The sequence below is a fragment of the Cygnus atratus genome, chromosome 2 (assembly GCF_013377495.2).
Source record: "Cygnus atratus isolate AKBS03 ecotype Queensland, Australia chromosome 2, CAtr_DNAZoo_HiC_assembly, whole genome shotgun sequence".
NCBI lineage: Eukaryota > Metazoa > Chordata > Aves > Anseriformes > Anatidae > Cygnus > Cygnus atratus.
Genome location: NC_066363.1, coordinates 2578629 through 2649102, shown reverse-complemented (window position 1 = coordinate 2649102; position 70474 = coordinate 2578629). Strand labels below are relative to the sequence as shown.

The 70474-nt window shown below is 47.8% G+C and overlaps 1 protein-coding gene across 3 annotated transcripts; it reads left to right on the top strand.

Moving 5' to 3' along the window:
- The first annotated feature begins 10328 nt into the window (after positions 1–10328).
- On the top strand, positions 10329–67380 carry WNT9A (Wnt family member 9A). Of its 3 annotated transcripts, XM_035554335.2 has the most exons (5): positions 10331–10474; positions 44759–45018; positions 48690–48952; positions 53771–53853; positions 53926–55245. In XM_035554335.2, exons 1-5 carry the CDS (start codon positions 10380–10382, stop codon positions 54128–54130), a joined length of 906 nt encoding a protein of 301 aa, XP_035410228.1. In that variant the 5' UTR covers positions 10331–10379; the 3' UTR covers positions 54131–55245. The 3 variants fall into 3 exon arrangements, with proteins under 3 accessions (XP_035410225.1, XP_035410228.1, XP_035410226.1); XM_035554332.2 differs by lacking the exons at positions 53771–53853; positions 53926–55245 and adding an exon at positions 60541–67380 and having other exon boundaries at positions 10329–10474; XM_035554333.2 differs by lacking the exons at positions 10331–10474; positions 53771–53853; positions 53926–55245 and adding exons at positions 39349–39563; positions 60541–67380.
- The last annotated feature ends 3094 nt before the right edge of the window (positions 67381–70474 follow it).

The following is a 70474-nucleotide window of genomic DNA, read 5'->3' as shown; positions in this document are numbered from 1 at the left end:
TCTGGAGAGACCCAGTTGATACCTCCAGGATGAGGATTCTGCCCTATAGACTGCACTCAGATGACAGCTTATCTACGTGAACAGAGAAGGCAATAGGCTGCAGAGAGGGAAGAGAACAGACAGAAACAGTGAGGTGACACTGCTCACTAAGGGCTTGTACTGGAAGAAGCAGTACATGCTATTATCATTTTTGTTCATCACGATGGTGTCCCACCATCAGTGGTATCCGAATGCCTAAGTATGAAGGCATCACTCAGTTCAGCCCTGAGTCATTGCAACGGCTGTGTTTGGAGACCACCCCAGCTGCACCAGCTACCTCAGCAGTGATATTCAGATTTTCCCCAGAAGTGAGTGCCCTGTTGAGATCCACATTTTTATTCTGCCTCTTAGATGGAAAGAAGTGGTAAAGGATTTCAGTGGTGGGCTGGGATAAGGTTTGCAAGAGCCTGATCAGCAGCTGGCACATTGCAAAATGATTATTTCATCACCCTGGCCATGCAGGGAGGAATTAAACATTGAACAAGCAGGCAGAGAACAGCACTAGCAGCTGACAGGTAGCATAGCATGCATGATCCTGTATTCTTTGCTCAGGCAGTCCTAACCCTAAAAACATTTAAGTCTTTACAAGCAACCTGGGTGTACAAGCTCCCTTTACAGCCAATGGAGACACTCAGTGCAGCCAATGGGGTGGGAATCAAGGGTCCAGACATGGTCATCTGGTATTGTTTGAGATGCCCCAGTGTGTCCTGGTGTCCTTCAGCTGCTGCTGCAGAAGACTTATGGATCTGGGTCCCATTGATGGGTTCTGTGTTTTGCCCAATATCCATCCAGGAGCATCACTGCTGACCAACCCAATGACTGTGATGCTGACTTCTGAGCTTGAGTTTTTATTTATTTATTTATTTATTTGTTTATTTATTTATTTATTTTTCCAAAATGCTCACTTTGCTTATGGGAGTGGAGACTCTCTCATGGGAAACTTCTGCCATCTGGGAGTTCATGAGCCAAAATCTGGCAGCCTACTCACACCTTAACACAGGTAAAAACACCCAACTCCTAGACTCTCTGGCCAAAGACCAGAGAGAGGGCAACCTTCAGGACAATGACATTGCAGTTGCAGCCATAAATCATAAACCTGCTTCACTAGACTTTAAAAGAAAACTAAACACCGTGAAATAAAACCCTCTTATTTGTAAGAAATGTCTAAAAACTGAAATATCATGACCAAAATCACCCTTAGTCTAAAAATAAAAGCAAAGAGAGACTTTCAGTGGTGCTGGAAAATACCTGATGCACGGTCAATGGGTGGGCTTGATATTGTGACTACAAAAATATTTTCCCTCAGTTTGTTTCTGGCTGTTTTGCAGCTGATCGTTTGCCAGATCTCTTGGCTGGATCCCTTCTGCTTCAGCATCCGGTAGGATGGCTTTGCTAGCTAACCTGCCTGGCGTGAACAGACAATGGCATGGCAGGACTTGGGAAATGGCTCCCTGGTATATATCCTAGAAATATTCCCCTGTTCGGAGCCTCCACAACTGCCAACAGTTTGAGACAAACTGGCCAGAGCTGCTTGATGGACAACCTGTGGCTTCTTAGTCCTGCTTCAATATCACAAATGGGATGTAGTGGGACCGAGGAGCAGCAGGTTTTCCTTTTCTTTAAATAAGTGTGCCTGCTTGCAGGACGGAGGAGCAGGAGAGGTCTCTGGGGACACGCCTGCCATCCAGGCACTGGCAGTGACAGGTTTTGGATCATGTTTTTGGCTCCTCTCTGCAAACCTCGAGCAGCCCCAGCATGGGGCGAAGAGCGGTGGTTCTGAGTGAGAGCCAAAGGGAGGCTGAGCCCCAAATGGGGGGCTGGAAAGTGAGGATAGAAACAAGTACAGGTAGATTGGAAAGACCAAAGGTGTTTTTTATTTATTTTTTTCTTGCCAGGTTTTTCCAGAAAAAAAAAAAAAAGTGAAATTGGAGAACAGCAAATGTCCTTTTGGCTCAGTTTGTAACTGTGCATTTGAGCTCAGTTACTGATTTTGTTTCTTTCTGAGGGCATTGTGTTCCTCCCTTTGCTGCCTTTGCTTTGCATGCAGGGATTTTTTATTTTTTATTTTTTAAAGACAGTGTGTTATTAAAAAAAAAAAGGTCATATTTGGAAATATTTAAGGAAATCTGTTGGCATTTTGGACCTGCCTTGAGACCATGGCAAGGAATTTTTTTTTTTATTTTTATTTTTTTCCAGAAATTTTCTCCCAACTTTTCTCCAGCCCAAAACATTTCAACATGAATTTGTATCTTCTGTCACTTCCAAATGTCCATTTCCAGAAAATTCACTATCCAAATAAAAGACACTATCCAAATCTGTTCCTCATCCCCTGTTATTAGGTCTTGTTCTTTGACATGTCCAGAATTGACCTAGCACCCTGTATCCTTTTACAGTGAAACAGTGGAAGGAACTGGATCCAAGATGAGCTTCTCCAGCCCCATGCACCCACACTTTTTCCTTCCTTCCTTCCCCTGACCACTCGCTGACATTCAACACACACCAGCCCATTTCAGCCTCATCTGGCCTCATGCTGCAAACCATGTGCAGAAAGGCACTCCAGGAAAAGCAGATGCAATGACTTGTCCGCTACCAGCAAGGAGAAACATGAAATGAGATGGTGGCAAGAAACTAGGAGTCAATAAAAGGATGGTGATGGTTTTTATTTTTAAATGAGAGCAGCAGCTTGTCAGAGGAACTTCAAAAAACTCGTGCATGGCCACATCTGGAGACTGGGATGGCTAGAAAATCACAATCCATTAAAAAACTTCAACTGAAAATTTATTTCCATGGATTTGATGGGATTTCTTCTTGGGAGGGCTTGCACATTTCTCTGCGCTTCCCTCTGAGGGGACAGCAGTGACCACTGCCAGGACACACAAACAGGGTCCTGCTGGGCTGCAGAAATCAGCCTCTTCTCCCTGCTCTCCCTCTCTCTGTCTGCTTCTTTCCCCTTTTTCCCACATTATCATATCTCCCTTTTTCCCTCCCTGGGCCCTTGCACAGTTAATATATGTTCAAGGTCAAAGACCCTTGACTTGGGCATATCCCTGGTCATTGCCATCCGTCCCTAAGATACAGAGGCAAGGTGTGTGACCTTAAAGATAGAGGAACAGGTTACCCCAGGGCACCTGTCACCCTAAGGATGAGGTAAACAAGAGGTTTTATGGGAACAGAGCTAATGAGGTCTCCTATGGATCTGCAGGCCGTGTCCTGACATCTGTCCGTGCAGTAACCCTGACTGTACTTTCAGCTCCCCTAAAGTCTCCCCCACATATGTACAACCTCAGTTTCCCAATTTCCCCATCTCTGGTTGCTTCCCAACCACCTGCAGCAGCCCCCAGCAACACAGCCAGGGGCTGGCACCACACTTGTGGCATTATCAGCAGGCTAAAAAGGGCTTCTGAGCTCACCCAGGGGCCTCACAGTGCATAGATCCAGGTCTCTCTCTTCTATCTGGCTGCTGATTTTCCCGAGGAAGCAAATTATCAGTAAACACCCTTGAATACTGGCTGGTCAATCACTGCATTTTACAGCACAGGCTCAGGCAGATTGTGAAAAGAGTCCAAGCTTGCTTGGCACTATTTCTTCAGACCTAAAAAACACCTCCTGCAGCTCTGCCTAACAAAAACGCATTCATTCCTAACATACCCGATTGTCATAAAGACAATAAGGACCTTATTTTGTACTGGGACTAGTTGCATTAAAAAAAGTCACTTTGGTCCATGCTATAAAGTCCCTGATTCTCCATGAAATCATGAGAAGAGAGGTGTCAGTGCTAAGGACAACCTGTATGGGTCTACTTGAAGGGGCTATTTTGGAGGTACTTAAACAAAAAAACCTTTGCAAGTGCAGAGCACAACTCAGGAACGATACACGTGGAAGCAGAAGGAAAAAAGTCCCATTTTTAGGTCATTTTAAAGTAATTTTGCCAGCTCTTGGGAAGATTAGCAAACAGAGATGTCCTTTGCTGCCAGAGAGGAATGCCTGGACCTTCAGAAAAACATTTGCTGGGCTTTCCAAGAGGGTGAGATAATTTATGGTTCCTTTATTTATGTATTTTTTCAATGATGAAGCAAAAATCAAAAGTAAAACATTTGAAAACATTTGGTTTCACACACATACATATAATATCAGCAAGCCCTGAGGTTTGGGGGACCCCTATGGGTGCTTTCCTGTGACTCAGGTCCATCGAAACTATTTGGGGGAGACCCACCAACTCATCCTATGCTCTCCATATCACTGAAAGTCCCTGTTGCCTGCATGAGTTAATCTCATCGATGGATAAAGAACCCTGCCAAAGCATCATTCTTTACCCCCATGGGGACCTTGAAGCCCAGCTGATACTTTTTTTTTTTTTTAATAAAAAAAAAAAATAAAGGAGCTGCTCCTGCTGGGGATTGGGGCTGGACCAGGTGACCTCCTGAGGCCCCTTGTAAACATATTTTATGAGATTGCCTGATTATACCAAGAGCTGGCAATGCTGAGAAAGGATCTGCGTGAGCCTGTTACTGCGGGCCAGGAGTAAGGTGCTTGCTAATGCTTAATAAGATTTAGCTGCTGCTGTGTAACAGATGCCTATTGGGACCTGTTGGGTAAGTCTCTTTCAAAGTATTTTAATGTGGGTCCTTTAATTAGTTAAGAGAAGGGACCTCTGATGGCAGGGAGGGTTAGAGAAACCCATTGCTTGTGGGGATTTGGTGCGAGGGGCCCTGCCAGGGGTCTGGCCCATTGCAGCTCTGTGCCCTGGCCTGGTTCTGATTATTTTCATCAGATCAGCTCATTCTGGGGTAGAATCACAGAGGAGCAAGCAAAAACTTAGTAGGCATAGCCCTATGGGCTACGGCTCAGTCTGGTGGTCCTTGGCCTTCTGTAATTGGGGTGGGCACCCAGCATCTCCATGTCCCTGCATCTCTGTCCTTGATGGAAGGGGAAAGGTGGTGGATAACTACACACAGACCGTCACAGCATGGCAGGCTCTCCTTTTTGCCTCAAATAGCCCCAGAGTAACAGGCTGCTGCAGGTTTCAGGGCCTTTTTTTTCATTTTGAGAGGTGGGGACACACGGGATGGGTGCAATCAGAGCCAGGCTGCTCCTTGCTTGTGGTGATTTGCCCTCCCCAGAGCCCTGGGAAAAGGGGGATGCTTTCAGGCTGGTTCCCAGCAGCCCGGATGGAAGCAATGGGCACATTTTGGGCACATCTTTCCCCCCAGAAACGTTGGTCTTGGAGGGCTGGGCACCAGCGGGTCCAACACATCACAACACAACTCAACACAACACAACAAACACAACACAACACTACACAACGCAACACAACCATGGTGCTGAAGTTCAGAGCTGTCCCCAGGGTGACTCCAGCTGCCTGCTGGAAAAGAAGCACGAAGCTGGCTCTGAGCCCATGTGTGATCACTCGGAGGAAGGGAACACCCTGGAAGCCCCCATGACGGTGAAAAAAGAGTAACTGGAAACGAAGGCGGTGGCGGCTGGAGGAACTTGTACGGTGTGGTCCCTGAGATGGTGGAATAACCAATGACCCGTGGGCAGGCAGCGCTCCTGGATCTTGTCTGTTATTTCAGACCATATCCGGAGGGCAGATAAATGCCAGGCCCACTTCTAATTAAGGAAACTGAGGAAAGGAAATGTGAATGGCTCATCTCAGAGGTGATTCGCCAGGAGGAAATGCAGCTGAAGGCTTCTCACCACGGTCCCCACGTTCTGCCTCGCTGGAGTTACTCCCGTCTGGGGAGCGAGTGCCAAGGATCTGGTGGGGAACCCATGCAGAACTGGCAGCGAGGGATGAGCCAGATGACTTCATGGGTATTTTCCTTCCCTCTTGCACTCCTGTGACTCAGCTGCCCTGCTGAGCTGGCGAGGTTTGGGTCGTGCAGCGAGACCTGGGTGAGCTTGGAGGGCAGATGGCTCTGTGGGGAAAATTATGTGGAACAGAAGCATAGGGAGAGAAGGGAAGCCCCAAGGGAAAAAAAAATAAAAAAGAGCCAAGCTTCCTTCTAAAATCCTAGCAAGGATGGTGGCGAGGTCTCCTCTGGGACACGGAAGCCTCTGGAGCACTGGGCACAGGCTGAACCCCGGGAGCCACTTGAGAGCTGAGTCACGGAGCAGGGAAACTTGAAGCCACCCTCCAGATCCCCTGTGCCCTCACATGCCCCAAAAGCTTGGTGGGGCGGCCACAGCTGGATTTGCTGCCTGAGGATGTCCCGGTGGCTGTCAGGGATCAGAGTCACACCTGGGGCTCGGAGGCAGGTGGGCAGTGGGTGCAGGATGCTGGGGCCCTTTGCGGGACCCCAGGTTTGCTGCTGCTCCCCAAGTTCCCCAACCTCCTTGACCCGCATTCGCGTTGTGCCCTGTCTTGCTTCGATCCTAAAGACTTTGCAGTGCCGGCAGCAGCACTGTTTTCTGATGTGACCTTGTCACTAAAAGCACAAAACTGGGCTGCTTCCCTTCACCCTGGAAATAAAAAGCCTGCTCAAAGCGCCGAGTGCTTCCATGCCTGTGCCGATGTGCCACTGCCCTCTGCTGTCGGTAGCTCTGGAGACACCGGCCAAGGCCACCTCGCTGAGCAGAAACACCCAGCTTCTGTGTCACCCCAGGAACTGCTGAAGGACCTGAAAAGCCTCAAGGCTGCCCGGTGAGGATGCTACACCCAGGACCGGTGCACGGTCTCCCAGCACCACAAGCAGCATCAGCGGCGAAGTCAGCGTCTGTTTAGGCTTCCTCTTCCCCCCGGCCGAAAGCAGAAGCGCCAACTATTTTCGGTGCTGTCTCATTTTGGAAAGAGTCACGCACACCCCGGCACATCTTCCCAGCCCTGGCACCCTGCTGCAGGCAGAGGAAATGAGTAAGGGCCAGGGCTGCGCTGCCTTCCCAGGAACCGGTCTCGCACCTCTGCCATGGGGCTGCTTGGAGCAAGCCTGGCTTCTTTCCACTCTCCCCTTGCTGAGCACACCAGCTTCTTGGGGACGTGCATGAAGGATGATTCTTGCACTTTTCCAGCAGGGAAATATGCAGGCAAAGCCTCCTGCTGAGATGTATTTACCCCTGCTTGTCCTCCCCCCAATCCACAGCCTGGTTTTGCTTTTATTTAAGCTGGAGGAGCTCAGGTGGGAGCATGAGGACACCCAACGTGACCCCAGAGCAGGTCCCTGCCTCCCAAAGTCTCCTTGGTGAAAGGCCTCTAGATGGGGCTTTAATGCAACGTTGCTGCCGGCTGCCCACGGAGCCCAGGAGCCGGTCATCTTCCAGCACCCTGTGAAGAAGCTGGGATGGAGCTGTGCTGCTTTGTCCCGACCATCAAGATAAGGGGACTGAGATACTGCTGGGCCCTGGGGGGTCACACAGGTGATGAATTAATTTGTTGCATTGGAGTTGACCCCCTGAACCTCCATGTTTTGCACCCATTGATGCTGAGTGTCCTTGGGACCACCCCGTGCATGGATGCACAAAGTTTGGCAGGGTGCAAACCAGGCTGTGATACCACAGGGCTGCTTTGCAAAGGCTGAGGTAGGGAATGGCTGAGATGTTTTATGGGATCCTGGAAATTAAAACAGCCTCCCCCTCTTCCCTTTTCTCCCTCCCATGATTTTATTCTGAAAATAAGCAAAACCCAAATAGTTTGCTCAGGGTCGGGAAGGCTGGACAAGGCACAGTGCATGGTGAGCAGAGAGAATAAATTCCTGATGCTGTTCCAGGGCCTGTTCCGAGGGTTATCTGAGGGTCCTGATGCCTCACCCCACGCCCTTTGGGCATAGCTCTGCAGAGCTGAGAGGTTTAAACCTCTGGGGATGGTGGCTGGCAGACGAGGGTGCCAAGTACCCACATCCCCTCCCGTGTCCATCCCCATGGGACGTGAGGCCGTTCCCACAGCATGACACACACGCACGCACGCTCGGGAGGAAAACCTTTTTGTTCTCGGTCCGTGGCAGGTGCAGAAGTTGCTTTGAGTGTGACGGCGAGAGTGACGTGGAGAGCAACGCTGCCACCAAGTGCGGATTCAAAGGCTGACATTTAGGGCATTAACTGCTTCCCAGCCACGTCCTCGTCCTCGTGCCTGCGCACCGGGGGCTCTGCACTCCCCTCTCTTGCACGCCACCTTGCACGGTGGATCAGCCCCTGTCCCTCTTGCCTTTAAAGGGCTGAATAGGCCGTGCATAACTTAGTTCTTGCATGAGGGATCAGCACTTTCCTAGCGTGCCTTGCCCAGCCTTTGCACACCCAGTGCTTGTGTGGAGAGATTGGCCCCTGCATGCCTGGTCTGTGCACGGCTGGCCAGCCCTCGCACAGCTCCTCTCTCTTGGCATGCCCCAGTAAGCCCTGGTGCGTGGACAACCCTTGCAGGGTTGCCTAGCCCTTGTATTTATAGCCTTGCATGCCTCGTATGTGCAAGCCTGCTTAGCCCTTGCACAAGTGGCCAGAGCTTGCAAGAGCATCTGGCCTTTGCATGGCTGGCCAGACTTGCGCGCTTACCCCTTGCACAGCCTTTTGGCCTTTGCATGACTACTGAGCCCTTGCACAGCTGGTCAGCCCTTGCACGTCTAGCCTTTGTGTCACTGCTGCTCCTTGTGCTGCTTTCTGACCGTGGCATATTCTGTGCTTGCACACCAGTGCACTCCTGTCCAGCTGTGGCACGTCCAAACCTTGCATGATGGGTGCTGGCACAGCTGACCAGCCCTGGCACAAATACCAAGCCATTGCACATGGCCTGGCCCTGGCATGTCCAGCCCTTGCACACTCAGCCCTTGCACACCCAGACCTCGCACACCCAGACCTCACACCCCCAGACCTTGCACAACTGCCCAGCCCTTGCACACCCGGCCCTTGCCCACCTGCCCAGTCCTGGCACGAGCAGTTTTTGCACACCCAGCTCTCACACACCTGCCCTGCTACATCACACACCTAACCCTTGCACAAATGTCCAGCCCTTGCACACCTGTCCAGCCCCTGTGCATCCAATTCTTGCACAGCCAGCTCTTGCCTGCCTGCCTGTGTCCCAGCTCTGGGACACCCGTCCTTGTCCATGTCCCTGTCACATCCCTGTCCTGTCCCCATCCCCATCCTGTGCCCGTCTCTTCCCTGTCCCCTTCCGGTCCCCAGCCCTGTCTCATCCATGTCCCCATCCCTGCCCTGTCCCCATCCCTGTCCCCATCCTGTCTCCATCCCATCCCTGTCACTGTCCCTGTCCTGTCGTGGTCCCCGTTCCCACCCCCATCCCTGTCCTCAGCCCCATTCCATCCCCGTCCCCGTCCCATCCCCAACTTGTCCCCATGTTGTCCCCATCCCGTCCCAGTCCCATCCCTGTCCCATCCCCATCCCTGTCCTGTCCATATCCCCTTCCCATCCCTGTCCCTATTCCGACCCCATCCCCTTCCCTGTCCCTATCCCATATTATCTCATCCCTGTCCCTGTCCCCATCCCATATCATCCCATCCCTGTCCCCATCCCCATACCCATCCCTGTCCTGTCCTTATCCCCATCCCATCCCCATCCCGTCCCTGTCCCCGTCCTGTCCCTGTCCCCAGCCCTGTCCCCATCCCTATCCCATCCCTGTCCTGTCCTTGTTCCTGTCCTTGTCCTGTCCCCATCCCTGTGCCCATCCCATCCCCGCCCCTGCCCCTGCCCCTGTCCCCGTCCCTGTGCCCATCCCATCCCTGTCCCTGCCCCTGTCCCTGCCCCTGTCCCTGTCCCTATCCCATCCCTGTCCCTATCCGGTCCCCATCGCTGTGCCCATCCCGTCCTTGTCCCCCTCCCTGTCCCCCTCCCTATCCCATCGCATCCCTGTCCCTGTCCCTGTGCTGTCCCCATCCCGTCTCTGTCCCCATCCCGTCTCTGTCCCCATCTCCATCCCCGTCCCGTCCCGGCCCGGCCCCGTCCTGTCCCTGTCCCTGTCCTGTCCCTGTCCCTATCCCATCCCTGTCCCTCTCCCTGTCCCCGTCCCTATCCCATCGCGTCCCTATCCCATCGCATCCCTGTCCCTGTCCTGTCCCCCCCCCAACCCTGTCCCCGTCCCTATCCCATCCCTGTCCCCGTCCCGTCCCCCCCCCCAACCCTGTCCCCGTCCCTATCCCATCCCTGTCCCCGTCCCGTCCCTCCCCGTCCTTCCCCTCTCCGCCCGCCTCCCGGAGGAGGGGGAGGACGGACCTCAGGGCGTGCCCACCCCTCCCCTTCCCCTCCCCTCCCCTTGACCCCTCCCCTCCCCTCCCCTTAGCCCCTCCCCACACCCCATGGCCCCTCCCCTCGCCGGCCGGGCGCTATAAGAGGCGGCGCGGGGCGGCCGGGGCGCAGCGGGCGCGGCGGGGGAACGAGATGAGCAGCGCCGGCGCCGCTGCAAGATGCTGGATGGACACGTCCTGCTGGGATGGCTCTCCTCCTGCGCGCTCCTAGGGCTGCTCGCCTGCGCCCCGCGGCCCTCCGCCGCCTACTTCGGGTAGGTGCCGGCTCCTCCGCTTTTTTCCTTTTTTTTTATTTTTATTTTTTTATTTTTTATTTATTTATTATTTTTTGGGAAAAATGAGGTTTTGCACCTTGCTCGCCCCGAGGAGGGGATGCTGTGCATGCCTGCTGTCTCCTCTCGCTGGAAGGTGCTGGGCATCCCCTGCTGACAGCCGGCACCCGCTCCGTGCTGTCCCGGGGCCGGACTCCGCTATCCCACCCCCGGCTCGCAGGGAAGGGTTTGGATCCGCCCTGCCCCGATCGGACGGGTGACCGTGCCCTGCACGGAGGGTACCGGGATTTTTTTTAGGGGTGCTGCCAGCACGGGGCACCCCAAGTCCTCTCCTTCCCCCTACTTTATGCACAGGTGCTGTCAGCATCCCCCCCAGCGGGGTTATTTCCCATAGCAGGAGGTGCATCCCGCTGTCCCCAGCCTGAGCAAGGCTTGCACCCCAAAAAGCCGAGGTTCCCCCTGTCCCTTCCCGGGGCTGCCCCGCATCCTGGTGCCCCCGGCGCTCACCTGAGCGCTGCGCAGCGGTCGGCAGGGGGCGGCACCGGCCCGCGCCCGCTCCGCACCCCGCAGGTGGATCCGAGCCCCCTGTCCCGGCCGGGGGCTAAGCCCCACGAACCCCCCCCCCCGACCCCCTTAAACCCACCCCATAATCGTAGCCCCTTTACAAAACCCTCTCCTGCACGGAGGGTCTGCTGATTTTTCTTCTCCTATTGTCCCAGCCTTGATTTTTTTGGGGGGTTGCGTTTTCTTGTCGGGAAGACCCTACCCAAATAATGAGGTCGGGGCCAGGGTGTGAGCACCTGGCTCAGCTGGAGGAGCGGTGGTTCTCGCTTCGGTTTGGGATGGTGTGCTGTGGCCGCTGGTAGGAGCCACTGGACCGGCCCCAAGGAAGCCGGAGCAGAGTTGAGGTTTTTCCCCCCCCCCTCTTTCCAGTAAAACAAATCCCGGTGTTGAGGCTTGTCCATTGCTTGTGGTCTGGCAAAGTTCTCCGAGCAGTGCTACTTACATCTTCTCTTTCCAACCTGAGAGCTGTTTAACTTCCTGCTGCTGGGGCTGCTTTAGCGAGGAAACCGCCTGTCCTGTGTGTGCAGGTCTGGGGGAAAAAAATCCCTTTTCTCCTGCTTCAGCGCACGGTGAGGGCTGCACTGAGCCCGGGAGCTCGTGTATCTGCTGAAGACCACCGGCACCGAGCAGTTGTAGTGTGCCTGGGGGACTGTTGGGGCTTGTAAGGAGCTTGGCTGTAACCTTGCTGTTAATCCGTGCTGCACTGGTATCTGCTGCGGCACAGCAGGTAACACCTCCTGCTCACTGGCTTATGGAATTTTGCTCCTGGCCTCATGGGGCTGGCATAGACTTAAATTCAGGGTAAAGGTGTTGAGCTGAGGGCAGCGTGCTGATGGTCTGGTGTCTTGACCGCCCCCGGGGTTATTCCCTGTGCATCAGGACAGCTGCCGTTTCTGATTTGAGGCTCCCTCCCTGGCGAGAAGAGGGGAGAGGAGATGCTGCCAGATGTGCGCCCGCTCAGATGTGCTCTCCAGCGCTCCGAGGCTGCTGCGGTACGCGGAGAAGTTTGCTTATGCAAAGCATCCTGCTTGCCCCTTAGCAGCATGTGCTGCTGATCTCCTCTTTGTTCTTCCCAGGAGCCTGCAGCGGAGCCTGCACTTGCTGCGCTGCTGGGGATGGGGGTAATAGTCAGTATGGAGGTCCTTGGTCCCCACTGATCCCACTGATGTGTGATCCCACAAGGGTGTGGGAGAGGTGAGCCCTGCTCGCTGCTGGCTTCCTTACCCCTGATAAAGGAGCTTGCTCTTCCTGGAAGTCTCACAGGAAAAACTTGTGTTCCTGCACAGCTCTTGATGCTTCAAGTGCCCTGTGATGGCTGGCATTAGTCCTTCTTGCTACCCTGCTTATAGAAAGGTAGCTGTATGCCTGGAGGATCTGCCCCAGGTATTACTTGGTAGTGAATCTTTCATCCCCCAAAAAATGGGATTCATCACCCCTTGCTTTGGGACTGAGCTGAAATGCCAAAGTGGGCTCAGCTAATGCAACACCTTGTCTAGTCAGGGGAAGGGACGCTGCTTCCCACTCCAAGGTGCCAACAGAGCCACTGTGACACCCTTTGGTGGCCTGCTAGAGCCTCTGCTCCAGGTGCTGACATCCCTGCTGGAGCAGAGCTGCTGCATAAAGCAGATGTTGTGCTGCAGCTTTGCTGCTCCCTTCTGCAGGCTGCTGGGGGATAGGGACAGCTGTGGGTGATCCCTTCCCCCCCCATCCCCAATGTCTTATTTCAGGGAAAGAATTCGGTGTCTCCAAATGTGTGGCCTGCCAGGGAATTAGTGTGTGTGTGTGTGTGTGGGGGGGGGGGTGCGGAATGGGGCATGGTTACACGATAACAAGATTGTGTCAGCATGTAGTTATGTCTGTGCCTGCCCCATGGCGTGGGGGTGATGCTGGGTTGGGGAGGCCACAGCTGGAGGCTGCTGTCTTCTCCATCCCCAGGCTGCCCAGTTAGGACATGGGCTGAAGGTGACAGGGAGGGACGGGCTCGTCCCTTGCTTGGGGTTAAGCTGGCAGCCTCAGCGCTGGTTGCTGGGTGTTTCTGACCCCCTCCCTGGTGCAGGAGGGGAGAAGCTGCCAGCTTGACCTGACCCAGCAAAGGCAGGGGCTGAAGGGGTGCTGGTGCTTTCCCTAGTGAGCAGGGCTGAGTCCCTTATAGACCTATAGGATCAGAAGGGACTTGTTGGTCCTAGTCACAGAAAGCAGCTGAAGGAGGCTGGCCTTGGAGATGTGGTGATGGAGCATCTCCTAAGCCCTGTCTGATGGGACTTGCTGGTATTATGGAGGGGGCAGTGTGCTTGGGACACTGCCCAGGAGCTTGTGGCAGGTTCAAAGTCACCCATTGGGATGCCTGCTGGTGAGGGTGCATGTTAGGATAGGGATGTGTGGGAGATGTGACCCCAGAAGGGGATGCATTGCCCTGCGACAAGCCTGGTGAGGCGCACAGGCTGTGCCCCAAGCCAGCCTGCTTGTAAGTTCAGCCCTCTCCTCTGCAACTGGGCTGTCTTAAAACTAATTTTCACTGTATTAGAGCTGGCTGATGGGGGATTGCTTGGAGCAGCCCCAGGCTGCTGGGATCCCTGAGAAGGCATTGCATTTCACTTGCCTCCCCTTCCTGCTTCTCTCGTGCCTTGTAGCCTTGGGTGTGGGCACCCCTCCCTCCCTTTCTGCCCACAAAATTGGGGGTGGTGGAAATGCCACAGCAGCATCTGGGAGCTGTGTTGGGCCCTGCACTACTGGGCTTTGGAGGTGGCAGATGACAAGATCAGCTGTGCTGGGGTGACAGGCAGGCTGAGTAACTCCAGCCCTGCGGTGCCCTAGGATGGAGAGCTGGCCCGCAGGAGCTTGCTGCTTTCCTTGGCTGCCTGCTCTGCGGCTCTGAGATCGCATCGTGTCAGGGCCATAAATCAAAACCCCCTCTGTTTCTTTCTGGGTGTTCTGATTTATGGCCGGACTCCATTTTGATACACCCCTAACTTTTTGCTGAGGGAAGTGTTGCTCTCTGCAGCTCGGCGTTTGCTCTGCTCTCCTCCCTCCGCAGAAGGAGCGAGCAGCTCTGCCCCCTCTGCAAACACTTGTCAAGACAGTAGTAATGTTACAAGTGGCTCATGCTCACATAGTGTTTATATTGACAGATTGCAATGTTCTTCGTAAATGAAACTGATCCGTACCCTGCACGCAGGCAACAGGAACCCTGAAATGCTTGCGTGGGGGAGAGGGAGGGAGGGGAGCATAGCTTGCCCTAATTTACCAACACGCTGCTACTGAGAGCGGGTGCTGGATTGCACGTTGGGGTTCTTGGTGCAGGAAGTGCAGAATGGTTTCGCTGCCCATGGCAGGTGCAGGATAGATGCCCGAGCTACGCTTCGGGTGCTGCTGGGGTGGAAGCGTGATGTGCCGTGCATTCTGGGGGATTTTTGGCAAAACAATGAAGAAAATTGCTGTGAACACTGGACTAGAATGGATGTCTGGGTGCTGGTGACCACCCACATGGGGTGGGCTTCTCGGGAGGGTCTGAGTTAACAAGAGCTTCTGGATGGGGTTGCTACAAGTGCGGTACCACCTTGAACGTCCCCTCCAATAAAAGCAAACCCCATGGGTGCTGGCCCTTTGCTGACCAGCTACTGCAGCCTGTGGATGTACTAGGTGCTCACCCAGCTGCTGCACATCCAGGCTCTCTGTACCTGTCACTTGATGGTGGTGTGGGTCCATGCACCCGCCTGACCGCTCCCACCCGCTGCCTGTGAACGCCAGGCAGCCCCGGGTTTGCTTTCCAGACACGTTGCCTGTCCCCGGCGTGTGTGTGAGATGGAGCAGCTGGTTCTCGGCACAACCCGAAAACAAAACCTGGGCTCGGGTGGTGAGGGAGGAATGCAGTGCACAGTTGAGCGCAGCTGGAGTGCCGGGAGGTGGCTCTGCCATCCTGCCCCGCTGCCAGGAGCTTCTCTGCCTTTCCCCCAGATGGTGAGGCTGGGGTTTAAGGTGCTGGATTTCTGGGTTTGCTTGGAATAGAAAGGGTGGGCCTGGCTGCTTTCCCTGCTCCTTTTCAGCTGGGTGAGTTGTCATGTAGAGGCTCTGCCTGCATTGATGGGCTGCTCTCCTTCACTTAGCCTCTCTGTGCCAGCTGAAAGCAGCATTTAACCCCTGTTCCTTTGCAAAGGGGAGCCCCCTGTCCAGATGAAGCATTTGCTTTGTAGGTACTTGAAGGTGGAATTGATGAAGTGCCCTAGGGATGATGACAAACCTGGGAATATTGGAGAAGTAGCTCTGAGCGTGCATATGAGGTCCCCCAGACCTGCATCGTCGGGCTGGGGGGTGCCTGGTGGCTCTCTCCACCTGTGGCGTGGTGCTGGAGCAGAGCTTCATTCAGACAGGCTTATGCCTTGGACTCATGCCCTGGATTGACCATCTTGCTTGAGACATGAGGACAGTTGCCTTGTGCCTCAGTTTCCCTTAGCTGCAAGGTCAGCAGCTAAACCAAGCTGGTTAATGGGGAGTGCTGTGCATACCCCATGTCCAAATACTGTCCCCTTTTTGGGATGGACACCAACACTACAGATGACTCCTGGGGGAGAGGGTGGCTCGTTAGGAGACCATTAAGTGAATACTTGGCAAAGCAGGAGGCAGCCAGTGACTTCCTTTAATGTGACTAGTGATGCAGAACTGGAGACCAGAGATCTATAGGACTCTGGTCTCCTGGTGAAAGGCTTGGTCAATGATTAACTTGCTTTCTTGGAAGCTGCTAACAGCAATAAAAGGGAGTCAGCCCCACAACCCCAACACAAAAAGCCCATGAGTGTTTAATTATTAAAGGCCTTGTGCTTTATCAAAGTGTAATGAGAATTGCCTTAAGGCTTATTCAGTGGTGGGTAATTGAATTAGGCTGTGAGATTTTAAGGGGGGAGGGTTGAGGGGAAGGTCTAGGAGGCTGCATTGAGAATCCAATGTGATGCTCCTTGGTCTGAATCTTTCCGACTGGACTGTGTTTTGTCAGTTTGCTTTTGTTTTGTCTGCTTAATGCTCTCTGCTGGTGGTGTAGTTGCTTCTTGGAGATGTTCCTGCCCCAGGGATGCTCCCTTCCTCTTGTTTAGGTGGATGCTGACAGTGTTTTCATTCCTGGTGTCTTCCTTTGGTGAAATGTTGATATTTAATGATTCCTTGAGATTTTTTTGGTGGGAGAGCCAAGCCAGAAGACACTCAACTAAGCTGTCTGTACTCATGGAGCAGTCTGAGAGGCAGAGGCAGTACAGAACTGGAGGGCATCCCCTGTGTTTCCAGTGCACGAGGTGGTTTCTGCTGCAGAGCTGCATGGGGATGGTGGGGCGTAGAAAGCTCAGAAGAGTTGAAGACACTTGTCTGTGCTGTCTTCCACTTACGTCCCTGTTCATCCCTCTTAATTCAAGAGAGGGATTTGGGTTGGAATGAAGATTTGCAGTTTTTTTTTTGGAGGTTGTTGAGCTTTCCTGTTAGAATATTCCTATGAGGGGGAAGTGTCTTGAACACTGACTCTTGGGTCAGGTTACTGCAGGTGTAAAGACTTCTACTGCCAGAAGCTCCACATAGATCCTCAGCTCCAGTTACATGGAGCAGTGACATCTTCAGCATGTGGCTGAATTTCTGGTCACTTGGTCTGTGGTACTGATGGACAAGTCCATCCCAAATTTTGGTATTTAAGCAGAGATGGCTCAAAGCATTAAAACTTTTGCTCTGCTGTATATGAAAACTCTGACTTTTGCCTAACCATGCAGCTACAGCTGTGTCCTGCAGACAGTACTCCTGGGTGGGATGGCACTTTATATACTAAAGCATATGTTAAACCTCATCCCAAGCTCTCTGACCCTCCAGGTAGGAACCTGCCAGGTTCCCAGTGTTTTCCTGAGGGGGTGTGGTGTTGAAGCGATCCCAAAAGTTTTGCATACCTGGCTCTCTGGACTGCAACCACACGGAGCCCCTGGCTTGCCTCCATAAGGAAGCAGCCTCGCTCCATGCAGACAGAAAAAGCTCTCTAGTGGCTTGTGGCGTGTTAATGCAGCTGGTTTCTCAGTCTGAGCAGCCCTCAGCCACCAGGACAGGAGGGCTGTCCCTCCTGCAGGATGTGGTTGCATGAGACTGCTGCAGGTCCTGGAGCAGCACGCCAGGCAGGGCACGTGTTCCTGAAAGACTGGACCCAGAGCTGGGAGTAGGAGTTAGAAGTTATGATGCTGGATGGAAAGGGTTAACCCTTTTGGAACTAGATGTCAAAAATCCTGGTTTTTCTTTTTTCCCCCCACTGTTTGACTGTGCTTTTTAAGGTTCCCTCAGATCATGGCTGTAAGTGCTAATGAGCCTTATCTCTCGAGATACGGTCATAAAATACACTTATGAAATTTATCAGCTCGGTAAGCTTTACATTTTATTGTAATGTGTGTTTGCAGTGTGCTAAGTGGAACAGGGAGTATTTTGTGACTACATGGATAAACACAGCAGGTATGGGATTTGCTTTAGCTGATAGAGTTCTTTGCAACAGCTACGGGGGGAAAAATATATCAGAATAGATTTTTCTATTTCCAGTGGATCAAACAGCTCCTGTATGTGCCGTGTGGTCCTCCAGTTTGCTTGTGACCTGAAATCCTCCTTTGGCAAGGTGGGGGGAATGTTTTGCTGGTTCAGTTGCTGAAGGGCTTCTTTTGGGGGAAGGGGAAATGACAGGTTAAAAAAACTTGAACTCTTCCTTTGGAAAGAACATGGAGCAGAACAGCGCTCCTATACACCCGCTGCAGAACATGCAAACTCAACAGTATCTGACATTAATGCTGAGTCTGTGCTGGTTTGGAAGGTAGCATGGAGTGTGCAGTTCATGTTGATGGGATGTCATGAAGTATGGGAGTTGGCAGGGATTTCATGAGCAGACTCATTTGGCCTAGCTCATTAAAATAGCATTAATTGGATAGCCAGACGCTTATAGAGCTCGGGGAAAAAAACTAGCTTGCTCTAACTTCTGCATTTGCCTTGCATTAGGTGGACGTGTTTCACAACAGCAGCAAAAGTTTCCTTTCTTGGAAAAACTGTTCAGAATGCTACAGAGACTGAAGGAGCACAACTGGCCATTTAACATGCGTGGTAGGAGGTAGCCGCTTGTGCTCTGGAGCAACAAGTGACTTTGTCTGGAGGTGAATAATGAAGTACTGAGATGCACAGAGGCATAGCTGAGCTTAAAAACATGTTGACTGGCTGTCCCCTGGCTACGGAAATACTGGGAAGCATGGGCAGAAATTTAGCCAAGGCTTTGGTCTGCTGTTGGGAAACCTCTCTGGGACCAAATTGTAGAGCAGCCTCCCAAAGCAAGCTAGGGTCTAGCAGCCTCTGGATTCAAGACCAAGTCCTTGTGGAGGAGGTCAGCTTAGGAGTAAAAGAATGAGCTTCCATTTCCTCTTGGTCTACTTTCAGTTTTCTTTCATCCTTATAGTCCAACAAAATTAAGCTTGAGATACAAGGGTGTGTACTGAGTGACCTCTGGGTGGTGTATTCATGTGTAACATAGTTAGGTGGGACAGGTTGCTGAGGTGAAAAATTTTGGTGTACAGGGCCTGTGGTTTGACACTTTCTTATTTTGTATCTTAAGCCCTTCAACATGTCAAAAGGAGCTGGTCACAACTCCTCTCCAAAAGCATCTGCACTGCCAGGTGGGCACTGATAGAGGTGGGCTCTCCCACAGCTTCAGTAAAACCTATTCTAACCTCCAGTCAGAGCAAGTTATTACCCTTTATATTCCACCTCCAAGTGCTCTATTTCTGTTCCCTGCTGCCACCACTCAGCTGTAGGTGCCAGCTTCCCCAGCCCTGGATGTGGGCATAAGTTGGTGCTGCTGACCTTTCTGTGGGCTCAGCTGTGGGATCACCAAGGGCTTGTGTTAGAGTGCCCACTTCCAGGCTCTGACATCCATGGCCTGGCAGGTTGCTCTCATGACACTGTTTGATGCAACCTTTGTAGCCTCCCCACCTTGTTACTGGACAGGGATGGTGCAGATCTGCCTGCAGCCAATTCCCAGTGTAGATCTTGCTCTGTGAACCCCTGCTGAGCTGAGTGCATTGACTGAGCTCACCATAGCACTGACAGCCAGACCTTTAGATATCATCATTGTAATGTTTTCTCTCTACAGGTTGATTTATTTTTTGTCTTGTGTTGCAATAAAACAAAACCAGGCAGCCCAGGGGGCACAGCAACACTTTTGCTAGAGGTTGCAGGTGAAGACTGTAGGTGGAGCTGGTTATGCTGTGCAGGTGAACCTGTTGCAGAGGATTTCTTGTGGAGCTTTCCAGCTCTGTCTTCAAGGATTACTGTTGGCAAACACTTTGGTCTGAATTCTGAAGCTGCCAAGTGTTCAATCTTCTGGATGCTCAGATAGTGCTCCTGGGCTGTGCCTTGAGCTGAGCTTAGAGGGGCTGTATTTTAGCCTGGTCACCAACATGAGTGCGTCACTTTGGATCTGTGCTAATACTTCTGGCAGAGTGTGTTTTTTGGGGATCAGTGCTCTGCCCAGCCCTCCCACTGAAACTCCCCAATACCTGCAGGAGGTCTGCCGCATCCTTTCCCTGGTGGCTTTCAGGTCAAATCCTGCTTTCAATGGAATCAGGAGACACTGAAATTGAAGGACGGTGGGAAGCACCAGTCCTGCCTCTTATGCACCTGAGTCTCTTCCAGGACAGTACCTCTCAGTGCTGGGGAGCTTGTCGTGTTATGGCATTTAGGATGAGGATCCAACCTTTTGCACTAGCTCCATTGGTGTTGGTTTCGGGGACCTCTCCCACAGCAGTTGGCTTCAGCTGGGCTTGTCCAGCTCAGCTTGCAGGCTGCTGTGAGCCTTACAGTGCCAGAGCTCCTGGGGGCTGCCCATCTCCTCTGACCAGAAACCCTACCCCGGAGCCCAAACCCCTCTGGGGACAGTTCACCACAACTGATACTTTATTTAACAGAACTGGCTTCTTTTGCTTAATCTTGACAAAATTCTTTCCTAGCCCTAATCCTCTTCCAGTGTAAGGTGAGATCCTGAAATACCTGGCAAACTAATAGCACAGCTCTTTCTGCATCTCTGGGCCTCTCTGTAATCAAAAGTGGGAGGGGGGGCAGGGATGTTTTCAGCCCCTGCCAAAGATAAATCTCCTGCTGAGAGCTAGCAGGGAGCTATTTCCCAGTCTGTGGTTAGCAAGCTGATCTGACAGGCCAGAGGTGAAACAGCCACTTGAGCTGAATTACAGGGTCTAACCAAAGATCCAACACTTCCTTTGGCTCATTAGTGCACTGTGTTGCATCCCTGGTGACTATTTCTATCTTCTGGCTTTTCCCATGTTGACTCTGGAAAATCCAGAGGCTTAGCATGAGTTTGAAGAGAAGACTAAAGAGCTGCTCTCAGGAGAGAGAAAACTGGACGAAATGAGGCTTTGAGCAGTCCCTGCTGTCAGTGTTACATGCCTGTTCCTCCTGTTTTTTCCATTTGAAGCCAAAACCTCCATGCTGGTTTCTGTAGCTGATGCAATGTGTTTATAGACAGATGTGTCTGTGCAAGATGCAGGACTGACACTGCTCCAAAGAGCTGGCATCTGGAGGGGAGTGGGACCATATATAACCTTGCATTTGTTTCCTGAGCTTGCAGAGGGATCGGGAGTTGTGCAGAAACAAATCTCACTTGAGGTACTGGGGTTGCCTTCAAATTAATTGCATTTTGGCTCTGGGGAGCTTGTGATGGGTTGGGTTCCCTCTGTGCTGTCCCAGAGGCTGCCTTGCAGATGTACTGGGGAAGAGAAGGGCATCTTTGCTCAGCACCACATCCCCTGCAGCACTTGCTTGGGCTGCTGCAAGGCTTATGGAATGCCTGAGCTGGTGCTGGGAGAGGGGAGCTTAAAGGCTTGGCCTTCTCTGACCCATCTGAATTTGAGACTGCCCCAGGCTTGATGGCCTCATGCAGTGATGCTGGCATTGTTTTACCATGTCCCTGCCCAGCTGGCAGGGGCTGGTCTCGCTCCCTTGCAGACCAGGCTGTAGGCAGGGGAGCACCTCATGGTGGGGAGCTGTGTGCTGACCCGGTCTGCTTGCAGGGGCTGATGGCTCCTGTGGTGGGTGCCATATGAGGCTGGTGAGCTGCTCTTTGTGATGCTATGCTTTGCCTGCTGTTGGACAGCTCAGCAGCACAGGGGCAGAGGTGGGGAGCAGAGGGACTGCACAGCTATCCGCATGGGTTTGGGCTTGGGCATAAGCCTCAGGGTGCCTCAGCTTGTAAAACAGCTGTTACTGAGGGAGCAGGCTGTGAGCAGAGTCAGGGACTCAGTTCACATCTGTTGGGTGGCTGGGATTTTCTCAGGAGCCTTTTGATGAGATGGGAGTTACTGCTACTCTTGCAGCAATAAAGAGGGTGCCAGGACAAATGCTGGGGCGGGGGGGGGGGGGGGGGGGGGAGGGATGCACTGATTGCTTGATCTCTAAAATGCCCAGTCAGCAGGAATCCCTGGCTTCACCCTGCGAGGTCTGCTGGTGAAGCTAGCCCTGTAGTTGAGGCTTTACTTTAGGGGTGCAGTGTTGCACCACTATCCTCCTCCAGAGCCCCACTGTGAAAGCACGGCTGGATTTCTCAGAGCAGCTGCTGTTCTTGCATAAAGCACTGGCCATGCATTGCTCTCGCTACTGTCAGCTGCCTGAGCGCCTCTGTTTATGTATCTAAAGCTTGAAGGCTGGACAAGGAAGAAATCTGACCAGTGCAATGGAAACCTTCAATTCCCTGCAGTCCCAGGAGGAGACGAGTAGCTTCAGGCTGGGGCTAGGAATGAACTCCATTTGTACACTGCCTCGCCTCTCCAGGAGGAGCAGCCAGGAAAAATATCAACAGTTCCATTAAAAAGTCTGCTGGTTTGCTAAAGTAGTGAAATAAACATACCTGGAGGCATAACAGCCTGAACCACACAGGAAACATTAACTAGAACGAACACACGCAGGCTTGCTCCCTCTCCCCCTGTATATGTACCAGATAAAAACACTCTGCGTCCATGGTAATGTGGAAATCAAACAGCAGCTGGGGGGATTATTCTTAGCTGGGGAAGAATGGGCTGGGATCAAACAGGGGCTCGGTGCTTTCCTAGAAAGGCAAAACCTGTGCGGAGCCTGCTCTGTGCTGCTGCCAGCTTGGTCTGGGGGGGGACCTGCTGTATGAACTGGGGTGAGCTGGGGATGTCAGTCCTCTCCTTGATTTGTTGCCCTTTCTTAGTGTCCCCTTTCCTAGTTCTGTGGGGACTGTGTGGGGCTGGACTGGTTTTACTCCAACCAGTTGAAAATCTAGGGTGGGAACTGGTGGGAAGTGTTTAGCACCTGGGAACACAGGATTGGGCTGGACGTGATAGCACCAAATGAGAAATTAATAGATTAATGCAGGGTGGAGATGGGGCCCTTCAGTCCTTCCCTAAAGCATCTCTGAGGCAGGGAGAGGGCAGACAAGTGAATGTCTTGGTGGCATTCAAGTATGGTCTGAATGAGAGATGGTGCCAATGCTTTTTGGAGCAGTGACCCCGGTCCCTTAGCTGCCCATAAAAACAGCAACCCCTTGGCCATAGCCAGTGTACATGGCACGTAGAGAAAATACATGCGGAAAATGCCTTTGCTTGCGACCAGATGGCACCTGTCAAGCACAAGTAGACATTTCTATTACAGTACTCTTATTTGAGTGTCTTGGACCACTCCCAGCTTTGCAAAGCAAAATATCCCTGCTCTAGCTGTCCTCCCAAAGCAGCCCTGGAGGCAGATTGATGTGATCCTTGCATGCTAGAGACAGTCCCTGTGCTCCTGGGCCTCATCTGTACAGCCACTTAGCACAACTAACCTGATCTGACTTTTTAAAGTGGATTAGTTCAATTACTCTTAACTAGCCCTGGTGGAAACGCTCTCCTTGGGGATTAAAGAGCCTTAATTCACTTTAACATACTTGATTTCAGTGCAAATTAGACTAAACTGAATTAAGAGCACTTTAGAGCCCTGTGTGAAGGCAATCCTTCAAATTGATGTGGTTTAACCAACCCACTTTGCATTCCTGTGCTCAGTTCATTCCTGTTAGCATTGCTGGAGTGTCTCCTTACAGATGGCTAATATAAGCAGCCCCTCAGATATAAAGCTGCAAACATGTTACCAGGCTAATGTGTGAACCAGCTCCTGTGCAGAGCTGCATCTGATGGTTCAGTGCTCAAAAGTGCCTGGCCAGAGTGTTTTAGAGGTGTTTGCTGTCCTTTTCCTCTGTATTTCTTACTCTGCATATTCTTTTCCAGATTTTGCTTTTTTTTCTTTTAACTGAACTCTTTGCTTTTTCACTTAAAGTCAGGACAGTGAGTCACACGCTAGTTTTTCTCTGCTGTCCTTAACCCACTGGATTTAATGACAGTACTTCATTAATAGCACATTTCCAGTTGAAGATGAACTGTGGTTGTAAAAGAGCTTGGCCCCTGTTTCCCTGAAGCTTGGCTGAAAAGTTGTCTTTGTCTGTGATGCACTAAGCAAGATAATTCTTGCTTTGGAGAGAGCTGGGAAGGACAGGGAATTTCTCATGGGTTTTACATATCAGGTGATGTGTGCTGGGGAGAAGAGGGGAATCCTACCAGTAGCAAGTAGGGAGAATATTCCTGAACAGGGGGGAAAAACGTCACAATTTTTTCCTTTATTCTGACACTAAATGCCTTGGCTCTGCTTTCCTAATGGAGAGGGATGCTGCAGCCCCCTGCAGCTGAAGCTTTCCAACCTTCTAGTCCATGACCCCATTTAATACCATCCTGGCCCCCTCAGGCTTCACTTGGGATCATGGTTTTGCTGCTCTGCACCCAAATTTATCCCCTGCTGAGTGGGTCCCAGCAGGCTGGGGTGGAATGGTTATGTGGCACAGCTTTGCCATCTTTCACAGGGAAGGGAGAAGGAAGGGTTAAACCCCATGACTGCAGCAAGCATCAGCACTGCTCCTGGTCCTGCTTCTTCAGCCTGCCAGGATGAAAGTTTATTTTGCTAATCACCCTGTGTAATGTCTCTCCCCTGTTTGTGATATTTCAGCTCCTCTACTTAGTTCACCATCATTTAAGAAATAGGTGAACAGTTTGGGTGGTCACAGGAGCAGCTGGGCAGCTATGTGGGCTTTTTTTTTTTGGCGGGGGGGGGGGGGGCGGGCACAAACCTGGGGGTTTCTTTAGTTTGTTTTTTTTTGTTCATGCTCTCCTGAAGAGTCCCCCTGGTGTGCCCTGCACGCTGCACAGGAGATAAGTGCATACAAGTGGGGCATGGATGCTGCTGCCCTGCTATGAGCCTGCTCTGTCTTGTGAGGCAGCGGCAGCGAACCTGTTCCAAAATCCCTCAAAGGACCTGCTATGTAGCTCTGTAAGGCCTGCGTCTCACTTACAGCCTTGGAGAGGCATGCACAAAGCTGCCAACTTCCTTCTAGCCAGGCAGTTGGAGGTGTTCTGGGCCTGTTGACTTTTATTTGGGAGAGCGGAGGTGGAAAGATGCAGCAGGCCACCATGGCTTGATTGTAAAATGGGTCTGGAAAGGCCTCTATGTGGAAGCATCTGAATGATCCCTGGCAGACACTTTTCCACACCAACCTTTCAAATGCTCAATGAAAGGTGCTCCACAGTGAAACCAGCCACTTTCATTGGTGCTTCACCTCCTAGCAATTAAGGCTTTCCTCTAATTGGTGATGGCAGTTTCTCTGACTGAACCATAAGCTGATTATTTTCATGCTGTTGAGGAACTGCTCCTTCCCTCCCTTGTAGCAGCATGTGTGTTGCTGAACACCATTGCTGTGGGACTCCTCAGTCCTCTGCCGCCTTCTTGCATGGTCATGAGATGGGCACAAATGATGACAATATTTACTGATATAATTGGGTGTTAAACTTGATTTCTCTGGCTAAGTTTCCTGTAGCAGTAATGTAAATCTGGTCCTCTGTCTTGCTGGGTTTTGGTGGCCAGGTGCAATGAAGTCAGCACCACAAAGTGTTAATGTTTCTTTTTTTGAGGCCATTAACCTCATTTAGCATCTTGAGATTTTTCTGGAGGCTATTGCTGTGGACAGTACTGAAAAGAATTACTACTGGGCAGCCGTCACCTTTTGTGTGAGCAGCAAACTTTTTAACTTTGTTCCTGAGAAAAGGCCAAGGCCTTGCTGAATGGAGATGCTAATTTTTACTTTGGGATGACACGGCCTTCCAGCCTTATGATCCATAAAGAGGCACATAAATACATCCTGTCACGCTGTGCCATGTGCAAAACCTCCTCCTCTCCTAGGGATGTCGGGCCAGGCTGGGGGGTCTTTCTGAGGTAGCTCTTTGAAGTGAAGGCTTCTCTGATGAAGCCATGCTTTTAAGTAGGCTTTTCAGGAGAAGGCAACAAATAGGGTTGCAGGTGCTGAGAGAAATGGTCTCACATTAGACAAGAGGCCGGATCCCCTGAGGCACTGGTGTCTCTCTTTGCAGTAAGTTAGAGATGAAGATCTGCACTGGCTAATTAGTCTTGGGCCTCTATCTCAGGGGCATCACCCTTATGCAGAGTCTGCATCCAAAAGGCTTCGGACTCCAGTGGCTGATGGCAGCTGGCCTTTAATTGAGTTTGTAACCACCATCCAAACGAGGGAGGTTAATGAGCTGCTTTTGTGAAGTGGGAGCTGACCACATCAAAGAACAGCCCCATATTGTGGCTTTCCTCCCCTCGGGGCCTCCCAAGCTGGTGGCGGGGAGCTCCAGGGCTGCTCTTGTGTTGAGGAGTGCTGGAAACCTAAATGTGCGACCCTTGGAGATTTGAGTGGCATTTTGGCCCCAAGTTAAGTGATTCCGCTTGAGATGAGACCTCCATTGTGTATTGCTACCACCACTGGGCAAATGTCAAAGGAGCTGCTGGAACTGGCCCTTAAAATGGGTTTTCAGTAGGCAGAAAAAATCTGGCAAGGCCTGAACTGAAGTCTCCCTACTATCAGTTTGTAGCCTGAGGGATGCTGCTCTGTTGTATTTGTGGGGTCTGTGGGGTTTCCATGCTTTGGTTGCAGGCTGTGGGAATGGACCATTTCTTTATACTGCAACTTGTCCAAAGGTTTGGAAGGTAACTGCTGTAGAAAATGCCCAACTTTAGAAATGAGTTAAATGGTGTCAGAACTAGAAGCAGTGCTCAAGTGAGTTGTTGGTGAGAGGGTTTTGTGGCTTTTTGTGGTTTCATGTTGTTAAGTACGAGCCTCAGAAGTTGAGTTCTTGCTGTGATCAAGTGAGGAGGAGGTGAAGGAGTGGATGGAGGAGCTGAACAACAGATCCAAATCTAATGTAGCATCCAGACTGCTGCCAGGTTCTGGCGCTGGCTACAGGGACTTGTTTATAGGATACCAGAAAGACAATTATTTGTAGACTAGAGCTTAGTCAGCTTAGTCCAGTTAGATGATGAGGGCAGCATCTTCTTGAGTACTTATAAATGTATGCTTAGCAGAAAGATGGTTCTCTCTAAAAATCCCTGAATATTGCTGTCACCTGTTGTGGGATTTTTGTACATCCTACTTAATGGATTTGGACTGAAACACCACCTGATCTCTTGCTGCCCTGTTTTCAGTAGCCTCTGGATGCCCTGAGGGCTGTTGCATTTAGATGCTGGTATAATATTGTAAGGATTTGTCCTTTCTAATGGTTTCTTTCCCACCTCGCTTTTTAAAGCTGTTCTAATTCCAAATTGCCCTAATTATGATATGCAAATTTTACAAGGAAAACTGCAGCCAACGTATTTTAAGATTGTTATGGGCCAGCAGCCCCCTGCTTAACTTGATAAATTTGGACAGCTTTTCTCACTAAGGAAAACAAAAAGCCTTCAAAATCAAGAAAATTATGTAAGCAAATCTGATGAGCGTGCTCTAAAATTAAACCTGCCTTGCAAGTTCTGGGGTCTTCAGTGTGAAACCAACAAAGACTATTTTGGGGAGGCTGTAAAGCCTTGTCTGGGGTAAGTCCAATGATGTCCCGAAATTCTCCCCGTCCACTGATCCTATCTGATGTAACCAGATGTGTAGGAACCTAAAATGGATGGGGACCTTCTTTGTCATGTGAACCCCTCCCCAGAGTTGTAATTTAGTGACATTAGGTGTTTAGCCCAAAAACTTAACAGAGGCGCTGACTAACTCATTCCCTGCCCTCATGCACCTCCTGCTGTGCAGTGTCCTGCTCCAATGAGTGACTTCGAGTGTAGTTGTAGGCTGGGGTGGTTCTGGCTGTGGTGGAGCAAAGCAGTGTCTCACCTGTGATGCCTTGTATGAGCTTCCTATGCCAGGAGTTTGCAAGCTGTTATATGCAGTCTGCAAATGATAATTATTTTAAGATGAAGTTGGCAAATGGTGTTAGAGGGGCTTTTACTTGTCTTCTTGCCATAAACCCATGTCCTCCCACAGCTTCCCACACCTCTGTGTAAGGATCCCTCTTGTACTGCTGTCTTCACCCTCTCTCTTGCTCTATTTTTTCCTTTTCTCCTTTTTGCAGTTTCATAAAGCATCCTGTCAGCATTATCCTCCAGGGATTTGAGTGTCTCCCCATGGGCATTCTGGTGCCAAATTCCCTTCCAGCTTGGAGTGGGAGAAGCGGAGACCTTTGTCTCTGTGTGCAGTTGCTAGCACAGTATCTCCAGCCGCAGCAGTAGCTATATGACCTTCTTAGAGTTTGTGCTGAGATAGCATTGAGCTTTTGATAGGCTGGGGTGATCTCAGGGGGTTCATGGCACTTCTGGCTGAAGCCAGATATAAACACCTGGAAAGTTTTAGCAGGGAGCAACCCTCACGTTATGCTTAGTTATGCCCAATAGATCTGTCAACTCAGCCGCAAAAGGTATTTCCGTCTGGGGAAAAATCTCCCCTAATTTTTTTTTACTCTCTTATTTGCAGACTGACAGGTTTCTAGCTAACAAGTGCTTTGTGTGTTTGAGTTGCTATCCTTCCCCCTTTGCCTGAGTCGTTCTCTTTCTTTCTTGGCCTGTGGTCCCCCTGAGTTCTTGCAGCCAGGAGACACTGAAATCATAAATGTGCAATATACAAGATGTATAAACATCTTATTCTCATGGATACTTCAATCTAAATGTTTTCCGAGGCCTTCCTTCAAGAGCGATTAGCCAGTAACCATGTCTGAAAGGTCGCAGCCTTGCTTCTACTTGCTCTGCTGCTCAGGATGCTAAAAGCGTGTTAGAGCTTCAGCAAAAGGCCTGAGATGCCATCACCATTCTCTAAGGCTACAGGGAGCATCTGTGTGTCCTCTTAGGCTTTGGACATTCATCTTGGAGCTCTGCCTGCCTCTATTAGTCATTGTGATAGCGTTGCCTGGAGCACCCAAATGTGACATGTATCAACTGGCATTTTGGCTGCACTAAGTGTAAGATTTTTCCAGTGTTGGTTTATATCTTTTTTTTTTCCTGAAGTGTGTGCATATTACTGTTATGATTTATTTTCAGGCTGTAACTTTGGTTTTATCACTTGAAATACTTTGGAAACTTGGAGGGCTTTTTTAATTAGTTGCAAGCCCTCTTTTAACTTGGAGGAAAATTCCAATGTGAAGAATGCTTTTGATTCACAAAGAAATTAGGTTGCTGAGCTCAGGTCGAAAGGTTTCCTCTCATCTCTGCATTATTTGGGCCTAACTTTCCTCCCTAAAGCTGCTGTTTGCATTGAAAAAAGTTGACTTTGCTTCTTGCTAGCTCCAGATTAGATCAGAGTTTGTTATTGAAATGTCAAGACTATCCATGTGGATGTGCAGCGAAAAGCTGGGTTGGAAGTCATGAGCATACAAAACTAATGTCTACTTAAACCCTCAGAGGAGGGATGAAGTGAATTGGTATAAGCTTACATAAATAGCTTTTGATGTGGTAGCAATAGTTTTGTGCTAGGACGGGTTACTCCTTCTCCTTTCTGCTTTGAAACCTATTGGTCAGCCTGTAGCGCAAAAAAAGTGACTGTCTCCTGGTGATTTCTTTGCTATAAAATATGTCCCTGATTTTAGTTTCAGTATTTCTTGTTGCTCCAGCTGCACAAGCAATATGCTGTTGGGGCACTTTCAACCACTGCTATTTTGAGGCTGGAGAGGGGTAAACTAGAGGGATTCCTTTCTCCGCCACTCAGAAAACAAACATCACTCTGGGGCTCATGGTGGAGAGAAAGCTGGCAAAGCAAGCGGGATCCTGCCACTCTTGTTCCTGTGATTCATTCTGCAGATCCACAAGTGTAACCCACCCTCGCGGGGCTGCAAGGAAGGGAGGTGTGAGACTTGTGGGTTCGCATCCCTTGGGGTTGGGGAGCAGGCATGGGAACTCTGGATATCTCCGTAACCTCAGGGAGAGCAGGGGAAGTCTTGGCACAAGGTGCGTGCTCTTGCAGGGATGAGGGATGAAGGTTGGGGGTGGGATGGTTTTCTTGATAATGGGCCAACTGGAAAGTCTCAAGTGCAGATGAAGAAAAGGGAAGGGGAATCTGATACTGTCTACCAGAGCAGAACGTATGCTCTGGGAGAAGGATGTAGCCAAGTTTCATTGCAGTGCTATGGGGTTTCAGCTTGGGATTAAATAGTGCTGTTTTCCAGTGATTTGCTGGGAAATCTTCACATTTGTAGAGCAGACCAAAGACATGCCTTATCTTGGTGCATGCATCTTTTTAAGCTTAAATATCCTGGAATCTCCTAAGTATCAGCTTGCACTCATAGCCCTCCTTTCAAATATGCTTTGCCACAGGTTTTGAGGGCAAACGTAACTCACGCTAAACTGAAATGCAAAGTATTGCTGGTGGTTCAGCTGGCTTTGGACTTCTTTTGTCCTGACTTTTTCGTCCTCTACATGTTACCTGGTGTTGAGTGGACAGCCTGCTTTCCCTGTACTTTAAGAAAACATGCTGAGGAGACTTCTTCATAGGGAAATTTTCTTTTCATGAACAAACAACAGAATTTGCTTGTGCTTCAGGATCACTCTATAGTTTTTGAGATTTGACTGTGTAGCTGCATGTCTTTGCAACGCTTAGAAATTAAGTTAGATTCTACCAGTCTGACTCTTTTTTTCAGCCCATTGGCTCTAATTCTAGATTCTGTGTAATAATGTCCTGCATCACCCTGGGGACAATGCCTCAGTCTCCAGACCCACTGAACGAGGTGGCATGTGGGAATTGTAAAGTGAGCCCATGTGCATTTTGAAGACAGATGGGAACTCTGTTTTGGGCTGGAGTTGCTCTGGTTGAGAGTGGCTCTAATGAATGAATATCTGTTGATGGAATACTCCAGGGAGGGGGTTCTCAGTGTTCGTTGCTACAATTGCATTAGGACATGAAGGGTTAAAGTGAAAAGGAAGGTAGAGGTCGTTCATGCAGACTTAGAGAGAAATGATTTTGTTTGGGGAATATGCCTGATCTGTCTTATAATTTGTCTTTGGCTGTTTGTAGCATTTTCATATCAGACAAATTCCACCTGCACTAAAGCATTGTCACAGGTAGCTTCATTTGATTGTATGTATATGCCACAAATCTCCCTGGTGTATATACTGCATGGGTATAGGTTGGAGTCCCTGGAATTTGCTTGTCCCTTGTAGTGCTGAACACAAGTTTCTGATAAACACATGGGAAAACTGAACATAACTATCGGAATGCATCTGCAAATGAATCCAGAAACAGTGTGAATTAGTGTGAGTGCTTAAAGCATCTGGAGATGCTTTTTAAATGCAGAATTATTGCTAATGTAAAGCTCCACAGTTACGTTTGAGAAACTTCAGAAGTAAGCTGCATGAGTAAACTCAGTCATCTCCTTTGTGCGTGTAGACTGCAACAGAATTTTGTTTCTGGATTGCATGCTAGTTTTGTTCTGCAGTGAATTGGCAATTATTAAATATTTCTTTATTCTCATTAACCATGGCTTATTTAGAACATGTTTTCCAGATTCTGTACTCAATTAAAAGTGCATTTGGTTCCTTGTGGGTGTTTTAAAGATGCTGAGACGGAGCTCAGACAATCTGCTTGAGAGTCCACATAAGCATCCTGTCAGATTCTTAAAGTCAGCTTTTATTTCATTACTTCTGATTACTTAAAATTTTATTATAACTTATTCCATGATTAGTTGCTGTCATTAGGGAAACACAAAAACTCAGTACTCAGGAAAATAAGGTGTGCTAATGGCTTGTGAAAGGCTATAAAAACTGACTGAATTTGCCTTGTATAGTTCCTTGCCTGAATGGGTTTTAACTTCCCAGCATGTTACTTGTCACAGCTGGCGCTTCCCTGCCTCCTTTCTGGAGGGAATCACTCTTTCTGGAGGGAACGAAGACAAGATGGGAGTCTGGAAGAGAATATCTAACACAGTGCTCCTTTGTAGAATGTTGTCACATGGCGGTTTGAGATAAAAACTGATTTCCTAAGGTGTGCACGTAGTTATGCTGATGTTTCCTGGCCCTTGAATGGATGAATTGCAAGTGACTTGTATAAAAAATTTTCATGACCACTTCCATTTCTCAAAACAGTTCACAAGGAATAATTTAAATAAAAGACTTTCAAATCACCATTTCTGTTTGACAGATGGACTCAAAAACATACTGAATTCAAGAGAAGTTTAGGATTATAAATTGTAGTTACTTTGAATGGGATGTTAGCTAAATGTCTTTGTGAATGTGGGCAAAACCAATCATCCAGTTCTGGGCTGGGAGATGGATTGTGTGTTTTCAGACCTTAAACAATTTATCCTGTAAGATGGACTATCAACCTAGGTCATTTTAGTAGAGGTGATTTCAGAAAGTGCACTGGTTGGATTTTGTTCTTCCCTGCTGGATATTTCCCTGGTGTGTAGATTTATGGAGCATCTTTCAAAGCTGCTGACCTTACTACAGTTTCTCAAAGTCAACTGAAATCTCTTGCCATTTGTTCAGATGGAACTTGATAAACTTTTTGTGGGAAATAGAAAATCCTGCTCTGTAGGTTTGTTGAGGAGAGTGGACCCAAAGTAATCTGGGGGATTTAAGGAGTAAAAATATTAAGACAAAGGGAAATGGGCTGTACTTTCCTTTTACCATAAGCACTCTGGGGGCTGTGTGCTGCATCAGATGTAACCATCTTCCCCTTTGGACTCTGGAAACTGCCATACCGACATTGAAATGGAATACTCAGTGTTCTGTGACATTGTTTTATATCACTTAATGCTATTCAGTAGGTGAAAACAGAGGATCAAGGATCACGGTGCTGTGCACCAACATATCTCATAGTGTACCTACCTCCAAGGCATTTTTGGGTAACCAATGATTTTAGGGCAGCCTTCCTGCTGTGCTGTTTGGCTAGCTGTTGGTAGGTAGTCTAGGAAGTGGGAACTGGCACCAGTTGGTTGAAGGTATCTTGGAGAAGGTTTGCATGCTGGGATAAATCCCAGTGTGTGGATCCCCTTCGCAGGAGAACTCTGCTTTTCTCCGTTCATATGTCTGCAGGGCAATGGGAAGGAGTGGGGTACTGTAGCTCTGCATTTGCTGGGACTTCTCTGTCAAGCATGTTCAACTTGCAAATCAAGTTACTTCCTCTCCTAGTTTGCTGTTCCTGAGGTCATCTTTTGCAGGCAGTGATTATACCTGAAGGCCTGCTCTGAGCTTCTTCTTGGGAGTGAGATGGAACAGTCCCAGCTTCATGAAGCATCCATCTCATGGAGCTGGGGAGCAGTTCTCTGCAACATGAGCTAAATGAATATGGATGCAGCTGTGGCATCCCACAGTGCTGTGACTTTATGTCCAGTCTTAAAGTGAGGCTTTATTCCCCCCTAAATTACCTTGAAATCTGTCAAAATGCTGTGAAGAACAGCTTTCGTGTTTGGTGAGGATTGGGTGGCAAGGCGCAGTGTGACATAATGTCTTTGCTCTCTGTAATCTTCTACCCCTTCCAACATCCAGGAACACAAGAGCCGATTCAATTCTTAATCTTGGTGTAATGAAACCACCTCGTGGTTTCTGTATTTGGGTTGATCTAAATTGGGATGGCAGCAGTTCCTGAATCCAACAGCTTTGGGCTATTTTAGGTGGTGAAAATCTGCCATTGGCACTATGTAAGGCATTTATAATTAACAAGCTAATTATGTAAAATGCACACTGTCCACTTGTTAAGATCTTCTTAAAGTTTCATAATCTAATCAGAATTTGCTATGTATAACACTTGGCTTGTTGTCCTCCTCCCTGCCTTTTTAATGCAACTTGGATGGATGGATGATCAATACAGGAAGGAAATGCTTTCCTTAATACTGGTTCAGGGAGCGTGCCCCACATACCTTTTTAATACAGTGGATAAAGGATTTTTTTTAAATTCTTGAGCACAACCACATTGCTCTGATGGACAATTTCTTCCCTTCTGCTAAGCAGCACTCAGAATAAAACTCTGGGCCTCCCTGGGCTTTTGTACTTTGGTTAATTTGACTTCTGTTTGTATAAATTTTATATAGTGTAATAAAAAGATGTGCTTGCTGCAGTCACAAAGCATCCTGAGGTTATTTACCTGAAGTGTTGGCTGAGGTAGGTCTGGCTGAGGTTCGTGCTGATATTCTGTAGTCCAGTCACCTTCAAAAGGTAAGTGAGGATCCTGCCAGCAGCACAGGTCTGTTAAAGATATCTTGGCTATCTATATCAATTTATTCATCATGTGTGATTGGCCACTGTTGCAGTGTCTGCATCTTCCACAAAGCAGCATGGATTCACTCCTTTGAGGAAGGGTTGTGCTGTTTCTATTGTGGTGTTGGGCCTGGGTCTTTTTTACTGGTGGGGAATGGACGTTGGGAAGTTGATAGCTGGTGTTCACATTGTTGGTTCTTTCCTTCTTGCTCTCATTGGGATAAATTGTGGATTGGATGAGTGGTGTTTTGGGGTTCAGGGGAGATTGAGAAGAGGGAGAGCAGCGTTGTTCAATGGATGGCAGTGAGGGAAGGCCCTTGCATCTGGAGTAGAAAACAACAAGGATTATGGTGTTGGCTGGCTTCAAGGGAACTTGTCCTGCAGTGTGGGATACCTTACAAGAACACGGTCTCCTTCCCTGTTGACTTACCAGATAAAGATAAGTCTGAAACCTTCCTTGGCCAGAGCTAGTTGGTTTGGCTGGAGACCTGACCCTTGGAGTTTCATTTGGAGCTTGTAAAAACCCCAGAACTGCAAAGCTCCTTCAGAAAGGCATGCATGAGACGCCCCTTGTCACAGAAAGGTCTTAATGTGAGAACCTTTCAAGGTCTTCCTGTCTAGTTTTGTAAGGAACCAGCCTCTGCTCACAGTTGATTCCCACAATCTCTGTTGGGCTCAGAACAAGGATAGACCTGTACCATCCCATAAGCATAACATGTTGCATGCATCCTGCTCTCTCCAGTGCCCAGAAAGTTTGTTTTTTCACCTGTTTAGTTTTTAAATCTTCCACGAGGATAATGTGACATTAGAGTGGAAAAGCTATCGCTGCTGTGCAGGGGAGGAATTGCAGAGCCGTAAACTGCTCCTAAAATAGATCAGATGATGTGTCAAACCGCCCAACCATCTAAATACTCCACGAGCTGACCTCCATGTGATATCAAATAGGGGCTCGGTGAAATGTTTTGAGGGAGGGGGAGGTGAATCCCCCCCTCCAGCCTGAACCTGCGCACTTGTTGCTAGAAGTTGTCATTAGTCCGTGAGCTGATTAGGAAAATGTTGAGCCAGTCTCTGTGGCTGGGACCTTCAGGTTCTGAGTGTTATAGCTGGGGGTGGGGAGGGAGGAGAAAACTCCTTCTCCAGTTGTTTTTCTGTCCTGAGGAGCCCTGCGTTCACTGATTTCCCCAAAGGGTTAATTTCAGCCTTTCAGCCCCCCAGTTTTTGGGGTTTGTGTTGTCTGTAACCTTTATTTTTTGTCACTGCCGCACTGTTGGAACGTGCGTGCACATAAGGCTATCTACAGACAGCAAGGGAAGCGGCTGCGCTGGCTACGAGGAGTTTCTTCCCTTGCTGCCAATCTCTGTGGTCTGGGCAAGGGCAGCTCTATAACTGTGGCATCTGCTGAGAACAGACCGGGCAGTGTTTGGTACGGACAGCACGATTTATACGACAGACAGACTGAGGAGGGGAGGAAAGGAAGAAGCTGAGTCCTGCAGTGTGGTGCGTGCTGTGGAGCTGTTAAATTTGGGAGATAAGGCTTAACAAAGGGCTGGCCGAGGTGTTAGGGAGACAAATGGCTGATTCATTATGAAGTCAGATGCGTTCCCTGGCAGGGGCGGGTGGGAGAGACTGACACTGACACATGGCTGGCTGTGCTGGTGCTGGAGCCGTGCGAGGCATGCCCACGTCCCGGCGTGCTGGGGGCTGCTGTGGGTGGGAGGCTTGCTGGGGACGTGGTGGGGTGCTGGGGCCGCAGAGCTGGGGTGGACAAAGTGAGCACAGCAGCAGGAACCGCTCCGAGGAAAGAGGGGTGCTCTGATCGTGTGAATCCATCTGCACGGTGTTGGTGGTGTGTGCTTGGGGTCGCTGGGATGGTTCATACTTCCATCCAGAGTGTAGGTGGGTTAAATGCTGCACCCAAGGCAAGGTCCTGCAGTGCTTCTCGAGCAGGTTCCTGGCTCAAGTGCTGAGAACATAGCAGAATCACAGCGGGAGAGGTTGGCGGGATCTCTGGGTCCGTTGGGTCCAACCCCTGCTCCAGTAGGGCCACCCAGAGCAGGGTGCCCAGGACCATGGCCAGACATCTTTTGAAGATCCCCAAGGGGCTTTCAAGGAGACGTAATTCTGCCATACAGGGTCAAACTGAAGGTGTCTTCATCCAGGCATATATATCTAGGGACTCCAAGGAGAAATGGGAATAATGATTTGTCTCATGGCTTATACTGCTTGCTTTGGGCATTCAGTGCTGTCCTGAACCTATTATCATTATTTTTTTAATGTTGCACCTCACCTGCATGAGCAGGTCTGATCCCTGCATTACCCTGAGCAAAACTGCCCAGCCCTGGGCAGGTCTGCAGGGCTTCGGTGGGCTTCATGCAGAAGCCTGAGTGGTAGAGAGCCAGAAGGATGGACAGAAATTGCTTTGGGCACCTTGTGAAGGAGTGCCCTTACCCCATGTGGGATGCTTTCCATTGCTGCCTTTGTGAACATAACGGAACACCAGTGCAAGAAGCACAATTAGCAGACATCTACAGGGTTTATTTTTAGTCCTCACTGTTTACGTTTCAAATTCTAAATATCCTTTGCTTAAGGGCAACTCTTCCCAGACAAGGGCATGTACCAAGAAAGACCATGAACTTGGATTTCCTTTGCTTAGAACAGGAAAGCAAAGCTGTTGCTGTAGGTTTATATCACAGATGACTTTCTGCCTTTTGGGAATTTGGTCTTCATTGTAGGAGTAGACGTAACAGTTTGATGTGGCTTAACCCTTTGTTGCAAGAAAATTGTGCAACTGCTGTGTTCCCTTGGGTGATCTGTTAGATATGTGGTCTTCTGGTCCTCAGCCCCACCAGAAATTATTTAAAAGCAAGAGGAGGGATGCTTATGTAGATTTCTGTAAAGATGATCTAGAAATGTTCCTTGTTTTTATGTTGTGGGGAGCTGTTAGGCCCATTTCTGGATTAAAGTGAGCTGCTGTAATCCCCCTGTCTGGGAGGGAGCAGAGTTGCTGTGGTGTTTTTTACTGCAGCAGGGATCTGAGGTCCTGGGATGTGGGGGGTGTCTGTCAGTGTAAACAACAACAAAAATGCCCCTCCTTCCAACAAACAAAAAACAAGCCAAAAAAAGCCACCGCAAGGTGGTTATTTTCCTGCTAGGAGGGGAAGTTTGGTGTTACTACAGGGCATAAACATGTGTATGGTCATCTCTCAGCATTTCGTCCTATCAGAAAATATTCTGAAAACCTCTTTCCTCCTTCCACCCCACGTGGCCCTAAAAGGGTTAAAATAAACCTTTTATTCTCTTCTCCAGGCTCATTTCTTCCTCTTCTCCCATCGCACTGCTCCCCTCTTCCCTTTTCCCTGCACCGAAACTCCCAGCTACGGGTTGCCTACGGTCTAGTAGGACATGTGCCAAGTAACTTTTTTTAAAAAGCCAAAAAAATAAAATAAAAATCAAGCAGTGGCCAGAACAGAGGGCAGGTGGGGGGCCAGGAGCTGTCCAGCTGGGGAGGGGGGCACCGGTGGGGGGCTGATTCCTGGCACAAGCTGAGGAGGGCGAAGTTTAAAGCTGTCTTAAATCGGGAGCAAAAGCCCCTGCTGCTGCCTGGCCCATGCATTCCACTGGCACCGCAGTTCACTGGCTAGTTTTAAGTTGGGTTAAAAATCCCCCATAAATCTGGCTGATTGCTGCTTCATTCTTGAGAGGATGAAGGGGAGAGGAAACAACTTTCCCCTCCTCTTCTCCCCCCACCTCCCTCCTTCAGCTCTGCCCACTTGCAGGCACAAGCAGTTCTTGGGGTCGAGGGACCTGGGAGCTCCCAGCTGATGGCCACCGGGTTGTAACAACACCACCTGAAAGTGTATAGTTTAGTGACACTTCTGAAGGTCATTTGGGAGCCCCTTCATTTGTTCAGCCCCTTCCGGCGTGAGCCATGCAAATTACAAGGGTATATTGAAAAGAAAAGACTCACAGAGCTGGTCCTACATCTGTCCTCACCCTGTGTCATCTCCTTGCTGGTAAATCTCGTCTCTGCCACTTGCCTAAAATAAGACGTCCCTTGCTCTCGTGGACTGGAAACTTGCTGAATATGGTTTGTTGTAAGGAGAGGGAGGAAGAAGGAGCGGTAGCTTAGCCTTGTGGTTCAGGCACAACCCATGGGCTGAAAGACCAGAGTTTGGTTCCTTCATCTGCTGTCGGGTTTCTCTGATTGCTCATGTCCTCCTTGCTGGGGAAGGTGGGGGAGGGAGAAGGGAAGGCACACTTCCTTCAGGGAGTGCTGTCATTCATAACCTGCACTGCTCTCCTGCCCTGCATGGGTGGGAAATGCTGCAGCCTAAGTATTTGCTTGTGGTGTTTCTGGTTGCCACAGGGCAAAAATAGCTGTTGCTCATGACACCTTGGTTCCATAAGTTGTACACAGGAATGTGCCTTCCCAAGAACATCCCCAGCCCCCCACGTCTCCATATCTGAACAAAGTCACGTATTCCCTGCTTTCTTTGAACTATTTTGCCTTTAATAGCTAAACCTTTATATGCTGTGTGCTGATTTTTATTTTTTTGGTAATTTATGCAGAAGTTAAGGGTATGCTTTGGCATGAGGTTATATGGAAGCTTATTTATACACACAGCAAGTGTTCTGTATCTGGGAGGCAACCCTCCCTGTCTTGCCCCATTCACAGAAAAATCCCTTCTGATCTGCTGTGAGAACTTCTCTGTTGGGCTGGTGGGGCCACCTCTCTTCTCGGGTAGGACGGCTGGCTTGTGGGGTGGATTTCTCTTGCTTGGACCGCTGCATTCAGCAGCCTGGGAGAAGTCCTCTAGCTCCTGGGTGAACTTCAGCTAAGGCGGGAAACTTGGACGTAAATGGCTTCTGTGGTAACGCCTGGGTCTGAAAAGAGCTTAGTGACTTGGGATCAAAGAGCGGTGAATGCTAGAAGCATTGCTCCAACCTTGCACGTGTGAGTGTGAGAAGCATTCAGGAGGGCTGTGTGGGACAGGAAAAGCTAGAGATTTGCAGCAAAATCTCCTCCATCCCCTTAGCCAGGATGATGAGAGCCTGGAGGGAACCTCTGTAGGTCTGTCCAGGCAAAGGAGTGATTCAAGACAGGTTAAATGACCAAAGCCTACAAGAATCTACACACTTTTATCTCCTTAAGAAGTATGCTCAGATTTTCTTTTTAAGTCTGGTGGAGACTGATGCTTCCTTCCCTGGTAAGTGGGGTCTCTTGGTCTGGAAATTCCCCCAGGCTGTAGTTTGTCTCCCCTTTATACTCCTGATTCCCACATTCAGGTCTCCCCTTTATACTCCTGATTCCCACATTCAGAAGCAGAACCAGGACATTGAAGACATTTCCCATCCTTTACTTGCAAGGATCATGAGCATAGGGTATGGCTGCTTTCCATCTGCTCCTGTCATGTGCTGCTGGAAGCATGTCATGCTGTAGCTGTCTATCTGGTGGGGGCTGCTGCTTGCTTCTTTGCAACCAGAAGCTGCAACTGAGTTGTGTGTGCTACTGGCTAAAGAGGACGCCCATGTCTGAGGGGTTTCTATCTAGAGAAATGCTCTGGGGTTGTGTACCATGGTACTGAGGAGGAGATAAGGATCGAATTAGCAGTTAGGACATACGTGTCTTGAGAATCACAGTGTTTGTAACTTAGGTTTCCAAATGTATGTTTGTTTGTTTCTGTTTCATGTCTCCAACAGCAAGGCACTATTGTTTGTGGAGAACGGCATGGAGAGCAAAAACGGGTGCGCACAAAACAGCGAGGTGGTTAGGATTGACCTTGAAGGATGTGCACAAAAGGCAGTGGTCTGTGTATGATGGAAAGAAGGAACCAAATACCTTCAAGGGTTATCTTCATGGAGGAACTTACTTCATGCTAAGATTTCACGATATTGTAGAAGCTGAAAAATCCTTGCTGAGGTTTGAAGAATACCTTGCATTATTTTTTTGAAGGGGTTCCATGGGACATGGGATTCTTATTTATTTTTTTTGGCGTGTGTTCATTAGCCAAAGTAGGAAATATTTGGTTTTGTAGCTTGGAGGATTGCAGTGGATTTTTAAACCAGTTTGTGTGGTGTTGGGTTTTGTGATCTTGGTAAGGCGGCAATAGATGCCAATACCTGAATGCTGGGGTGAGCACTGTGTATTGGAGCAAAAATGCTTAGTTCTGACTTTAGGGAACAGAAAGAAAACTGGGGAACTAATGTTTTAGTATCACAGGGGAAAAGACTTCTCTGACTTGAAATGATTTGGGGCTCACCTGTGCTTTGCAAGCTCTGGCAAGAGCAGAGCTGAGTTTGGTGGGTGCCCTTCTGACAGTTCTGTTCGAAGGATGTTGAGTTACAGTGTGGGCACAATGGTGGCATCTGTACATGTGACTGCTTAAAAAAAAATCCACAACACACCACACATTCCAGAACGAGATGGTTGGCCATGGAAGAATCAACTGTTCTACCAAATATCTATTCCTAGTTTTCTTGGACTTTTGACCTGTTATATTTCAAACAGCAATTACCCTTTTTGGGATGGGGAGGGAGCATGGTAGATCACTTTAGGAAAGCCTCTTTGTAGTGTGGCAGTGGGGGAGAGAGGACAACTGTAGGTTGTTGGATGCAAGAACCAATTATATGCCTGGTGGTCCAGCATAACTCTGTCTGGCTCCTTGAGTTTTGGAGTCATTAGTTTAGGTGTTGCAGTGACAACGGCTAGTGTGTGCGCTGTTTGTCAACTTGTCAGAACCTGTTTTTATTATTATTAGAAGAAATGAAAGAAGCGGTGGAAAGAGAAGAACAAGAAGAGTGGATACCACAAGAAAAGCATTCAAGTAAAAAGTGAAAATACAATTATCTGAGTCCTCGTACAGATGTACCAGAGAAATCTCCTAGCAGAGGAGGAAGTTCTGGGATAGGAATACAGTATTTCAGCAGGCTGGCCTTTGGGGGTGCATATAGCAGAGGTGTTTTCTCGCAGGAAAGCAGTTCACCTTGGCTCGTGTCTCTGGCACTTGCAGAGGAAACTCTTGAGCATGTCAAAAATGAGAATGCACTCACAGGTCTGTGCAGATGTCATCCTTCTGTCTTGTCCCACTCAAATTCCCATCAGGAAAATCCCCAGTTAAATGCAGGTATGCTCAGGAAAGAATGAGCTGATGAGGCAATGAAAACCCTTGACTTCCAAAATGAGCTGAAAATGGGATCCACCTGAAATTACCTCTCTGGCAGGGCAATGAGTCCATGTTGCTACAGGCACTTATCGGTGTGGGATGTGCAATGTGGGATTGTGCAGTGCACAACCAAGGCAGCTGAATGCCACTAGCAGTGGTTGTGCAAACCTAACAGTTCTTGCCGCTCACAGCCAGTGATAATAAACCTTCTGGCCTCAAACTAGCGAGGGATTGAACTGGAAGGAGATTTGGAAGGCGAACAATGCACATGATGTTGCAAACTGCCTCTGAGATAGGCAATATGGCACTGAGCAACCAGGTCCTTCCTGAGGGCTGGATGGTGCAAGTGTGCTGCTCAGAGCAGAAGTCAGGTGAGGTGCACAGAGAAAGATCTGGACAAGATCTGAAGCACAGGTTGATTCCCTTGGCTTTGTAGCCCTCAGATTGTCCTCAGTTAAATTTCACAGAGCTTCCTGGGTTGGGTGAAATGAGCTATTTGGTCTCTGTCCAGTTTTCTAGAGGACAAACACCTTTGCCTGATGTTCAGCCCCCTCAATTCAAAATAATACAATAGCACAGAGTGCTGGCTGGCACTTTAATCCTAATTATGGATTAGGTGAACATAAAAAAAAAAACATATTAAAAATAGCCAGCCTCCCTTTTCCCCTATCGTGAAAGATTTTCATGGAAGAAACAGCTCGGTCTTTGTGAGGAGCTGAGAAAGCATCCGACTCTGACACCGTTGCCTTATGGGACCTCACTCAGCCTAGGTTGCATAAAAGGGCTTTATGGGATTACAAAGGTTCCATGCAGCGGCAGCTCCAAGGCAGCATTTCAGGTGGGGGCACTGGCGCTCCCTGGCTCCGCCTGTGCGTGTTTATGATTGATGCCACGCTCTGAGGAGTGCCACCTCACCTTGCTGGAGCTGAGGCTGCTGCATGGGTCGCCCTGTGGAAATGGGCACGGATCCAGCGTTGGGAGGAGAAAACATGTTCGTGTGTTTATGCTGCTGGTTTCGCTCGTGGAGGTCTTCACCTGGAGGAGCTTCCCTGCCTGATGGTTGGAAGAAGTCCCTTTCCACTTTCCCCTAAATTTTCTCCTCCTTGTGTTCTCCTGGAGATGCTTTCCAAATTCACTTGCTTCGCTCTGATTCACAGCAGCTTGAAAGCCAGTGCAGTGAGCCAGGCAGGGATGGACAGGTCCCCATTGAGCAGCATGTTGCACGGCTGGTTCCTCACCTGGTTGTATGTTATGTCCCCTTTTCTGTACTGGGCAAGGACTTGCGGAGAATGTGCTCCTCAACATAGAGATAAGTCAGGAAACAGGCTGAAAGGGTGGAAAAAGGTGTTCTGCCTTTCTTCCAGAGCATCGTGCTGGAGGAATCATTTTGTGATGTTCGTTGGGGTGAAGTGAGAGTTTGCACTCCGGCCCACCATGTGCACCTTGCTGTGGTGTCTGTGTGTCCCAGTTATCAGAGCTGGTGAGCTTCTTCCTGAGCCTTTGAAAATGGACATTGATAATTAGTCCACTTAATGCCTCAATTTCCTATTGTTTTCCAGGACCTTCCATCAGCTCATTGTAAGCAGGTGCTGGAAGCCTGTCCTCTGGCTGTGTGCAGCACATACATGAATCTGATTTTCTACCTTCCCCTTGTCCCAGGCTCTTTACTTTGTTTTCATTTAGGAGATTCTTACTGGGATCCGCTTAGAGCTGCGTGCAGTTGGGCTGTGCTCTCAGCAAGTTTTACCAGACTGCTCTATGAGAAACCACACAAAAATATCTGGAAGCCAAGCATCCAGGGGGAGGGTGAGGAAGGGGCTCCAAAGTGCTGATTGCTCTGCAGAAATCATGGCCGTGGGATCAATTCTTGTACGGCTGCTCCCTGCAGTAACTGACCTGCTACGTGATATTCAGAGCTTGTTTTCCAGAGCATGCAGCTGACTGGTACCAGCTCAGCTGGAAAGGTAAACTGGGAGAGGGGGAGCTGTGGGAAATGCTCCTACACTTCCTCCCTTTCCCTTGCTAGCTGAGGGTATCCCTTGCACTAGTTATGGTGCCTGCAGGAATGAACCCTCCAAGAAAAAGTATTGACAAGGTCCAGGAATGAATGTCCTCGAGATTTTGTTACAGGTCTTTGCTACTACAAAGCTTGGACCAAGCCACCTTTCTCATAAACAAGCCACAGGGGCCGGGTGACGTGCTGTTTCCTTGGGCGGCAGTCGAGCCCGAGGGTTAATATTTGTATGTGTTTCAGATGGAGCTTGCTGCTTGGATGTATTTATCTGTTTTAGGAGCAAAAGTTTTTTTTGGAAAAAAGTATTCTGGGAAATTTACATTGGTCACGCTAGTTTTCCATTTTTCCCACAAATCATTTTGACTCTTCATTTTTTTTACCATTGCAGCTTTTTTTCCTTGAAATCCATGTACTTTTAAAAGTAACTGAAGGAGAACATTTCCCTGACCATGTGCTTATTTAAAAACAAAAACACAACTAAACCCACAAATTTTACTTCTTTGTATTTGTTTTTTGCTCCTTTCTTTTGACCTCAGATGTTAAATCACCTCATTAAACAATTAGTAACAATTGTCATCTGTCCTGGATGTTGTTTGGCTGTGGCTCACGTCATGATGGTGTGTATGTTGTGCACAGGGGTTTGGGAATTCAAGCACCCTAGCTGTGGGCCCCGAGGGACTGCACTCCTGGCAGGATGCGTCCCATTGATTGCACCGAAATCCTCATTTAAAAAAAAGGACAACAAAGCGCTGTTCCTGGGATTTTTAAGGGGGTTTTTAAGGGTTTCCAGGCTTGCTTTGTGTTTGGTGAAGTGGATGAGCTTGTGCTCCACTCCTGTGTCCACTGCCCCACTTACCTTGGTGACCCCGCAGCGGTGGAGGCTGCGCGACCCCTGCTTGTGTCTGCCTGTGCAGGGCTGTGATGTTCCAGCGTGTTCTCAATCCTGGCTTTCAGCAACTCTTCCTTTTTGGCTGGGGAAATGTGTCCTTCAGGACCTTCGAAACCCTACATAGTGATTCCCATTGACTGCATGGACTGGCACCTGGCCGGAAGAGGGCAGAGCCAGGAGAGTGGGGTGCGGGCAGCCTGGCCAACAAACTGCTCATGAGCCCAGCAGATGTTCCTGCAGCCTCTCTGCTCCCCGGGGCTGATGCCAGCCTGGTCCTTTTCCAGCAGCTCGTCACTTGACACCGGGAACAGTCCGCTGGCTGCTTTTGTTTCACATTGGAGTCAAGGACCTTGTGCTCGGAGGAGGCAGGGGAAGGGGAGGAGGCAGCGGGACATGTATTTCTTCAGGTCATTTTTTTAGTCATTCCTCATTAAAAGCTTTTGGCAGCATTGCCTCTGAAAGCATATCCTGCCTGTGAGCCTCGGGCTGTGGCTTGCTGGGTTTTACGTACGGATCTCTTCTGCTGAGGGCAGAGTGGCTGTATGTGCTTTCTTGGTGTGTCCCTTGAGGTCTGGTGGGACAAGTCACCCTCTTCCAATTCCCAAGCCAGTTCTGGCTCTGCCTGATACCCTAAAACGACTTGTGGAGGGCACAGGAGAGTGGCTGCAGTGTTCTTGTCTTGCTGGTTTCCTGAGTTTCTGTGCTTATGTACCTTGTCATTTTTTCCCTATTTCAGTTTTAAATGAACTGTCCTGTGGCAGTTCTGAGTTTGGCAGGGAGGTGGCAATTGCCAAGGTCGTACATCCAAGTGAGCTCTGTGAGAGCTGGTGGAGAAAATTTAATCCAAATATTGCTTCTTACCCTTCTTCTCCTGCTCCCGCCCTGTGCGCACACAGCAGAGAGCCTGGCTGCAAAAAACACTTCTCGCCCCAGTGCTGGTGAACCCAGATGGGTGCTCAGCCATGCTGAGCCTGTTCCCATCACAGCTCCCATGTCTGCTGCAGTCTGTATTTGTCTCCTCACCGCTGTGCCCCTCTGTCCCTCTGCAGGCTGACGGGGAACGAACCCCTGACCATCCTCCCTCTGACCTCAGAAATGGAGGAAGCTGCCGTCAAAGCCCACTACAAAGTCTGTGACCGCCTGAAGCTGGAGAAGAAGCAGCGCAGGATGTGCCGGCGGGACCCCGGTGTGGCTGAGACCCTGATGGAGGCCATCAGCATGAGCGCGCTCGAGTGCCAGTACCAGTTCCGCTTCGAGCGGTGGAACTGCACCCTTGAAGGCAGATACCGGGCCAGCTTGCTAAAGAGAGGTGAGCGGGACGGGGGGCTCATCAGGGCTGCTGGCACCTCCTGCACCTGGCATTTCACAGGGTGGTCTCCCTTGGGTGCATCCTTTGCTGCTGGTGGGTGGTCACCTCCCCAGAGGTTCAACAGGAGTTCAAAGAAGGTAAAGACCAGGGTAAAGCTAATCTCAGGTCATCTACGAAAGCACACAGGAGGCAAAGCGTAAGCCATGTGGCTGCAATTTGTGTGCTTGCAGTGGCAAAGCAACCCGTCTGCTTCCTACTGCTGGCACAGCTCCTCTGCACGGGGGCTGGAGATGTTGGTGCAGGCACCTGCAGCCAGCTGCTCTGCTTGCTCCTCACTCCTGCTGGAAGTCGAACCCTTGCTGGAGAGGAAGGGGTTAAAGTTCCCAAAGCTGTGTCCTCTTTTTTTAATAAGTTCATTTTTTTCTATTTATTATATTAAACTTTCAAGAAAGAAATTGGGGGGAAAAAAGCTTGGTTAGGGAACGGAGGAAAAAATGGACCGTTCTGTGCTGGTTTGGTGGTGTTGTCAGGGGGAACCCAATCATTATGCACGTCAAAAACTCTGAATGCTTCTGTGCTCTGCTGCTGCTCTGCCTGGGGAAAAGTTCCCTGGACGTGCATGGTGGCAGTTCCCACAGCCTGTCCCCGCAGTGCAGGTGGAGGTGACCAGAAGCTGAGGAGGAGCAGGTGGTATTTTGTCTCCTTCCTTTGCACAGCCTCATATAGTCCAGTTTTCCTGCAGCCTCCTAGTAAAATCCAGTTCTTATTTCTGTCCTGAAGCTAATGATGCAGCAGGCCCATTTCACAGGTGGCTTTCCTGGGACTCAGGGGCTTCAGCGACTCTCAGAAAGTCCCAGGCTCAGTGATGGAGCTGGACCTAGAAACCCAGGGTGTGACATGCTCAAAGATAAGGGCAGAGGTCTGCAGTGTCCCCTCTCTTGCTAATAAATGGCAATAAATTCAGAAGTGCTGGGGCTTAACTCATGCACTGTCACTGACGACGGTGGAAACAAGGAAAGTCCTTATGAAACCCAAGAGGTCCAGCCAGAGCTGCAAGACGTTTAAAAATATCTCTGCATGCCAGAGGAGTCCCTGGATTAGTGGTGCCTAGGGAAACCCAAGCACTTTCTCATGCTGACACCTGGAGGCCACAGCTTGTTCCTTCAGATGTGCCTGCCCCCGTGGACAGCCCTCGGCAAGGGGAGGGGGTATTTCAAAGCAGACTGAAGGTTCGCTGCTGGAAAACACCAGCGAGAACCATCCCACCCCCCTTGTCAGGACCCTGTGTAACAAATGGTAGTGCTGAGGGTTGCGGGGCTCTGTCTGCTGTCTCATTCTTCCATGTTTTATGCCCCTGCAACATCTCAGCCCTCCACCGATGCTGTAAATCCTTCAGCCGTTGTTCCCGCGGCATAGCATGCTGTCCTGTAAATCTTTCTCCTCCTCTCCGGGAGCTGCTGGTTCCTGGTTCAGCATTGCAGTGAGTGATACCCCAGGGCAAAGGGGTGCGTGTGCAGCCCACTAAGACACGGCTATTCAGATAGATCAGTGTGGGCTTGTTTTCTCTCCTCCAGGGCAGGACTATTGCAACTTTTTAAAGAGAGGAAAATAAAGTGTGCTGGGGGAAAACTACTTAAAGTTTTCCCCTCCATTATTCCACTTGGTCACCCGAACAGCTTGGCTGCTGGTTTGCAGTTTGGGCTGATGTGGCCTGTTTCTTAAAATAACAGGGGATTTTTTAAGGGACTTGTTATCCTCTTCGGATACCCGCAAACAATTTTGGAAATGGCTGAAACGGGATAGCCATGGATGGCAGGCTGTCTGCACTGGGGGTTAGAATGCCTGCATTGATTTAAAGCTCATTATCTTGTTACAAAATATCTCGGTGCAATCAAATAGTGCATGGCGGAGATGGCTTTAAATCTGGCCAGAGCCAAATGTCACATGGACTAGCTTGGAAGCTGCCTGCGGGTGAGATGATGGGCACTGGGAATCTGTGGGGCTTTCAGTGATGGAGAATGGGAAGAGGAGAGCTGAAGCTGGTGCAGGGATTGACAGGGGAAAGCCTGGTGAATGAGCTGTTCCTCCTGGCTTCGTGTCAAACCTGGCATGCGGGGTGGTGGCAGGGCACCGATGTCCCTCAGTGATTTCACAATTTCAGTGCTTCAAACCCAGAGACCTTCCCGCAGATTGTGGATTTGTGGTGGCCGCTAAACTGTGCCAAGCCCTGGCTGGCTGCTGCTAATTGCAGTGCCTCAGGCTCTCAGGGGAGAGAGTGTGCATGCCCTGTTCCATCGAGGACTTTGTTAGCACGCTGGTACCTCCCCATATCATAGCACAAATAGTTGCAGTGGCAAGAGGCCAGTTCGACAACCTGGGAGCATGGAGGCTTTGAGACTCTCTTTAGCATCCTTACAGCGTAGCCTAGAAAAAAGTTGAATCAGCCTACAAAAGATGAGAACTGCTAAGGTGGTGTTTAGTGGTCAACATATCCATGAGTTTTTGTTGTTATGAACTAAATAAATCTGTTCTTCTTCAGGTGAGCAGGAATGGTATGACAATTCTTAACAATTTGGTTTGAGACAGCCCCAGTGGGAGGACCAAGCCTCTGTCTCCTGGACTGGATTTTCACCTTTTTTCTGCTGACTTTCTGGACTGTGCACCTGGCAGTGCTATGGGAAGGCAGGCTCTGGGGACGGGCCAGCCTAGTGCCCCATGAGCTCGCTTGGACTACCGTGAACCTCCCAAGGACCAGTTCCAAAAATGACCTGGCAGTGTCTCTGTGTGTCCTCGGTTGACACACCAGTTTACAGATATATCCACTACTGTCACCATCCACTTGTGTTATTTTTGAGTGGGGGATTTCTTGAGTCACATCCAAAGCTGTTCTGGAACTGCATCTCAAATATGCAGTCGTTTACTGCTTCCATAGCTGGAGAATGGGGAACTATAAATACTGGCATGTTTGCTTTTTATTTTTGTCTTTTTCATTTGTATTGAATTCATTAATCTCTCTGGGCCTCAGTTTACCTGTATGGGGGAGGCGGATGCTGTTGCAACCCTGCAGGTGAGCATAGAGGTGTTTAAAATAATAAGAGAAAAAAAGGGTTGTACATGAAAGGTTTGAGCTGTAAACAACTTTTTCAGGTATTTGGGGTACTGCCTTGGGTGACAGGCTGGCTATGAAGTGCTTCCAGTCCTCAGGTGCCTTTTGTTAACAATTTTTTGTTGGACTTGATTAGGACCTGGTGACTTTTATTTTTTTGTGAGGGAGAAGGAAGCCCTCATGGTTTCTATCCCAATCACCTGACTGGAAGTTAGTGCTGGGCTCCTATTATTTGGTGGCCCCTTGGTAGGGGCACTGCTGTACAGTAATGATGGTACCTCCACGGCCTGCCCAGATCTTGCTCACCTCCTATTCTCAGGCAGAGACTGAAGAGTGACAGCCACAAAGCTGTTTATTTGATTTGGTTTTGTTTCAATCCTGATTTGTGCCACCTCAATCCTTCATTCCCTGTTCTCCACCACATCCTCTCCACCACCAACGGTGTCTGTAGAGCTTGACATGTTCCGATGCCACTCAGACCTTCCCATTGTTTTTTGTGCCTCAGTTTTTATTTCTTTTAACCCTCGCTCTGGGTGCAATTCAAGCTGCCTCCTCTCTCCCTCAGGCTTTAAGGAGACGGCCTTCCTGTACGCCATTTCCTCGGCGGGGCTGACGCATGCCATGGCTAAAGCGTGCAGCGCGGGCCGGATGGAGCGCTGCACTTGTGATGAGGCTCCCGACCTGGAGAACCGTGAGGCCTGGCAGTGGGGTGGCTGCGGTGACAACCTGAAATACAGCAACAAGTTTGTCAAGGAATTCCTGGGGAGGAAGCCCAACAAGGACCTGCGAGCCAGGGTGGACTTCCACAACAACCTCGTGGGCATGAAGGTGAGCCATGGGTGTGTGCGAGGTCTGCAGATAGGTGGGGTTGGGGGACTTCTTGGTGGTGGTGGGCTTTGTGAGGGAAATAAGGTGCTGTTCTGCTTGGAAACGGGATGCAAAATGTGTGGAGTCATCCCTTTTTTTTTTTCCCCCTGAAGTGGTGAAGTCTTATTAGGGACCCTGTTTTGGTCACTGTGCTTCAAGAATTGTACGAAGCCATTGGAGAGAGACCAGAGGGAAAGAAAAAGGACTCTCCAGAAAACATGAGCTGTGTGAAAGACCCCCAGCTTTGCTCAGGGAGGAAAAGGTCTTACAGTGCAAAGGGATGTCAAGACAGGTTCTCCAGGCTTAGGTGAGTTATGATAAGGAGGAAAGGATTTACTCTGCAGCATCACAGGTTGAGGGATGCTCTTCTTGAAGCAACTCTGCAGAGCATGGGCAGCGTAGCATGTCTGTAGCCAAGTTTCTTTAAAACTGGCTGGCCAAATGTTTGGTGGGGAACCAGGACAGAGCTTTTCGTCTCTGACCAAGCTCAGTCCTAAAAGTCCCTAAAAAAAAAAGCCTTCCACCCTGGTCAGACTTGTGTTCAAAGCTAATAGTGTGTAGATATGCAGACCCTCCTTTTTTCTTTTTTTTCATTTTTTCTTCTCCCACCCTTATCCTGGAGGACTTGGAGGGTTTCCCACTCCTTACTCCATACTCCTTCCCATGAGGCTTTATGCTCCTGCCTGGGGCCTCCACCAGGAGCAATGTAAAGAACAAATTATCTGCAACTGCTGGTTCATCCCAGCAAGAGATGGGAAAGGAAAGGACTTTCCACCTTCTCCCATCAACTGCTTGGATGTACCTAGCCTAGAGCTGCTCGAACACTAAAATCCCCCAGACTGGCCAGCACAGGTGCCTAGGATCAGTGTTTCATTGCGCCAACCTCGAAGGGGGACATACTGTAAGGCTATAAATAGCCTTCAAGCCTCGTTATTGTCCTTGTGATTGGATGGAGGGTTGGGGCAGGGATGGGGACCTGGGTCTCCAGTTTCCCAGGCAAATGCTGCTGAGCCAGTTGTGCATTCTAGGAATCACCACCCCAGCTCAGTTGTTCCTGTGTGTATGCATAAAATGTCATTCCTCACGACAGAGCTGGGGCATCAGAGAATGCCACCAGTGAGTGCTGGCCAGCAAAAAGTTTCCCCCTCTCCCCACCACTAGATGCTCCTCGACAGCACTGAGATCAGGATTAGAAATATCCTGGATTTAGCTGGTGTCTGGCTTTGGCTGACAGCTTTTCTGTCTCTGGATTAAAAGGCTCAGTGCCTCTGAACTCCTGTTGCAGCTCTCTGGCGTGTGAAACAGGCTCTGCAGAGTGATGAAATCTGTTTTAATCCTTGTGGTTGATTGTTCCCGAGGGCCTGTCCTATAGCTCTTTGGAGTTGGCTGTGTAACAAATGGAACAGAAAATGGGGAAGGTGGTCCATGAAGGCTATTAGCTCATGCTGTAGAGAGCTGTGAGATGTCCCTGCTGTACTCCTTTTCCAGAGTTACATAATGCAGTCTTCTCAGAACCCAGATGGCTGTGGCTTTAGGTGCCATTGACATGTTCTTGTAAATCCATATACATCTTCCCTCCAGCACTGGTGGGGCTAAAACACTTGCCCAAGAGACTTGACCTAACTCCCAGTGCTTTCCATCCCAGTAGCTGCAGGCAGGATGCCTATATGGCTGAGACCCAGTCTTGGATTTTGGTTAGGTGGCCTTAGTGGAAAGCAGAGCTGACAAATGTCTGTGCAGCTTTGAGCTAAATGAACTCCAAGGATAAGCTGGAGGGAGCGAATCTCTCCATTCTGTCTGCACTTTCTTGTCCTGATCCTACTGTGAGTTAGGCCCTGGGGCAATGGGAGATCTCATGGACTCTCTTGCATCCTCTGCCTCCACTTTACTTGGCACGGTCAGGCCCTGGTCATTGGCAGTGGTTTCTGAGTGCTAGTGTAATATCTGCAGCTAAACAGCTGAGTAACAGTTGTGACGGTTGTCCAGACACTGAGAGCCCTCATGGCAATCCAAGTCAGAGACCTTTGCTGCAGGTCAGTGATCCGGTGTTCCTATTTTTGTCCACCCATGCCATGCCTGTCGAGTTGGTATTGCTGTCTGACAGCTTTGCCATGCCTGTTTGCGGCAGTGGTTGAAATGATTTCTCTGTTTATGCTCCTAGAATAATTGTACCTTAGTGTGGTTGAAAGGCAAATCAAGCAGCCCACCAGATTCACAGTGGCACTGCAAAGCACAGCAGAGAACAAGAGAATTGCATGTTAAGAAGGAAGCTTTTATGAGGATGGTGGTTAATGATCAGGGGAACATATATCTATGTAGTCAGGATGTGTGGATCTAATGTATTGGCACAATATCATGTCATTAAGATGATGGTCGGAGGTGTTTGAGTCAGAGGTGAGGCTGGCTTTGTAACTGCAGGGTCAAAACCTGCAGCGCTTGCTTCAGGCTTCAAAATGTTGAAACTGATTTGAAGCCTGAGCCTTCTTGGTGGGGTGGTTGGATTGTCTCTGGCACTGCTTACGTTTGGGTCTATAGTACTATCAGGTTTAATCTGCTTGCTTCCTGCCAGCCCTGCTTTTCACTTACGCTGCTAGTGCAACATTGGTGGGGGATGAGGGTGGTCCAGCACTCAGTACCAGGCTCCCTCACTGAGTTACTGATATCTTCCTTGACAAAGGCAGTGGTTGAAATATGAAATCATTCTATGAAACTTGACATGCATCCTTTACTTTTCTTTCTCCGGTTAGCTGCCCATCAGCTAACTGCTGTCTTACAGACTTACCAACCATTGCATAGCAGGAGATGCTAACCTGGTGGCTGTGAATATCTAATACTGCTTTGAATTAATCTAGTTTATTTTGATAATAAATCATGTATTTGATGTGAATGAAAAGTCATATAGAATGAGTGCAGATAGCCTTGATTTGTGCCATTTTGGAACAGAACAATTTTGAAACGGTTTGTTAAATAAGTTACTCTCACAGACCTTAATGCATTAAATATCCCCATGAGCTACAAAAGGATGATTTTGGTGATTTTGAGCAGGAGCTGAGATGCAAACTGGGTGCCTTTCCCGAGGTTATGCAGCATGCTGAGGATGGAGCAGGAGAGTGAGGCCAGCTCTCCCGAATTCCTGCTCAGCACCCATTGTTTTTCCTCAAACCAAGCTGCAGATTTTATGTCTATTAGTTAAGCCATACAGGCATGAACCGAAACCTTAGCTGTGCTACACACTGTTTTGGACTGTGCTGGGAGTGGACAAGGAGGCTTTCTTTTCCAGTACTTTGCTTTGCTGCAGGAGCTTGCTGCTGTGCCTGCCCACGTTGGTGTAGGTACAGCCTATGTATGGAGGTGTGTATGTTCGCTGGGGAGTGGAGGAATATCTATCAAAGATATAGCACAAGCTGGGTGGTCTCTCACTGATTCTTAGCAACATATAATCCTTCCCGTCTAATTACTCCCAACCATGGCTAAATGTATAAATAGTCCCTTGAGACCCAGCAAAAATAGGACCTGTGCTTAATTGACTGAATTGGCAACAAACACTATTCCCTCCTGGTCGGCACGGCAGTTTCTCCATGGTGTCACGCTAGCAAACAATCCGTGTATTTCTGGGAGGGTGACATTATCCTATCCCACCTAGTTTTGGAGTCTCTTGGTAGAAGTTCTCATTTAATTATTATTTTACTTCTGCTTTTTACAACCTTGATGGGCCGACTATAATTTTGCTGCCACCAATGAAATAATCACAGAGCATGTTGTGCCCGTGATGGCTCACAAAGTTATATGATATGACCTCAATCGCTAATGAAAGGGTGAGCTTGTCTAGCGTGAAGATGAGGTAATTAGACCAGGACTTCTCCAGCCTTCTCTTTATTGAAAAGTAGGAGCTCTGAATAGACCACTTATTAAAAAAGCAATTTCCCTTCCTTTGCCAAATCTGCTCTTGCTCATTCAGCTATTCTTTCAGAGAGGTCTTGGGTGGAGAGGGTGTGTGCTTGGGGGAGCTGTCTATGTGTCAAGGGGATGGGGGGTGGTGGTGGTGAGAGAAGTCAACTGTATTAAAGCTCTGTTGCCAGCAATGAAGTTTCTTGGTTATATTAAACGAAGTACAGGCAGCCTTGCTAAGGCTCTCTTCTTCTTTATATCCTCCCCCTTTTCTCCCCCTTGTACACACAAGTGCAGCCCTCTTTTGTAACCCATTAATGAAAAGTCGGAATATTAGAGCACTCAATTAGTTCCACTGGGCTTGAGTAAGTGATGTTTTAATTAAATTTGCCTGGTTTCTCAGTAAAGTATCATTAAACATGACTTTCCAACTCTCTCTCTGGAGCGTTGCTAAGTTTCTTAATCCCAGGAGTGCTGACCTCTTCCAGAGGTATGTCTGGTCAAGCATGTCTTGCAGATCCAAGGGGCACTATTAAAGGGGGCTGCTATTACCCAAGGAAAAAAGAAAAAAAGTCATGTTCTCATTCCCTTTTTCCTTTATGCTTCCAGAAGGAGGGACACAAGCAAGCCTTTGCCTTCAGGACCCTGAAGTCAGGGGTTTAGCCACAGGTTGCTTGAGATCCAACAGTGCAAAACTATGGGAAGACAGAAAAGGAGAACAAAAAAATTCCCCCTAAAAATTTCTCATCAGGCAGTATTCCCCTTTGAAATTGGTTCCCTTCACGAGGGATCCATTCCTTAATTATTTTCACACATCATCACCCCATGTGTTTTGGTCTGCACAGGTTATCCACACAGTTTAGAAGGATCCTTGTCACCTTGTTGCTGCAGGGTTCAAGTCCAGACCTACCCCAAGACATGGTATGCCTGCATCCCCGAGACTGTTTGGGATGCTCTGCAGAGGTCTATGGAAGGTGCGTGGACTTTTCCTGCTGCTGACTTGCTTGTTTTGGAAGTCCATGCAAGGAATGGCTTTGCCCCCTTAGGCGGTCCTGGCAGGGATCTCAAGGGCTGAGTGTGCCGCCTGCTCTGGAGATGGGCTCTCCATATCAAGTAGATGTTTGCCCAGCTATCATCTGTCTGAGGAACTTCACAAGGTATCACGTAACGTGTTATCAGAGCACACCACCCTCTTCTTTGCTGTATCTCCATTTTACAGAGGGGAAATTGAGACCCCGAAAGATTAAGTGACTTGCTAAAGGTCACACACACCAGCATAGCAAAGCAGAGACTTGCACCCTGGTCTCCTGTTGCAAAGCCAGTGTTTGCAAGCACTGCCAAACCCATCTCATATGGTTCCCACTAGAAAACATGACGCCAGTCAACCTCCAGAGTTTGTCGAACAGGCACCTTTAGTATGAATCTCTGTTTTTTCAACACTCTGAAAAACTGTCTAATAATTGCTCATTTTGATGAGGAAAATCCATATGAACTTACTGATTCAGTTAGTGCATCAAAAAAAAGATGCAAAATGCATCCTTTATGTGGTTTCTTCAGAGGTGCATTTGCAGTGTGAAATCTAGCATCACGCTTTAATTGAGGTACAAATCAAACCTAGCAAATAGCCTCTCTGAGACCAGCTCCTGACTTTGTATGTACAGATCAGTTTGCAGGGCCAGCACTAGTATTAATTGCTCCAGGTTATGACAGGTAGGAATGCACAGGCATGCTGTCTGGATTTTCCCTTCCTTCCTTCAGGCTAAGATTGGCTCTGCCAAAGTCTTTCTAAGGCCTGGAAATCAACACTATGGAGAAAAGTGTTTGCTCTGTCCCATAAGTAATCTCAGTTAGTTGTTTTTGCAGAACTTTCTCAGCATGTGAAGCATACTAGGAATACAGAAGGTGAGAAAATTACTTTAATGTTCTCAAATTACAGTAGGGTTATGATATTCTATGTTTAAGTGTTTGTATTTTAAATCATAGTTTGCTAAAATAGGAGTTGTACAGAAGGTTAGTGGCAAGGGAAAACTTCTGAAAAAGCAGTTTGAGATAGGCTTACTAGAAGAGCTTTTTAGAACAAGATAAAGAGAAAGGAAGAGAAGAAAACAGAAAGGAAAAGAGAATTTCTAGCAATCTGTGAAGCTCTTACACTTCAGCCACTGGCAATGACCAGTGTTAAGGCAGAAGTCTTTGAGTGGTTTGGGCACTGTGAAGAAATGGCTGTCGTCCAAACCAAACATTAATATTTGAGCTGAGACAATATCTAAGCCTACTTAAATTGAAGGAGGATCTGTATGCTGAGGATGGAAGCATCTCAAAGCTCTGTCTGAAGCCAGGCTAGGCAAGGGCAGGCTTTTCCTGGATGCACTAAGGTTTATCTGCTCCCTCCTCTCCCCCAAACCATGGCAAATGGTTTGAAGCCTTGGAGCCGCAGACCAGCCATGACGACAGCGGAGCTCAAACCGAGGAATTCCCACGGCTGCGTCCCCGCTTCGGACTGCTGCTGCCCAGACGAGAGTTGTCTGAAAACCACCGCCGGAGCCCCGTGACCCAGCTGGGAATGAATGGGAATCTGTCCTCAGCATTTCAGCTAAAACACTGAGAAATTGTGTGTTGCAGCATGTCTGAGACTGATCATTACAGGGGCACTTAGTCTGAGCTTCGTAGCAAACCATTGTTGTGAGGAAGGATTACATGTTGCATAGCAATGCTCTGCTGTGATCCCTTTTCCCTATGGCTCTTATAAAGCCATTTGGGCGGGTGATCCTGCAGTGCTATCTAATTTCCTCAGAGCAGCAAGCACCAATAAAGATGGTTCAGTCTTGCTGTATCATAATTGTTTTCCTCATTGTGCTTTTGTCAGTATTTGCTATTCTCACGACAAGATCAATGGGGGGTTTTGTTCCTAAGTCAAACGAACTAATTTGCTTACAGAGCTTTATTTTCCTCCCAAACTGCTGTCCTATTTGTGAGACTGCCAGAGCAGGTGGTTATTCAGAGGAGAGTGGGAGGACATAATTTCAATGTGTGATGCTACCCCTGACCCAGTGGTTGTCTTTGTTCAACTTCTCTTTCATGGTTTTGTACAGCATGTAGTGCACTGAGGATTCAAATGCACTGCTATGTTGGTGCTCCTCTGAGTTACTGTCACTCTGCTGACGTGTGGTAGTTGTAGCGTTTAAGACACGAGGGAGCATGAAGTATTTTGCAATTTAGATTTAAGTTAATACATGCATGTGGCAAGATAGAGGCACACATGTGGCCACGTAGCATGGTGTGGATGAAATATGGTTATTAAGTGATGGTGTGAGCGTGCAAGAGAGGCTCAAGTCTATGTAGGATGGAGCCAGATCAGGCTCTGAGTTGTGTGATGTGCCTCAAACAGGACAGAGGAGCTACCTATGGCTCTTGAAATAGCTGGTGTTAAAGTTTTGTTCTGCCTCATGCATCCTAGACTTTTTTGCTAGCAAAAGCTAAGTTATTCTGGCCTGGAAGTCCCTCCAGGTCTAAAAGCGTGATGTAGCCATCTTCCCCATTTATCCCAGGGCTTGGCCAGGAAAGGCTTCTCCAAGCAATGTGCTGGCATTTCATTGGAATAAGCCTGAGTATTCTGTAAGGATGAGGTGGATTTAAGTGTTTCTGACAGGACCATTCAACAAGAGGAGGAAAGTCTTTGTGGAAGCTGAGGAATGAGACAGGAAACAGAGGCTTTGCCAAGATTCATGTTGGCTGGTGGGTGGTGAGGGGGCCCGTAGGCATCACACGTTGTCTTGAGTAGCTGCATCGTGACTGACAGCAGCAGGGGAGGTTGTCTTGGGGAAGAAATTTTTCTAGGATTTTCACCATCGCTGCCTCGTAACATTCTTGAGCCCTTCCCTGCCCTTCAAGGAGGTTTATGGGGCGGTTGGGATGCACTGCACTTGCACAGTGGCCATATGAAAATCCACATGCTGGATTTCATGACTGGTCCATTCTTACGAATGGAAACTTTTTGTGCTTTTGTTCACTGGTGCACGACACCTAAGATCTTCCAGCCACTGGTCAACAAGGAGCTAGAAGTGGGTCAGGAAAAACAAAATGAAAAGCAACAATAACAAAACCACAACAGCAGATTGGGATTCATTAGGGGCTTTTTTCTTCACTGTTTAAGTCTAGGTAAAGAGAATGGGATTTGTTGTCTTAGGGCACCTGTACAATTTGTGATGCCCTGGCAGTTAGGACACAGCACGTATGAGAGACCTTTATGCTTCTGGAGAGGTATCTGGTGGCAAAGTGCAATGTTTCAGTTTTACAGGGCCTAAAGTAACTTTAGATGCTAATTTTTAGACACATGAATTGCACCCAGAGGGTGGGATTGTGCTCACAGGTTCACCTCTATAAATTTAGGCGTCTCCATGCGAGCTGAGTCCCTAAGCTCCTGTTAGCAAGTGGAGATGTGGCCAGCACAGTCAGGGGAAACTGGCGAGCTGTTCAGCTGAGCTTGTGCAGGTGTCTGCAGTGCTGCAGGATCCCCTGCCTGCCTTGGCTCCAGCCGGTCAGATGGGAGTTTAGAGGTGTTTCTTGAATGTAGGCATTTAAAGTCATATGTCTGCCTCAGTGAGGTCAGCCCTGTCTGGATGGTGTGCTTCAGGTGCCTAAACCTACATGTCTGTTCCTACTTGAAGGTCTCCTGCCATCTGCTAGCTGTCAATCCATCAGGATGTGGATTTCCAACACGTATTGTGCTGCATGTACCAGCCCCATGTGGGTGCTTTGGATACACTGCACCTGCAGCATCAGCCCTCCCCCTGGGCTCTGGAGAGGTGGCTCCTGACAAGAACAACCCCCTGCTGAAGTTTCCTTTCTGCATTTCGTGACTGTGCCTTGTTCAACCAGCTCTAAATCCAGCCAAGGCTGTGCACAGGAGTGTGCGTACCAGCTGAGCCAACTTCTGCTGGTTGCTTGCTTTCCCATCCTGCACAATGGTGGTCGTCTCCTTTTCCAGGTGGAGCAGATGCAAGTGGGTGTTGGGGGAGGTGGAAGGGTTGAGAAAAGCCTGAATGGATGAATGACTGCAGTGTGTAGCCCGTTTGCAAGTATCTCAGCAATTTTGCCCAGTTTGCTGATGGTCTGGGCGTGAAATCAGGTATGGGAGCTTTGTTTCACATGAGCTCAGTTCTCACTTCTAGACAACCAGTGAAATGTGACTTTATACGAGGGAGAGCATGGGCGAGTTGTGTGTTTTTTTTTTTCTCGGTGTTGAAATGTGTTCTGTACGCTCTTGTCTAACATTGTGGGATTTCTTGCAGAGTTGGCTAGACACTTTGGCACGCAAAGCGTGACAGCCCCTAACCAAGCCGGCCCAGCTGAGTACTATAAGCAGTAACACATCTCTCTCTGTAACCCGTCACTTGTTTGAATGCTACTGTGTATTATTGGATTGCATTTGAAAAGGTCTTGGCTGTCACAGGAATGAAGTGTGACCATTGGCCAGGCTTTGCTGAAGGCCATATTATGCACAGTGTCTTTCTAAAAATGTCTCTGTAATATCAGGATTGGGCCAGACCCCAGTTCTGAGTCCATGACCCATTGCACATTTGTACATGGTGCTCAGCAGGACTCATGTAGCCAAATAATTAAGAACCGGATGGTCAGGAAATGGATTGGAGCCAGTCCTCTGCTGTCATGAGGCCATAATGTAGGCAGATGCCATAATGGGCAGAAGGGGGAGATTTTTTTTCTTTTTTAGGTACCGTAGATGCCCAAAGGAAGGGCACTTCTCAGCAGTACCTTGTCAGGAGGCAGCTCTATAAAACACACTCTGTTCTAACTTGCTATTTTAAGGGGTGGTTATACCTCACCCATTTAAAGTCAAAATGTAAACTATTTTAGGGGGAGGGAGAACTAGAGCTATAAATATCTGTTTATAATCTGTGGGCAAAATGCAGGTTATCTGTGACTGACCAAACAACGTGTCTGCTCTCATGTTGCCCACGGAGGAGTCCCAGTAGTAAATCCCTCTGGAGAAGGTGGGGGAGAACATTCAGATGCCATTTAAAGGAAGATGGATATGCTTTTGTGCCAAGGAGTATGTTTATTGCTACCTCTCTTGAAAAGTATAGGGTCCTTTGTTAGCAGCATTTAGCTTATGGGCATGGGGTTCCTTACAGCACCTAGGGAGCTGGTACCACTTTTGTCTCTCTCTGAGATGAATAACTGATGAATACCTCTCTGTGCTTTCATCTCTTCCCTTCCTGATACTGCTTCTACTTCCCATGTTGCTTTTTCTGTTGAAAATAACCTTGTATTTCCATCTTCTCCATCTCCTGTGTGAGCACCGTGGTTCCACTGGCTCTGCTCTTTCTTCTCTATTTACGCTTTGTGGTGCTCTTGCCCTTGTGAGTTATCCCCATGCAAGATCTAGGCGTTTTCCCATATGGAGGCTGACTTGCTTATGCTTTGGGAATGTCACACACGGGTACTTTCTGGTATCTTGAAGAAATTACTTTCCTCCTTTAGGGATCTGTGAGATGAGCCTTATTTCTAGCAACAGCACCCACTGCAAGTATTTGAACATTGACATAATAAAATATAAAACTAGAATAAGAAAGGAGGTAAATCAAACCTTGCCCTTGGTATTTGTAGTCAAGAGGTGGTGTACTGGGTCTGGCTACCTGGACTTGCTGAACCTTCCACACAGGTGTCTGTTTTCCATTCCTTCACATCTTAAATTTTTGGGGAAAGAGAAGGCACAGAAGAGACTGACACAGCCTTGGCTTTCACTCTGTAAGAAAACATACATCATTAAGTGCGTGTTTGGCCAGTAAGCAATGGCACTCTTTCTAAGATATGTGCAGGCTTCTTCAATGCTAGCAGGAAAAAAAATTGTCATCTCCTTTAGGACGTGCTGCCACACTGCAGAATAGGATCTATTAGGTGGATATATAGGATAACAGGATATATAGGTGGAAGTTACCTGTGTGCTTCTGGAGCTGCTGGTTTTGGTAGAGGCAATTCAAGATCTTGTTCTCGAGGGCTTATATACTTTTCAGCTACATAAAGGCTTTTCCTCAGTTGCAAAGGATGCTATGCCTAGCTGTTACTGTTGGAAACAGCACAGCTTTAACTGCATTTCCACTGAGCCTGTGCTGCTAATTTGAAGCTACATGGGTTTAAGGTGGCAACCTGTGTGTTGGGAAGAAGGTTCCTGCTGTTCATGCTCATGTTCTGGAGCACATGTCACCACCTGTCTGTGTGGGCTGCAGCAGCATCTCCCCATTAGCTATGCTAAACCAACTCACTGTTGTTGCATCTTATCTCCATGTTCTTATTAAAATGTATAAATAGGTGTTAAAATATGTATTGATCTCTGCCTATGTAAGATGAGTGCAAGTACTGGACAGTCTTTGCACTTTCACTAGTACCATTAACTATCCAAGTAAAGCAACATTCTGACAGGTAAGTGTCATTTCTGGAAGCTGAGACCCTTCTAAAACAAGTCTTTCCTGTAGTGTGCATTTTCTGTCTTCTTCCAACAGATAGTATTTGAGTTGTCATCAGCTCTGTGATTCAGGAATGTTCTTCTAGCAAAAGTTTTTTTTTTTTTTTTTTTTTTCCCCCCCTCTATGCCTTGATTTGTTCCCCCACAACTGATTTTCTTCTGGGGCTGTGTGTGTCCGCAGGTCATCAAAGCTGGAGTGGAGACAACCTGTAAGTGCCATGGTGTATCTGGATCCTGCACTGTCCGAACATGCTGGAGGCAGCTTTCTCCATTCCATGAAATAGGGAAGCAGCTGAAGCAGAAGTATGAGACATCGCTCAAAGTGGGCAGCACTACCAATGAGGCCACGGGTGAAGGAGACATTTCCCCGCCCAAGAAATCCATCCCTGGTCACAGTGATCAAATCCCAAGGACTACGGATCTTGTCTACATTGACGATTCCCCGAGCTTCTGTCTGATGAGCAGATACTCGCCTGGGACTTCGGGAAGGAAATGTTACAAAGACAAGAACTGCGACAGCATCTGCTGTGGGCGAGGGCACAACACGCAGAGCCGGGTGGTCACCCGCCCGTGCCAGTGTCAGGTCCGTTGGTGCTGCTATGTGGAATGCAAGCAGTGCACCCAGAGAGAAGAGGTTTACACCTGCAAAGACTGATGCGTCTTCTGCCTGATGGCAACCCTCAGTGACGGGCGATCGTGATCTATGAGAACTACATATGGAGACAAACAGGGTTTGATTGACCTTCTGGGATCTGAAAGCTATGTCAAGACATAAGCACTTTGTAGGGTACAGGTGACCCAGCTGTGTTGCTGTTTTGTTTGTTTTGTTTTGTTTTCCTGTAGACTGAATTTTAATGAGGTCCAACCATGTGGAAATAAGTGCCTGTCACACTGGGGTTAGACACCAGTTGACCTTCAGCTTAGTCGTCCACGCAGTTTGACTGATCATTTATCCTTGGAACATCTTGATCGTTTCACCAATCCTCCATGAACTTCTGGGCTAATATATTCTCTGGAATAAATAACCTATATTACTTTATTCCTGAAGCTTACCCAACAGCGTAGAGAGCTGAACAGATAAGAAAGATCTTTCTGCTTTGAACACAGTGGTACGGGAAGTGTTCATTTTTTCCCTTCTGAAACTGGAGAGAGGTGTGGGGTAAGCAGGAACAGCCCTGATTGTTCCTCTAGTGGAATTTCTGCATATCCAGCAAACAAGGCTCTCACAAAGAGACTCACTTGGAGGGTAAGCTTTTTAATGACAGCTCCGTATCCACATGCTTTGATCACCAAATACAGCTCCAAAAATGTCGGGTCCACCATGTTGCGGATGGCAATGTGTCCAAGAAAGAGGTTGGGAAGACAGCAGAAAACCAGACGTGCCTGTCCCTTTCAGTCGTGTTATTTTTTCATACAATTTCTCCAAATGCAGTTTCTTTAGCACTATCACTGTCTTAAATTTTATTTAAAAACAAACAAACCACTAGATACTTTTGTTTTATTTTCACTTTTGTGGATGACATTTTTCTGTCCTCTTCCCACCTCTTGTTGATTGATTTCACCCTGTGGAAACTGCTTCAGAAATCTAAACTGGAACTTTTTTGTTTTATGTCGGCTGAATTTGGACATGTGTTTTTGAGGAGGACAAGAGAAATTCCAGTGCATCTTGGAAGGCAGTGATGTCTTGCATGGTATAGCAGCCATTTTGGACTGGATTGGAACTTTGGAGGATTCAACTTTTCTTTACTAGGTCATCATTCCATTTACCCTAAACCATGGCAGTGGTACATGACACAAGCTGTATGTAGTGAACCCAATGACCTTAAGATTTTTTTAACCACTAGATTGAGAACTATATTTTAAAAATACAACTGCTAAATGGTAACCAACTATTGGATTCGGAACAGCTAACTGACACAGAGACAAACCATCAAGTGGCCAGAGAAGCCAGAAATCAACTGCAGTAGTAGATATAGCTCTGACGCTGTGAAATAGATGACGATCTTCAGCATTTCTTTTCCCTTTGAAGAGGATACTTACAATCCAGGACTTGATGCGGCAATAACCCTTAATCATATAAAAGTGCTTCTGGGACTGGAAGCAGCCAGTGAATGCCTCAACGAAGCTTTCTAAGGAAACACTGGAGAGTGGAGGGCATTGTATTTTATTTTTGATAGCAGTTTTTGATTGTCCAGTAGTAGCAATTTCCACCAATTTTCTATAAACGATTGATCTGGTTCTCAATGGAGGAAAGCTGGCTGGAGTTTTTCGAGTAGTGGTAGATGTTGGCCAAGCAAAAAGAGGAGAGCAGTTTTCCAAAATGGACCATTATTTTCCTTTTTTTTTAACTTTACTTTTTTCTTTCCCCAAATAGTAGCCACTAATATTTAAGCTGTTTATGTGCATCTACTGGGAGGAGAAAATATATTTTTTTTGTTGGTAACAAATAACTGCAGCCCAGCCTGGCTTGTTGGCATCAAATCTGGAGGTAGAGTACTGGGGATGGACTTTTACGATGTTACTTTTAGTAGTGCTATGGTCCTGGAAAGTAAAGCATACTGGCTCTTTTTTTGATGTTTGTTTATTTGCTGTACAATTCTGGAGATTGGGGTAGTGCTGTAGAAGGAGTAATCCACAGACAGTATTTGTCCCTTTCCACCATGGCAGAAGCACAGTGGAGCGTCCGACACAGAGGGTTTGCAGGAAGGTCTCGCGGCTTCTGGGAGATGCGCCGCTTTGAAAGTCACCCACAAGCAGTTTATCTAATGGTTTAAAAAATAAACTGACTAGAAACCTATTATTCAGTGTGTGCATGTGTGTATATATATACACACGCAGACACGTAAATATATATATATAAATATTGAACAAACATTTATTTATTGTAAAGCCCTTCAGAAGGACCTTCTTATGGTTTCAATGTGGTATTATGTTAAATTCTTTCTCCCTCTCTTTCTTTCACACATGTGCAAGCTCACTGTTACATTTGTGTGTGTGTGTGCTAGAATAGCTCTTCCCCTCCAAAGTAAGGCTGGATCCAAATGTGCTCAAAACATGAGGATTTTTGGGTCTGAATTACTATTTCTGGCCCCATTCTTTTTTAAAATGTGTTCTTAATTAAAGAATGGGCTGCAATTTATGTGCATTATTATTATTATTAATTATTATTATTGTTATATTTAAACCATGGGCCTCATTTTCTTTCTTTTCACTGGTGTCTGTCTCCGTTGACCTTGCTGGAGTAACTCCACATTGCACTGGTGTGAGAGGACAATGAGTCCCTAGATGCAGAAGAGAAGGCAGTGCTGGCATGGATATTGTTGCAGAGAAAATGCCTGTGTCGGATGGGATAGGATAGCTTGGTGTGTTTGCAGAGAGAGAGGGGTGGGCAGTGAGGCAGACTGTTAAGGCTAGACTAGAAGAAAGAGGCAAAGAGTGAATGAACTACTGAGTGAAAGAGCTCTTCTGTGTATTATAACTCACGCACTGAAGCCTGGATGCTTTCTGTAAGTATTTAAAAAAAAAAAAAAGAAAAAGAAAAAAACCACAAAAAACAAATTGTATTTATGTTAATGTGGATATATTACTTGCCTGTTATATATTGTAAATAGCAAGGTTTATTCTCCTGTGGTTAAAAAAAAAATATAAATAACTAAATAGTAGCGAGGCACATGTGTTAAATGTATAGGCAGTGTATAAAATATACTAACACTCTGAAATCAGGAGAACTTGTCTTCTTGGCCTTTTGACCTAGGTTGGTAAAACATATGTGGGTTATTTCTCTTCTCCCTCCACCTTGTTGTGTGTGATTTTTGGGAGGCACGGGGAGACGTTTAGGTCCAGCATTTTCAAATGTTTGCCTTATCTTTGAATTAAGAATGGGGAGAAAAGCCTCATTTTGGAAAAAACAATGGAGCTTGAGTAGCGTGATGCAAGTAGCAGCTGGTAGAAATGTTTTTAAACCCTCTCAAAACCCTTTTGAGTGCTTGATCTGGGTTTTCTGTTTATGAAGGTTGTGTTTTGGAATTTAATTGATCTGTGGAGCTGTACAGGAGCTTCTGCTTGTGCTGCTCCATATGCACCTTCAGAAAACCCTGGGTAAGAAAGTTGAAGTCCTCTGCCAGACACTGAGACTGAGCTGTGTCCTGTAAAATCCTTTTGCTTCCAGCTGTTTGAAATTGGATTTTTCCAGAGAGGCTAATTCTACTGCCACACCATTGGATCTCCAGTGCAATTGACTGAAATTGCCCATTTTTGTAAAATGACAAGAGTTCATTTAGGCTCTGAATCTTTCATGGTGCCATTTCATTAAAAAAATAAAACAACAACCAAACAAAAACCAAATGTGAAACAACTTCCCCCCCCCCACACACACTCACACTCCGAGAAAGTGTTTTTTGTGGCAGATATAACTGGAGATGGATGGATTGGTGTAGGGGAAGCCTCTGGTTTCTGATTCCCTTTTAGCCCGTGTCCCCCCAAAATGTCAAAGTGTTGGTTCTCCTAAGCTGATCCAGCAAGACTTGCGTGATCAGTTTTGGGGTGGGGGGGTGCAACCATTATTTATATAATTTTTTTATTAATTTTTTAAAAGAGAAGTTAGCTGATGGAAGAATATTTTTATTGAATAGTGCATTTAGTTATGTCAGAAATATAAAAAAATATATATAATATTTTTGTAAACAAGGCAAACTGAAAATGTTTGCTGTTTTATATTAGAATTTTCTATTAAAAGAAATAAAACCCCACACAAATAATTGTTGCACCCGTCATCTGTTTTTTAACAAGCTTCTATTCTGTGTGACTGACTCATATATACCGGATGTGGAGACGTGCAAAACAAGTCCTAAACATTACGTTCTCATTGTCTTCCAGCTCGCGAATGACTCCAGTTAGTGAAATGTAGGGTTTTTTTTCCCCCTCCAAATTTTATTTTTATTCCTGACACACAAAATGACTTGTGAAGAGTGACAGGCTTCAAGCTTACACTTTTTAGTTGTGTTTACTGGTCCTGGAATGGCTTTGAAGGGAGGAAAACCTAAATCTATTCACAATAACTAGATATTTGCTATTGATCTCAGTTGGCCTGGGAAAAAGACTCTTAAAAGTTAGCTGGAAAAAAAAAAATCTGAGTGCATGGGAAGGTTAAATGAAGAGGACCAAATTCCAGGCTTGATCTAACTGAAGCAATTTTTATCATTTTGAATGGGGTATTGTAAAACTGGGGAGCTGGAACTTGGTCTGCTGCAGTTCAGGAAGGCGGCTGTTCACCTTTGGAAGCTACGATGAGCTATGAACCAACTGTTTTCAAGAGAACTGCTGGGGAGATCTGGGTAGGGGAGAAACAATTTCTGTCAATTTTTCATGGTTGGCTAGCTCATATGCATCTGCCTTCCTTCAGCCCAGGTCTTGAATTTCTTTGTTAGTGACTTTTCAGCTGCCCTACTTTAGCCAATATATGTGAAGAAATTAAGTTGGTTTGGCCCATAGTAGGGTTGGATGAGAATCCAGATGAAGGGACAGATTTCTCAAGGCTACTTTCATGGTGTAGATGCTGCTTAAGGTAATTTTCTGGTGGATTATAGTGCCTGTGAAAAATTCCTCAGTTGCTGCTGCAGTAAAATTAGGTCTATACTGTGCTTGCTAAAACAGGTGCAGCAAAGCTCTGCATTCCCAGTCTTTTTGGCTCTGCATGCACATCTGGTAGGGTGAGTCTGGCTTCCATGGCCAGCTTGTCCTGGTTGTCCTTTTTTAAGGATGCTAACTAGGTGATGACTTTTGAAGAGCAATATTTTCGTGCAAAATGACCAGTGTGTTTTATGACCATTACTGTCCATGTAGCTCAAAGGAGGCTTAGTGTAGCACAGGATCAGCCCTGTAGAAATCTAGTTATTGCTAAAGCAGTCAAGCTTAGGGTCATGATTATCAATGAATATCTTTTCAATCCAGTTGTCACTGATAAGACTGGATTTGGCCAAATTATTTTTAGAAACTATTTTAGAGGTTCCAGGAAACAGAATATGTCCAAATGGAAAGGAGAAAAAAAAAATCTCTAGTATTTGTGGAAGGAGAGGAAAAAAAATGGATATCTCAAGCATATTTTAGATCTGGCATCATGGTAGGCTTCCTGTAACTACATTTCTTCAGGGGCAGGGTACGAGAAGAGTGTAAGACCATAAATGATTCAGACGCATGAAAATTCAGCAGGGTAGCAGGGACATGTCTAAACAACATATTTTTCTCAGTTGTTGCTGAATGTTTTCAGAAATGGGAAAACCCTGCTCAGCAATATTTGACGAGGTCACCCAAAGGGACAGCAGATCCCCCTCCTTCACCCAGTTTTGCCTTCACTGGGGAGTTGCTCAGGAAAGTCAGAGGTGCTGACATGTTTGGCATTGTGGGGCATTTGCAGTGGGCCTGGAGTCATCACCCCTTAGCTAAGGAAAGCATTAAAAGCTTGGTTGTCCAGGCTCTTGTCTGTTGGTATAAGCAACTCTACAGGTGTTTTGGTCAATGTGGAGGTGCCAGTTTCTCCCAAATGACAGCAAAAGGAGATAAAGCATAGGTGAGAGAGGCGGAGATGAATTGAGGCCTAAGCAAGGTCATTGTGGAAACCCTGCCAAGATCCCCTTAGGCATGGACCCATCCCAAAGCACGATCACCAAACTAGCATGGGAATTTTCCCTTGTTCCACCCACCCCACTGCGGTCTCTAACAGTGACCTTTGAGACCTGAATGTAAAGTCTAGGATTTGTTTTGCACACTTGGGATGGCATTTCCTTTTAAAGGGAGGTGGGAATACTAACATGAAGGATTAGTGTTTTTCTTTTTTTTTTATTTTTTTATTTTTTTCCAATGTCTTATGGGAGCCTAAGTTATTTTTCTCTACCTCATATGTACAGCTTGTAGGTATAAATCTGATTCTGAGTGACTGTTGAGAATGTATTTAAGTTATTTAACATCTTTGTATAACAAAAAAGCCAGAACAAATGAAACAATAAATGTATTTTAAATTATACTTGAAGTGTGCTCCTCTTTCTTCACATCTGTTGAAAAAGTTCTAATTTCAATGGCTGTGGGAGCCCCTGCCCCTCCCCCAGCATTACTCCTCACCGCTGGTCCTGCAGCCAGCCTGTACCTGTGGCTAATGCAAGCCTTAAAAGGCTGGAAATGCTATCAAGGAGGCATGCTGCCCTAGATTTCAGTCTGAGGTCCCATATTCTCGTTTATTTGGGCTCATTGCAGGCTGCCCCTCTTTGAAAGCCTTCAGGATTTCAGGAGAAGGGGCGCTCATGACTGTCATAGAAGCAAGCATTCTCCTTTTCTCTCAGGAAAGAAATTCTTAACAAGCCTAGCCTTGGGGACACTTAACCCAAGTGACCTTTGAGGTCTATCCATTGTAGCTCCTTGAGCTTGGCCTCCAATCACAGCCAACCTACTGCCTCACATGTCAAAACATAATTGTCCTTGTAATATTACCATCAGTTAAAAAAGTGTCTCTATCCCACCTATCCCAATTTTAAATGATGTTGGAGTGACTCACAGCTAGGACAAAACTCCTTGCTTCCTTCTCTTCCCCCCTCAGATCTTCTACTCTGCATGAAACACCTCACAAACTATGATCAGGTTCAGGACTGCTACAGGCTGCTCTGACTGGGGCCAGTTGCTGTCCCAGTGTCTTGGCCAATACAGTGTTAATTGCAGGGGGCTGATGAGCTCTGTCAGCTTTTCATGGGATTGCCTTGTCATCGTATTGAGCTGGAGAAGCCACCGTACCTTGGCAGAATGTCGCTGTCACGATGTGACTTCAGTTCCTCTGACTGGGTATCTGACAGGAGCTCAGAATGAGGACACTGCCAAGTGTAATCTGTCTGAATGAAAACAATTCTCTAAAATTCATTTCAGTTGAGCTTTAAATATCCAGAGACTGTCGCTGTTCCTCTCACAACCTACTGACATGAATGTGGGTGATTTGGCTTTGCAAAGCCTCTCAGAAACAACCCCATGCCTGTATGTATATGCATGCAATGAAATGATGCCTTCCTGTGCTACAGCTGTGCAGAGGTTCACAGATGTTGCTTTTTTTGTGAGGATGAGGAGAAAGATGAGAAACCAACCAGTAGCAACCTGAAGTCTAACTCATCAAGATGTTTAAAAAAAATCAACCAGACAAAAACAAATCAAACCAATCTAAACCAAAACCAAGCCCTGGAACAGACTGAACTTGTGGCTGAGAAAATCTTATTGAGAGAGGAGGTGGTGGGCTGTTAAGAAGCTATTTAACTTACTGGGCTGCTGTTTTTTTGAGGCAGGCGATCAGGCACCAGCACCCTTGTTATCTCATTTTCCACTTCGGTGCAGTAATCACATCCAGGTCTTTACCCAAACCTTTAAGAAATGGCTCCTTAGTGCTTTTGACACTCAGCAGTGCCTGTCCTCGGAGATGCTGATACTTTCATCCAGTATTTTGCTCATGTTGGTGCATTATGCACACTATTGCACTCTTTCTCACAGCTTATTATCTACAGCATCCACCTAAGGAAAAGTGCATTAAATTAGACAGATCTCTGCACAACCAATGAGCCTTCCACTTCTTGTTTTGCTTTGCTTTGCTTTTTTTAAAAGTTTCAGTTGAAAGCTTCCAGTGCATCAACACCTGCAATAAATAAGTCCTGTAGGAAGTGTTATGTCACCCTTGCAGAGCATCAAAATGTGAAGTCCTGGTGGTTTTGCATGTATCAGCATCCTAGGGTGCTCATCATTTTATACAATGATCTGATGAAGGGACTGTATACACTGAACAATGTTTTCTACTTTAAACCTGATGTCTGAGGGTGAATAGAAGATTCGTCTGCTTAAATGCAGGTATTTACACTGCAGCTGGATGTACAGGGGCTGGTCACCTCCTGTGCCTTTTATAGTCAGTGGATAGCCAGTTAATGAAGCTACTGGAGTTGGGACCAAAATTCCTCTTTTCTTATAAACCATTAGACACCTTGCTTTGATCTTCACCATCTCTACTCACTGATGGAGAGCTGACGTGTCAAAACTCACACTTAGCCACATACAACCCCATCTGGAGGAGTGCCTTTTACAAACATCCAAAAGCCCATCCTTGTGAGCAACCTCCACGGATCACCTGAGCTAATGTGGTGCAGGTGAGTTGTACACAGAGCTGTTAGTTCCAGGGAGACCACCTGGAGGAGTTGTATGGTGACAGCATTGAGCAGGGACCATATCCATGAAGAAAGAGTTGAGGTAGGCAAGGGGTAGTTAGTCTACATGAGGTAAGGGATGGAAGGATGGACTTACTCCCGATATACTTGCGTGAATCAAATCATTTGGTCACAGACAGAAATGAAAGGCAGAGGAGTTTCTAGGACTCACTTTCTGTTGGTCTTACAAAACTTGCACAGTGGGTGTTCCTCAGTTGGCAGTAGACCAAACCCAACAGGCAAGCATGACTCTTGTCATGATGAGAATGATCAACACAAGGCCCTGAGCAACCTGGCTGATATTTTGTTTGATGTTTAGCCCAGGTGGTTTTAAGCAAGAAGAATGGAGGACTGGAGGTGATAGGATTGGACATGGGGGATCCAGGGAGCTACGTTTGGTCTACATCCCATCAAACCCTGCAACATACCTCCCTGGCTTCTTCAGCTTCCCATCTGACCTTGCATTACACTTCCTGCCAGTTGGGTAATGAGAAATCGCAGGCTTGAAACCTCACAGCCAGCCTCCGCCAGACCCTTAAAGAGCTGCTAATGTGAGTCGTAAAGCCGCAGTAGCCTAGGATGTAACAGCGTTTTGACAGCTGTTCCCACAGAGGAAGTGGGTGAAGCTAGAATGCATATTGTAAGAATATGGGATTAAAAAAAAAAAAAAAAAAAAAAAAAAAAGTATCAAATGAGAGTCTACACCTCCAAAAAAATAAAATGGTTTTCTTTCGCCTTCTCTCCCATTGCTTTCCTTAAGGCCAATGCTAGGTCTTCACAAGAAAGTGGTTTCAGCCTGCATCTGTGGATGTGCTGAGCAGCAGGGAAGCAAGAGAACAAATTAAATCCATCAAACAACAAAAATGTCTTTAGCTTAGAAAGAAATAAAGACTTGCCTGA

What these genes read in the sequence shown, in the direction of transcription:
- WNT9A (XM_035554332.2), top strand. Translation starts at nt 10,380, where the DNA reads ATGCTGGATGGACACGTCCTGCTGGGATGGCTCTCCTCCTGCGCGCTC. An exon ending in GGCCAGCTTGCTAAAGAGAG is followed by an intron (nt 45,019 to 48,689) that starts GTGAGCGGGACG and finishes TCTCTCCCTCAG; the next exon opens with GCTTTAAGGAGACGGCCTTC. An exon ending in ACAACCTCGTGGGCATGAAG is followed by an intron (nt 48,953 to 60,540) that starts GTGAGCCATGGG and finishes GTGTGTCCGCAG; the next exon opens with GTCATCAAAGCTGGAGTGGA.